Source organism: Heloderma suspectum, chromosome 1 (genome assembly GCF_057233095.1).
Source record: "Heloderma suspectum isolate Gila_16-S chromosome 1, 16-S_ref, whole genome shotgun sequence".
Lineage (NCBI taxonomy): Eukaryota > Metazoa > Chordata > Lepidosauria > Squamata > Helodermatidae > Heloderma > Heloderma suspectum.
In genome coordinates, this window is record NC_139458.1 from 269,277,500 (window position 1) to 269,349,588 (window position 72,089).

General features: G+C 45.0%; 1 long non-coding RNA gene across 1 annotated transcript; it reads left to right on the plus strand.

Moving 5' to 3' along the window:
• The first annotated feature begins 31,254 nt into the window (after window positions 1–31,254).
• Window positions 31,255–36,236, plus strand: LOC146359094 (uncharacterized). The gene is made up of 3 exons (XR_014787191.1): window positions 31,255–31,425; window positions 31,829–31,893; window positions 34,507–36,236. It is a non-coding gene; the product is annotated as an uncharacterized LOC146359094 (long non-coding RNA).
• Window positions 36,237–72,089: the final 35,853 nt, after the last annotated feature.

Sequence of the window (72,089 nt, forward strand, 5' to 3'; positions counted from 1 at the left end):
GTTTTGGGACAAAATATCTGCATGGAGAAAGCTAGAATGGGTGTCGGGGGGGGGGGTGCTTGATGACATTGGGGTGGAGCTTTGGGGATGTGGCCTCACTCCCTGATGTTATCTGGCCCTCCTGATTGGTCTGGCGGGGTGGGGGTGGAGTGTCAATCTGGCCTCTGAGATCAAAAAGGTTCCCCGCCCCTATTTTATATAGTCCTTTAGGCCACACTAAAGAACTATGCACATTTACCTGGGCATTGAAAACAGTGATACTTACTTTTGAGTAGATATGTATAGGAGGACTGCACCCTTAAAGGCTGCCAATTCCCCTAAATACATACACAAGACAATGAACTTTCTTATCATAAACCAAAGAAGTCAGTTATCCCTTGAAATTTGCACTTCTCCAAATTTTGCAATGCTCGCCAATAAAAAAAATGCATTAAAATGCATATATTGGGGCGGGGAATAAAAAAATGCATTATACTGGGAAAATATACATTATTTTTAGGTACATTAGGCAAAAAATGCATGCAAAATGTTCATGTTAGGAGAAATGGACACAAAAATGCTTATGAATTTTCATTCAAACTTAAAAAAAAAAATTCACAGAGTTTGGGATGAACTGAACTTAACACTGGAGAAATCCTCCAAGTTCAAGACAAACTGAACTTATACTGGAAAAATGAGAAGCTGAGAGAAACCAGCATCAACGGATTCATCCACCTTTAAGAACAACTGTGCGCTGTTGTGTTCTGTTTTGGAACCCAAAACAACTTCCTGAGCCCAGAATTCTTAAATTCTAAATGTATGCACCATTTTGCGCCAAGCTCCGGTTGGTGGATCTCAGCAGGGCTGACCCTACCATTATGTAGAAAGAGGTGAGCACCTGAGGTGGCAGATGGCTCAAGACAAGGGGCAGTGGGGACTGGGGAGTCACTGGAAGATAGAACTTTGCTTGCTGCGTGACCTGCCCTGCTCCCACTAAGCTACTCTGCCGCCCTGGTGGTGGACAGTCTCCTATTGCCAGTGTTGAGGTAAGACCCTACTGCTGGTCTGGCTGGTTTTGTACATAGAAATGGGTGAGTGGGGGGGAACATCTTAACCTTTCCCTCAGGCAGCAAAATGTCTTGGCCTGTCCCTGAATCTCGGGATAATAACAAAGTAGATCCTGTGGGCCAGAAGTCAGCCCACCCCTGCTTTGAATGGTCGCTCCTTCCTGCCCAACAACTCATCTTTGTATAGCATTGCAACTGTGGTGAGGACTGAGGAGTCATTTCAGTGCAGAGTAGGGATGTTAGAGAATTCTGCTACAGATTCCAGGGGGGCCGAATTCCAGTGAATTCGCCCCCCCCCCGGAATCCATGGCTGCGGCTCCGGCAGCAGTGGTGGCTCTGGCTACTGCCGGGCTGCTGCGGATGCAAATGGCGGCCATCGTAGCAGCCACCATTTGCGTCCCTACACTGGCCCGTGATAGGCTACGTATATAATTACGTAGCCTATCACGGCTAAAGCAGAGACACAAATGGCGCCCCCTATGCCATTTGCATTCCCGCTTTAGCCGTGATAGGCTACGTATATATTTATGTAGCCTATCACGGGCTTGCGTAGGGACGCAAATGGTATCCCCTACGCAGGACACCATTTGCATCCACAGCAGCCCGGCAGCGGCTGGAGGCCCCGCTGTGGGTTGGCCCGGCTAGCAGCTCTGTGGCTTGGCCATGAAGCAGAGCCGCACAGGCATGATTCCGGAGGAGAGGAACGGATCGCCTCCCCCCCGTCGAGGATTCTGGGGGGAGGAACGGATCGCCTCCCCACACCTGCGGAACCCGGTGGAGCCAGGTAAGCAGGGTTTCGTACACCCCTAGTGCAGAGCAGTTGTTAAAGGAATGGATATCAGTACACAATAGATTAACACAGAAGTTAATTAGCGCAAATGTTCAGGCCAAGACAAAGGGTTGCTTTTGAGAACAAAAGTAAGCAATACTTAAGCAATGTAAGGGCACAATCCTATGGCCGCTAGTCGGCCCACACTCCGAGGTCGGTTCCCTGAGAGGCCCCATGCTCCACACTCATAAGAACAGCACAGAACAGCTAAAATGGAGTGTTCCTGGGGCAGGCCGGGGCAGGGAGGGCGGAAGTGCCTTTCCGACGCTTCCTATGCATCATCCAGCCTCTCCACCCCACCTGCTCCAACTTCCCGTGGCTAGACAGCCGAAATCGGCTGTCTAGCCTCGAATGCAAGGCAGCTGAAGCACGGAGGGGAAGATCCCCTCCACGCTGCTCCTGCCCTGCATTGGACAGGCAGTCGCCTCCGACTTCAGAGGCTGCCACCGATCCAGATAGGATTGCGCCCTAAGTGCTGCTCAGTCATTCATGCAGGTCCTTCACTTGTGTTCGCACATAGCCTAAAAGGAGACCTTCACTTTAACATAGCATATATTCTAGTAATGCTGACTGACAGCCCAGAAGCACAATCTGTTTCAGAAAAAAGAAAAATAGGGCTTATGTTAGAAGGTATGATCAAACTGATACCGGCTTCTTACTGTAAATAACAAAATAGGCTTCTGTAACTTTGGCTCCAAGCAGGTCAGTTATATATACACTTATGCATTCAGGTGATACATTATTTTAGGGATGTCAGAGAATTCCGCCACGGATCTCGGTGAGGCCAAATGCCAGTGCATTCGGCCCCCCGAACTCCGTGGCGGAATGGCCTGCAACCCCCCTGCCCCCCGTGGATCCCCCCTGGGATGAGACTTACCTGGGGCAGATGTTCCAGACGGCAGCAGCTCCAGCGTTGGCTTTGGCAGCCACGGCTGGTCTTCCAACTGGCTGCCGCCGCTGCTGCCACTTGCAGTCTGTTTCCCCCCCCATTCGTGATAGGCTATGTAAAGACTTACGTAGCCTATCACATCTGGGTTAAAAAAACAAACAAAACGCGTACGCGAATTTGCGTTCCTTATTTTTGGCCATCTTAGTCTACGTAAATATTTACATAGACTAAGATGGTGAAAATAAGGGGGAACGCAAATAGCGTAGCGGACTCTATTTGCGTTCCCCCTTATTTTCGCCGTCTTAGTCTACGTAAATATTTATGTAGGGATGAACGAAAGTCCCTTACCTGATCCCGATGCTTGCTTCACGGTGGGGGGGAGGCGCCCCGTCCCTCCCCGCCGAAATTCTGGCAGGGGGGAGGCGCCCTGTCCCTCCAGCCGCGAAACCGCGTCTCCTGCTGGGATGCAAATGGCGGCGGCCGTAGCCGCCGCCGTTTGCGTCCCTGCAGTCAGCCGTGATAGGCTACTTAAATGTTTATGTAGCCTATCACGGCTGACTTAAAAAAAAAGTGCATACGCAAATGCATTCCTTATTTTGGCACGTGTAGTCTATGTAAACATTTACGTAGACTATGGCGAAAATAAGGGGAATGCTATTTGTGTTGCCCTTATTTTTGCCGTAGTCTACATAAATATTTACGTAGACTACACGTGCCAAAATAAGGAACGCAAATGGCGGCGCCCATGGGCGCCGCCATTTGCGTACGCGCTTTTTAAAAAATTTTTTAAAGTCAGCCGTGATAGGCTAAGTAAACATTTAGGTAGCCTGTCATGGTGTTTTTTTAGAAATCTAGCTGTGATAGCCTACGTAAATCTTTACGTAGCCTATCACGTTTGTTTGTTTTTTGTTTTTGTTTTACTTGGAAATGGTGGTGGCGGTAGCCGGTCGGAAGACCGGCCGCCGCCGGAGCCGCCGCCGCCAGGAGGATTCGCCCAAGGTAAGTCCCGTCCTGGGGGGGGCGGGGGGGGAGACCGTTTCTCCACCAATTTCGGGGGGCTGAATGCGCTGGCATTTGGCCTCCCTGAGATTCGAGGAGAAATTCTCTGACATCCCTATTTTATGTAGAGTAAGACGGTGAAAATAAAGGGGAACGCAAATAACGTCCACTACGCTATTTGCGTTCCCCTTTCTTGTCTTCATCTTAGTCTATGTAAATATTTTCGTAGACTAAGACGGCCAAAAATAAGGAATGCAAATGGCGGCGGCTGCAGCTGCCTCCATTTGCATACGCGTTTTTTTTTTAAAACCTAGACGTGATAGGCTATGTAAGTCTTTACGTAGCCTATCACAGCTGAATTCAGGGACGCAAATGGCGGCGCCTATGGCCAGGAATCCCCGCGGCTGGCGGCTCTGTGGAATCCCTGTGGAGCGGAGCCGGCTGGCTAGGATTCCAGGTGGAGGCATGGAGCTCCTCCCCCCCGGTGAGGATTCCGGGGGGAGGGACAGAGCACCTCCCCCCCCAGTGGAACCCAGCGGAGCCAGGTAAGCGGGGTTTCGTACATCCCCATATTATTTATAACAGTTAGCGTAAGTTAATTTAACAGTTATGGAAAATTCCTTTGGACTTTAGACTGGTGTCCTAATTAACTCATTAGCGATGGGGTGAGAGGCCTTTTGGTTCATTAGCAAGAGGAGGCACACTAGGGTTGCTTGCCACTCAGTCTTTCTTTCCAGAATTCAAGCAATGGAACATTTACGTAGACTAAGACAGCAAAAATAAGGGGAACGCAAATAGCGTAGACCCTACGCTATTTGCATTCCCCTTATTTTCGCCGTCTTAGTCTACGTAAAAGTTTACGTAGACTAAGATGTGCCAAAATAAGGAACGCAAATGGCGGCGCCCATGGGCACCGCCATTTGCGTACGCGCATTTTTTTTCTTTTAAATCAGCCGTGATAGGCTATGTAAACATTTACGTAGCCTATCACGGCTGACTGCAGGGATGCAAACGGCGGTGGCTACGGCCGCCGCCATTTGCGTCCCTGCTAGCCAGTGGCTGGATGTCCAGCAGCTGGCGGAGCTGGCCGGCGGCTCCGCAGAATTCCTGTGGAGCGGAGCCGGCCAGCCAGAATTTCGGGGGGGAGGGACGGAGCGCCTCCCCCCCCAGCCATAATTTCGGGGGGAGGGACGGAATGCCTCCCCCCCACATGAATGTCACTCTTCGAAAAGGTAAGTGACTTTCATACATCCCTAGGATTTAGGACTTGTCCCCACCAGCTGCAAACAAGATTCTTCATGCTCACTGCTCTGAATGATGCAGATGGCACAGGACTAACACACATTGAAATCAGGCATGCCAAAGGGACCAGTTGAACACTCTGCTTAGTTGCACTACTGGACAAAGTCAAACATGGGTCCAAGGCCACATCCATTTAGGGATGGCACCCAACTCCACTCCATCCAAAATTTATTACAGAACATGCAGTTTTGACAGATATATTTATATATGCATGAAGTTTTTTTTGAAAAAAGGAAGATTTGGGGCAGTATCCAACAGGCACTATACACCACTAATTCTGTTCCACAAGCATTGCTTACCGCTTGCTCGATGGAGATTTTAGCACTTCTGGGAGCAACTGGCAATTTCTGGAACACTCATTTCTGGAACAGGGCAGGTCAGTGGAGCTTGCATAAGAGAACTCTGCTGACCTGGCCCGATCCAGAAATGAGTGATTCCGCTCATTTCAGGCTTCCTCTAGGAAAGTGTTAAATCTCCATTGCGCAAGTGGTGGGTCCTGCTTGCGCAACAAAACTGGCAGGTGGGAAAGCTCCCCCGCCCCAAATCGGCAGGGGCATAGCACCCTGTTGGATACCACCATTGAATTCTGTATTACTGTCTAGAAAGCAAACATAACAAAGGCAACCTTTTCCAGGAAAACAGCAAAAATAATTACAGAGTGATACCAGCAGGTTTTCACCCATGCCAACCACAAAGTGGGATGTGAAGCTAAACGAGTCTGCCATGTGGCCCCAATCAACCTTAAACCATCCAGTGATATATAAAAGCCTTCCCCAACCTGGTGCCCTCCACATGTTTTTAACGACAACTCCCAGCATTCCTGACCATTGGCCATGCTGGCTGGGGCTGATGGGAGTTGAAGTCCAAAACATCTGGAGGGCACCACAGCTGCGGAAGGCTGATATATATCCCCAACAATGCCATATTATTACCAAAACGCCATTTAATCAGTGGTACCCCACATGGTTTCATCTCCAAGGGAAGACATGGCGTGAATGAATTTCTCTCTGCATGCACATTAGGCTACATTTTGGAGAACGTCTTGTGGCTAAGGGCAGGTGAGAATTTTGTGTCAGTTTGGTTTTGATAAGAACTTACCAAAATTCACAAAGTTCTCCATATTTGGGACAAAGAGAATTTGAGATTAAAAAAAAATCAAATGTGGGAGAAACTGAAACTGACAGATTTATCCATCCAGGCTCAGGGCATTGAGTACTTTACTATTAAGAGTCTGGGTTTGAATCCCTGTGCATTCAAACACATTAGTACTTAGTTAAGGTCGCCATCTCTTCATCTTTAACAGTTATATGGCAGGCAGGGACATCATAGTTGTCTCCATGCTGGGAATAGCTGTGCCTAATAACTTTGGCCAGTGCCGATGGGTGAGCGTTTTATTTCAGTTTGGGGTTGATAAGAATTTACCAAAATTCACAAAAATCTTCACATTTAGAAGAGAAAGAACTTGATATTTTAAAAAATTGAATGTGAAAGAAAACAAAACTAACAGATTCACTCATCCCAAATGGTTGTAGGGATGGACGGATTCACCTCCGTCTGGGGTCACTGGTTGCTCACCAAGCTGCCACTGCCGCCCATGCCTGCTTGCTGTGCAAACCCCTTGATGGCTTGGTGAGCAAATGGCAAGTGCAGTGGGGCTGCCCACCTCCTCCCCAAGTCACCATTTTGCACAGAAAAGATAGCTTGGTGAATGACTCATTCATGCCTGCAATGTTGCGTACACTGCCCCTTTAAGGCCACAATCTGCACATCATTGATGTTCCAGAAAGACCTGAGCTGCCATTTCTACACAAAATGGTGGCCTGGGAATGGACCATGTGGTGCTTGTGGACAGGTCTGGTGAGTGCCGCATGGTCTGTGAACAGGGAGCCAAGTGGGGGGGGGATCTGTTGGACTCCACCCCCTCCCCCAGCAGGCACCCGCAACATCCCTAAATGGTTGCTTGTTTTCTTGATGTCCTTTCATATCCCTGGTAGACTTAACTGAACTCAACTGCACTGGAGTACTGATGTTGAATATCTGTAATACACAATGGAGCCATGAATTTATCTTTCATTTGCAACCATCCATAGATTTATATTCAGATGGACCCATAGATTCATTTGACTAATGCGTAAGGATGAAAAGAAAGAGAGAAAGTACATGCGCAGAACTATTAGAATTGCCCCTGTGTTATCTAATTCAAACTGTGATCCTCACATATTTACAATTCAATTCTACGCATGGCTATTCAGAAGTAAATCCCACTGAGTTCAATGAGACTTATGCCCAGAAGAGTGTGCACAGGACTGCAGCTTCAGTGTATATTTACATCTTTGTAACTAACTGTCTTGTTTGTTTGTTTATTTAACACATTTACATCCTGCCTTTTAATTTATTTATTCTCTCAAGATGGCTTCCAAAAAACCGCTCACCATTGAAATACAATAACATTACTAAATACAACACAGAACTCGGTATAAAACAATAAACAATGGCATAACAATAATATCTTAAGGGTAACACTAAAATCAACACTAATGACTGTTCATTATAAACTCAGGCAAATAAAACAGGTTTAATCTGGTGCCTACAACTTTACAAAGTGGTCACCTGGTGAACATCTTTCTGGAGGGTGGTCCACAAGCAGAACACTGTTACAAAAAGGAGTGGGGGAGCTTTCTGTCTGATCTTAATGACTGTCCAGGCTCATACAATAATAAAAACTACAAGAGTAATGAAACCTTTGTCCATGCATTCTACAATCTGAAGGCTTTGGAAATTGTTTTGATGAAAGTGGCTTAACAGAAATGGAGTGAAGTGGCATGACTTTAACAAAAGAACTTAAGCTTCAGTCCTACATCTATTTACACCTCTATTACATTTGCTTCCTCCTACCTCTTCTGGAGCACTATTGCTGCTGCTATCCTGTGGTTATGGACTTGAGCACACTCCGGGAGAGAGCGGAGGACAGGAAGGCCTGGAGTGCTATGGTCCATAGGGTCACGAAGAGTCGGACATGACTGAACAACTGAACAACAATCCTGTTGTTATGCATAAAGAGCTCCTGTCATGTCTTTAACTTCTACAAATGCTTAGGGTGGGTGGCATAGTTATCTATTTTTTAATGGAAATTTTATAGTAACAGCCAAGCACGTTCATATGAACACACAACATAGTACACAAATATCTACATTTGCATTTTAAATGGAAACACAAGAAACAATCCAAACAGCAGAACTGTGAAATCCCCGTTGGCTATGCTAGCGAAATGCCTAATAGTCTCATTATCTGAGCAGGAATTTTAGCCAATTATATCTTTTCTTGGATGAGGAACCAGAACAGATTGGATCCATCTGGGATTTGTACCATGATGTCATCTGACAAAATTTTAGAAGCGGAACTTCATAAGACAAGCAAAGCAATGTTAAAGCTATATGACTGACAGCCCAGTCTTAAAATGTGCTGTGCCAACCTCTAAGCCTGTAGAGTAGGGCTTAGCAGCAGCTAACTCTGCATAAAATTACAATATGAGATGTCACACCAGTATTGTTGTGATGCATTACACTGAAGATATGGGCAGAATCACCAGCTAAACGCTTACAGTTTTGGTGTAAGTTCAGAAAGGCAATCAATATGGAGTTCAAAAACATTAGTGCAGGTTGAGTGGACATAAAAAATGTGTGCCAGTGCTTATGACCAGCAGTGTGATCCTATGGTCCTGTTGTGCTGGCAGTCTGCTAATGACAATTGGAATTGCATGGATGTCCAGCAGAAAAGTTGAAAGGAAAATGATAAAACTTGTAACTACACATTGGGAGATACTTGCATAATGGTAACTAGGCATGGACTAATCTGGCAGGTTGCTTTCTCCCATACTTGGTCCCCCCACCCCCCAGATCTCAAATTCTTTCTGTCCTATATGAAGAAGTTTGTAAATTTTGGTAAATTCCTGTCAAAAGTTAAACTAAACAAAATTCTCACCCATTTGCACTGGCCAAATTCAGTAAGTACAGTTATTCCCAGTCTGGAGAGGTTCATGCCTGCCATGTAGTTGTTAAAGATGAACAGCCTGTTAGAAAAGAAGACGTGGTGATCCTAATCCAGCACTACAGCCATAGGATTCAACCCCAGCCTATTAAGAGATAGGCACTCAAATCCCTCTGCCTGGGTGGACAAATCTATCAAGTTCTCTTTCTCCCATGTTCAAGTTTTAAAAATCTCCAGTTCTTTCTACCCCATGCTGTAAAGGCACGTAAACAGGCCTTTTTGGTAGTGGCTCCCACCCTCTGGAATGACTTGATTGTTGCGATGATAAAAATGTGTGTGTGTGTGTGCCTGCGTGCGCATGTGTACTATGTATGCCACCTGAGGAAATCATAATCATCATCGATGTAGTGAACTGTTGCCATAATGACTCATCAGATACCCCAGGTGGATGCGTCTGATGCATGCAGCTTCGATATGTGCACACTAGCATTGTGGCCATATCTGAAAAACTAAAGACCAGATGGAAAGCTCGCTCATGATTCAAAAAGCTTGAGACAGAACAAACACAAGCAGTCCTTGCATTCAGGGTGCATCTTTTTAATTTTGCTTTTGAAATTGTTATGATTTTCATGATTGTTTTTAACATTTTACTATATTTGTATATTTTAAGTATTGTTCTTGTTTTCTGAATTTTTGTAAACCTCCTTGGTTGGTTGCAGAAAGCTGGTATAAAAATGCAATCAGTCAATCATTCAATCAATCAGTCAATCAGCAGTGGTGCATCAAGGCAATTTTAGACCCTGGACATAATGATCTTATGCTCCCCCTAATAATTAGAGCATTATTACGCTCTAATACAGCCATTTTGTATTACTTCCATTGTAAAGCATGCAACAACCATTTATCTTCTTCCCATTCCCACCCCCTGGCCATTCCATGCTTTACAACTGCTTCTACATTACTAATATGTTAGAGGATGAAAAAAACAACGCTGCTTGCCAACCCTGTTAAAAAAAGAAAAGAAATCCTCTGAGGCTGATCATGTGTAGTTTCACACATTAATCTCGCTTAATTCATAGCACCATTGTGACTACAGGAATAGAATGGAGTCTGCTTTTGTTGCCCTGATCCTAAACACATTTGCTTGGGAATAAGCATCCATTTCGTTGTAGAAAAGGGTAATAGATTTTAAAAGTAAAAATAATAAAATGAGTCTGTTACCATGTACATGTTGGGCTGGCCACCCCCTGACTATAAAATGTCCCATCACCTCCTGTTGTCTGGGAGGTCATTTGGAGGAGGGTTGAGTTGCAGAGTTCTGGACTTTAGGTCCAACGTCCAGTGCTAGCTGCACCTCTGAACACAAATGATTTATGTTTTATGCTTTTTCTGTGAGCCCAACTAAACATTCATTAAAGCATGCATAATGGAACTATGCATACTAGCATCCTCTACTCTCCTGTAAGTGCATGTAGCCCCGATTTGGATCAGGATCATGGCACTCTGGGGAGGAAGATTTAAGCCTCCTCTCCCACCTGTTCTTTTTGTGAAATTACACACACACACACACACACTGGGGGGGGGGGTTAAAAAGGGGGGAAAGTCTCCACTTGAGTCAGTGAAGGCTTTGGAACACCCCCCCCCCCCGTGAGCATGGTGGTGAAATTTCCTGAAAAAAATGGGTGTGGGGGAGCTTAATTCCTCCTCCCCTGGAGCACATTGGTCCCCATCTGATAAATTGGGGCTACATGAGCTTTCAGGAGAGTAAACTAGCACACATAGGTCCATAATAAACATTTAGTTTGTCCCTGTTTCTGGGGTATTGTGGGAAAAGAGACCCTCACATCTCCCTGAAGGGAGGTTTCTGAGCCTCAGAATACCCTTGAGGCCTACTCCCCACATTATAATGAAGTGAGGCAAAATGCTCCCAGTCCTTCATTCACGACTTCTCTGGAAATTATAAACAGGCTCTCAGTTGTCAATTTTGTTAATATTGCATTTCATTTCTGCAATGCTGAGAGTTTTCTTGTCTTGCCTCAGTTTAGCCATAGCTGTCAGTGAAGATTTGCTAAGCATAAATGGGTTGGCAGGAATTTGATTACCAAGTCCACAACTGGGTGTCATCTATTGATAGCTAGACTAATATATTGTTGACATAGCTGTCAGTGGGATGGTGGCATTAGAAAACAAGTTGTTCACTGTAGGACAAAGGACGCTCTCCTAATCAAAATTACAGAAACCATTTTCTAGTACGGGAACTGTGTGGAAAGTGTCATTCAATGATTTAGCCATTAGGTGGCACTGAACTTAGTTGTCCCTAAATGGAGTTGGGACTTTTCTGTTGCTGTTCTGTTCTTATTGGGGAGAGACAATAAAGTTATTGCCTAGCGTCCTGCCTGGTGTGCCTTCTAAGCCTTCCAAGCCTTCCAAGACGTGGTGTGGGTCTGCTGAACTGAGTGCACCCATGCAGGAGGGCACAGTCTTCAACAAACAATAGGAATATGGATCCCTATTCCCATACAAATCCCCATGGATCGGTGGGGGAGCAACATATGCTTATCCCATAGAAGGTTTCAAGCCTAGCTCCTGGCATCTCCAGTTAACACATATAAAGCAGCAGGGCTAGCAAACACCTCAGCCCCTAGACCTAAGAGTCTGGGTGCACTCAGTTCAGCAGACCCATACCACATCTTGGAAGGTGTAGAAGGCATGCCAGTCAGGAAGCTATACAATAACTTTCTTGGGCAGATCTACATTGCGCCCGCCATCTAGGGATGGCAGAGAATTCTGCCACGGATTCCAGTGAGGCCGGATTCTAAAGAATCCGGAATCTGTGGCAGAACGGAATGGCCTCCTGCCCCCCCGTCCCCCCGCGGAATCCCCTCGGGACGGCACTTACCTGGGGCGGATGTGGTAGATTCGGCGGCGGCGGCAGCTGATCTCCTGGCCGGCCACAGCCGGGCTGCTGCCACCGCCATTGCCATCCTTGCAGCCGTGATAGGCTACATAAGAATTTACGTAACCTATCATGGTTAACCCTCCCCCCCAAACCCCAGCCGCTGCCATTTGCGTTCCCTATTTGTCGCCGTTCTAGCCTATGTAAATATTTACGTAGGCAATTACGGCGGGAAAAAAAAGGGAACGCAAATAGCATAGTGGGTGCTATTTGCGTTCCTTATTTTTCGCCGTTCTAACCTACGTAAATATTTACGTAGGCTAGAACGGCGAAAAATAAAGGAATGCAAATAACGCCCACTACGCTATTTGTATTCCCCTTTTTTTCACCATTTTATCTTACGTAAATATTTATGTAAGATAAATCAGCGAAAAATAGGGAACGCGAATGGCGGCCGCCGTAGCTGCCGCCATTTGCATACGCTGTTTTGTTTTGTTTTTGCCCAGCTATGATAGGCTACGTAAATACTTATGTAGCCTATCACAGCAGCCTGGCTGGACGCAAATGGCGACCGCTACGGCGGCCGCCGTTTGTGTCTGCAGCAGCCCGTCTGCGGCCGGAAGTCCGGCTGCGGATGGCCCTGGCCAGCTGCTCCATGGAGCCGCCGCAGAGCACAGTCGGCTGAGCAGGATTCCAGGGGGGAGGGATGGAGCGCCTCCCCCCCCGCAAATCAATTCCGTGAAAAGGTAAGTGACTTTCGTACATCCCTAGGTGGGGGTGGAGGGAAGAAGGAGGCACCTATCCTCTTCTCCCCTGCCACCTGCTGAAGGTCAGGGCGAGCAGCTGGGGGGTGTCTGCCAATGCTCTTTTCCCCACGCCAGCCCTTGACAGCTGGTGTAAGGAAGAGGGGTAATGGTGGCGGCACCCAGTGCTTGCATTGGGGGGGGGGCTACTGGCCTCTTCGAAGCTTCACGTTGGCCCGGTCAGTAGTTGGATGGGAGACCACCTGGGAATCAGGCTTCCTGCATTGAGCAGGGGGTTGCTCTATCCCTTCAAATGAGGCTAAGTTTTATCCCCGTCTATCCCCTGCTTCGGCTTAAAAAAAAAAAATTAAGGAGTTATCTTTGAAGAATCGTGGCTTCTCTGCAATTTTTTTTTCTAATTCAGGCATGATCTTTGAAGATTTGAAGATTCGAAGAAGTGAAGCTTCACATCTTCAAATCTTTGAATCTTCAAAGATCATGCCTGAATTAGAAAAAAAAAAAAATCACGGAGAAGCCACGATTCTTCAAAGATAACGTCTTAATTTTTTTTTTAAAGCCAAAGTGGGGGATAGAAGGGGGTAAAATTTAGTCTCATTTGAAGGGATAGAACAACCCCCTGCTCAATGCAGGAAGCCTGATTCCCAGGCGGTCACCCATCCAACTACTGACTGGGGCCAACCCTGCTTAGCTTCCGAGATCAGACAAGCACGCGCACATCCAGCCCTTTGCTTGTTGCTGAGGAAACACTGAGTGCTGAGGAAGCTGTGCAATCAGTAGCCGGAAGACGACATGGATCCATCGAGAGCTGTGATTGGACAGGAGGGAAATACAAACACCGCCTTATATGAACAGGCAGGGGAGGGGACTATGACCAGATACGGCAGTGAAGGCAGAAAATCAGAGCACATTAAGGGGAAATACCAGGATATCAGGGTATTGAAAGCAGGAGCATGGAAGCAGGAAATTCTGGTTCCAATTTGAGGGGGGTACTGCGTAGTGTGAAAGACGGGCAGTGAAACCACATTGGGAGTGAAAAAACCCCTAAGTGTAGATCAGCCTCTTGTCTCTCCCCAATAAGAGCATTGTCTACTCTGACTCTGTCAGTCAGAGTAGACAGTGCTGGCTTAGGGCTTAACTCAGTATAAGACAGGCTGAACACAGCTGCTTTTAAACATAAGACTTAATATTGTTAATATTTTAAGCTCTTTGCTTAAACAAAATAAATATCTCCCTCTCTCTAGGTTTGTTTTTTTAAAAAAAATATCCTAATACTTCATGGTGGACAATAGGGTCCTGATGATTAATGTTTGCTGATGGCTGGTAAGAACTGATAAGAACTTGACCACCTAAGTTTGCAAATAGGGTGATATTCCACTACCTCCCCTATAAGAGGGTCACCATTAGGGGTGGCAGAGAATTCCACCACGGATCTCGGGGAGGCCGAATGCCAGTGCATTCGGCCCCCCGAAATCTGTGGCAGAATGGCCTGCCACCCCCCCGCCACCCCCCGCCGATCCCCCCGGGATGAGACTTACCTGGGGCGGATCTTCCGGGGGGCGACGGCTGAGGCGGTGGCTGTGGCGGCGGCTGTGGCAGCTGGTCTTCTGACCGGCTGCCGCTGCTGCCATTTGCAGGTTGTTGTTGTTTTTTTTACACTGACGTGATAGGCTATGTAAGTTTTTACGTAACCTAAAACGTCTGGGTAAAAAAAAAAAAAAAAGGCTACGGCCGCCGCCATTTGCATACGCCTTTTTTTTTTTTAACCCAGACGTTTTAGGCTACGTAAAAACTTACATAGCCTAAAACGACTGGGTAAAAAAAAAAGTGTACATAAATGGCGGCGGCTATGGCCGCCGCCATTTGCGTTCCTTATTTTGGGCCGTCTTAGTCTACGTAAATAATTACGTAGACTAAGACAGCAAAAATAAGGGAAACGCAAATAGCATCCACTACGCTATTTGCGTTCCCCTTATTTTCGCTGTCTTAGTCTACATAAATATTTACGTAGATTAAGAAGTCAAAAATAAGGAATGCAAATGGCGGCAGCCATAGCCGCAGCCATTTACGTACGCGGTTTTTGTTTTTGTTTTCCCCAGGGACCTCCGCGGCTGGAAATCCGGCTGCGGATGGCTCTGGCCTGGCTGGGCCTGGCCAGCTGCTCCACGGAGCTGCTGCGGAGCACAGCCGGCCAAGGAGGATTCTGGGGGGGGAGGAACGGAGCGCCTCCCCCCCCGTCCAGGATTCCGGGGGGAGGGACGGAGCGCCTCCCCCCCGTCCAGGATTCCGGGGGAGGGACGGAGCGCCTCCCCCCCCCATCATCATAATCCGCAAACAGGTAAGTGATTTTCGTATATCCCCAGTCAGCATTTTCTTCATGTTACAAAAAGAGTCATGGAATATTTTAAAGGATGGCACAAAAATCAAACAAAGTTTGTCGTTTGCTACCTAGACCTCTGGACTCCTGCTCCAGTTCCTTATCCATTAGGCTTTTCTGGAGAGCTACTGGCTTGGGATAAATGTAAATCAGCCCTCCCCAACGTGGTGCCCTCCAGATGTTTTGAACTACAACTCCCATCATCCCTGACAATTGGCAATGCTGGCTGGGGCTGATGGGAGTTGGAAGTCCAAAACATCTGGAGGACACCAAGTTGTAGAAAGCTGTTCTAAATGACACCATGTAGCAAAATCAAGTCCTTACTGTTTCTGTGAGTTGTAGGCAATATGCTCTTTGGGGGAAGACCCTAGTTTGGCAATTAATTAACTATCCTCATTGATTAGAAAGGACAAATCGATATTTTCACACACTTGATATAAGAAAAGAGTCAAACTTTAACCAGAAAAGGAAGCCCAATGGAATAATTGCAGATCATAAATGAATTAAACAAGGGTCATGAGGAGAATATTACGTTGTGGAAAACATTTTATGTAGGAAGATAGATCTCTGGGTGGCAATGAACCTTAAGCAAAGGTAAATGGCCTTTTATGTGCAATTTTCTGTACTAGAATTGAATGCTGTAATCATAGAAAAATATATCGGCACAGCAGTGTTACATAGGGAGAGATCTCCTCACTCTCCCTGAAGCCACAACTTATGCTTATCAATCTTACATCCCTAAGCAGAGAGGCTCTTTGTTTTGTAAAGAGCACTGGATAGGACCCAAGGTAGTTGCTGTAATGTTGCTGCAGTGCAATATAGCTATATAAAGGTAGGTATAAATCTCATGCTAATAGCAATTCAGGTGGAATTGTGCAGCTGAAGAAGTGAGCAAAATATGGTTGAAACAAATTTTCTCCCAAAAGGTTTCCTCAGCCAGTGCTGCACTGAAATGGGCCCGTCTGTCGGCTGCGAAGTTTTGGGTGTTGTGGTTGTTGTTGTTATTGTTTTCAAGGTTATTTTGCTGCCTGTGCATAGCAGCCATTTTCTTAACCCCAAAGCAACTCTGATATAGCATCGGCCCAGAGCATTTGGGAGGCAGGCGGGGGGAACATGATGGCTACCACAAAACACGGATTAGTCGTATGATATATTACTTCGACAGCCCTCTCCCAAAGCACTAGAGAGCCCTGGTAAAACCATTCACTGTAATTGGGAGCTAGATCTGCCAGTCACAAAACTACACTCCCTCCTCTCTCTCCTTCCTGTCACCACCTGGGAGTTTTCCTTATATGGAGAGCTTGGGGAGAAATGTATCCATTTTGAGAGACGCACACTATCTGTGTCTCTGTGTCCCTCTGAATCCCAGCTCTTCAGGAGTGTTCAGATACAGTTTACTTCAGCAGAGCCCTGCTTTGATTCAAACTTTGCCCGAATCTGTCCAAATCGGCCCAATTTGGTTCTGGATTTGGGATTTGGCCAAATCCAATGCACACCCCATATAGCAAGCTGCTATCTTATACTGACTCAGGTTATGGGCCCAACTAGCTCAGTATTGTTTGCACTGATTAGCAGCAGCTCTCCAGGGTTTCAGATAGGAGACTCCCACCTGCCACCCCCAACCCTACCTTTAGCTGCCAGGGACTGAACCTGGATTCTTTTGCATGGAAAGGATATGCTCTACCACAGAGCTATCACCCTTTCCCATAATAGATGCAAGGCAGCAGCTGCTGGGGGGTGGGAAGTGGCAGCAAGATGTTGGATTATGCATTACATTTCTATACCATGCAACAGCCAAAGCTTTCTGACAGACTCCTGAATGCTGCATGGTCTGCTCTCTGTTCAACTCAGGTGCAGCAGAGGACGCTGACCCATTGTCAGTGTTGAAGTAAGTTTCAGTTGCCAGTCCGGTTGAATTTTAAACCTGGGGGGGGGGGCACCATCTTGTCCTTCACCTCAGCGAGTAAAATGTCTTGGGACATCCCCAGGTATTTAGAAGAGGTTAGCTGAGGTACCCACTCATAGCAACTTGCTCTATTATAAGGTGAGACTGAGAGAAATTATAATTGTAACCAGTCCATAAACGTAACCAGTCCATAAAGCCCAAGGGAGGCCTACACAACTTGTGACACCTGAAGCTGAATGCATTCTGTGCCTTGACAGGTGCTTAACTCCCCTCCAGCTTCATGTTTTTGCATTCTAGGGAGGCAGTTATAATAGGAAGCTTATTGAGCTCTTTCTGGGCCGGCAGAACTTGTCATGGGCTGTGTTTGGCTTGAAGGTGTTTCTTAGGCCTCAAAGGTGTTTCTCAGGTTCCCAAGCTTACCTTTAAAATGGGAAGCTGGTTAAGTATGCTGGTGTTAAGGACATTTCAGGGACTTGGGAGGACCATAGGGCCATCCTCTCTATTCCTTCAAACCTGGTCCAGTCTCCATCTTCTGTGAAGGCTTTGGCTTAATCCCATTGGGTTGTATCCCACAGTCACCAATGCACCCCTGGTCACTTTTCTTGGTGCTCGCCAAGTTGTCCTGCCCTTCCCACTTTTCAAAAATTAGCTCATTTTCTTACTGGAAACTGGGATTAATATGTAATTGGTTTCTGTTGGGGCTGAAAACTGCAGGTTCAAAGGAGTTTTTTTTAGTGTGTTGGGGCTCAGGCCCCACCCCTGCCACATACTCAGCCTTTGAGGCAGGTTATTTGTCCTTTGCCAAAACTTTCATGGCAGAAATTCTGCGGTGGTGCTCCGGACAGTTTTTCAAATTGTCAGACATGCCTGCAGCCCAGAAAAATTGCCTAGACCTGGGCTAGAGGCATGTAACATGGCCCAAGACAAGGAAAGTTCCAGAATAGGCAGACAAGGATCAGAAAGGCCAAAGGCAGGTGATGAAATCCTCAATTCTGGTTGAGTTTCAGAACGCAAGGCAACCGTTTACTCTGACTAGGGAGCCAAGCCTATGTAAAGGCCAGCAGGGGTGCTCTAGGCTTCCCAGGTCACCTGATTAATCTGGACTAACTAGCTGGAGTCTTTATTCCTGCCACGATCAGGATAGTGCTGTAGTAGAGCACCAAGATGCAGGTTAGCCATTTCCTCTATCCACAAGCAGTCCCATTGCTGCTTGTGGGGACTTTCTGTCCCCTTTGACAGTTTCTGACTTTGCAGCACTGAATTTTGCTTGTCTGGAAGTTTGATGGAATCCAAGAACTCAAAATGAAATGGTCCAATACGATTTCCCTAGCATCTGCATTCATGACCCATTATTTCCTTTGGCAATGCGTGGTAAAAGAGGTTTGGGCGAGGAATGGCATGATGAAAATGTCCTAAGATAAATTATGTGTTGCTGCAAATCATCCAATCAAATCTGGCTAAACTCAGAATAGGACATGTGATAAAACCAGATTTTTAAAAATCATGCTCCTTCTTCAAGCCCATAGGCTTTTCTTCTTCTGTGCTTTTCTAACTTAGGCAACTTATTGACTAAAAAATATAATTTTATGCATATTGGGCACTGTGCTACAGTGGTTCCATTCCTACCTGCAGGGCCGATTCCAGAGAGCCGTATTGGGGGATTCCAGTTCTACCCCATGGCTATTAAGCTGTGGGGCGCCACAGGGTTCTATTCTATTCTTTTCCCCATGCTGTTCTATATGAAGCCGTTTGGTGAGGTCATTAGGAGTTTTGGGGTGGAGTGTCACCAGTACACAGATGATGCTCAGCTCTAACAATTCTCTTTGTTATTGGAGTTGGCTGAGGCGGTGAAGGTCCTGGACCAGTGCCTGGAGGCTGTAATGGGCTGGATGAGGGCCAATAAACTGAAGCTAAATCCTGACAAGACGGAAGCTCTGTGGATTGGTGGTTCCTGAGTCTGGGAATTGGGTAAGCGCCCTGTCCTGGATGGGGTTGTACCCCCACCCCCCCGAAGGAGCAAGTGCGTAGCTTGGGAGTACTCCTAGATCCATCCCTATCACTGGAGCCCCAGGTGGACTCCATGGCCCCGGGGCACTTGGGGCCAGCTTTGGCTGATCTGCCAACTACAGCCTTTCCTGGATAGGGATAACCTAGCCACAATAGTACATGCACTGATAATTTCCTGATCAGACTACTGCAATGCAGTTTATGTGGGGCTGCCCTTGAAGACAACTCGGAAGATGCAGCTAGTGCAAAATGCAGCAGCTAGACTGCTGACCAGAACACCTCATAAAAACCAGATAACACCGGTTTTAAAGGATTTGCACTGGCTGCCAATATGCTTCCGGTTGGAATTCAAGGTTTTGGTGATGACATTTAAAGCCCTAAATGGCTTGGGACCTCAATATTTGAGGGATTGCCTCTCCCTATACAGTATATGCCTGCCCAAGAACTGAGATCTGTTGGAGGGGCCCTCCTCTGTGTCCCACCAGTATGAGACATACACTATGGTGGGACGTGGGAGAGAGACGTGGCACCCCAGTTGTGGAATGCTCTCCCCTTGGAGGACCAATTGGCACAGGCATTGGTCTCGTTTTGACACCAAGTAAAAACATGGCTTTTTACCAAAGCCTTTGAGGGCTAAATGCATTCCCTAGCACATGGTTTTATCTGTTTTATTGTTTCAGATTTTAACTGGTATTAGCTTATTTAATAGTTTAATATGTTTTTAGGTGTTTAAATTATTTATTGTTTTATACTGTTTAAATTGATTTTATCTGTACGCCGCCCTGAGATCTTAATGATATAGGGTGGGATAGAAATGTTTTAATAAATGGATAAAATAAATAAATATAATTTAGAGGAAATGTTTTTTTCATAAACTAGCATTCTCTTAAATAAATGCTGACCTTCCAGATCAATGCTTTATCTACCTTAATTTCACTCAGCTTTTGATCAATATCAGGAATTCAATTGCGATTCCCCTCAAAGACTCAGGTTTCCAGAGTTATTGATTTACTTAGAAATCTCAGTCAATGACCTTTGAAATTATTCACATACACACATGCACACACACACACACACATATAGAACACTACTTTAATTCCTGAATGCAAAGCTGTCTGTACTTTCCACACAGCCAATGAAAAACAGTCTAGGACTTTCAGACACAGTTTTGAACACAAAAATTGAACATGGGCAATATCACAAGCAAATTGTAAAGATAGGCTCCTACTTTTCCACATTCACAGGATTGTATTAATAGTGGCTTTGCACTAGCGGAAAGCAGTCTGCTTGTGCAAGGGCCAGCACCTGCTGACCCGCCCTTCCCACTGCACCCCCCGCCCAGTCGCCTTCACTCTGCAGAAGAGGGATAAGAAACACTGGCCTTCTGTACAGGGTGGAGGTGGTTGTTTTAACATTTGAAGCCCTTAGCTGCCATGGACCAGGATCCCAAACCCTCATCCTCAGAAGATCCCGCCCCTTCATCCTCAGAAGAAGAGGCTTCTGAGTTAAGTATTCAGGGAGAGGACGTGATTACAGAAAGCATCCACCCCCATAGGACGCAGTTCTCCAGGAAGACCGCAGGCATATGTCCCCCAGCATCCAGAGGTGGTTGTGTTGCCATCCTTGGGCTCTGATGATGCCAGCCATGAAGACACCAGCATGCCACAGGCACCCCTGTGTCATCTCAGCCTGAGGTTGCTAAAACAGAATAGCACCCTTTAAGAGAAAAGGCTTCAGTTAGTGTGGAGGTGTGGCTAACCAGCCTAAAGGAAGCAACCCCCTACTTAAGCCTCAGTCACAATTTGCTGCCTGTTGGAGAAACATACAGATAAGCTTGTCTGGCTTCCAGCCTTAAGCCTGCTTAGAGTTCTCTCTGGTGCTGTCCTCTTCCTGTTCTGCCTTTCTGAGAAACCTGACAGGCCCCATACCCTGATAAATACCTGATCCATAGTGGAACCCTGTAACCCAGGCCTCACCAGTGCCCAATGATGCTAAACCCTTGACACAAACAAGGCACAAGAGAACATAAATGGCTTGGGGCCAGGTTATCTGTGATCTGTAGATCTTGTGACATTTTTTAGAGGTTAATACCTGCAAAATGTCTGATGTAGCTGTGAGATTTATTATATTTGCCTTATCAGTGGCTCCTGGTTTTTATGGTATATATAGATTTTATGGTTTTACCTTTTATGCATTGGTTCTCTTTTACTGTAGGCCACCTTAAGAATCTTTGTTAATGGGTGGCATATGCATCCCATTAAAATAAATAAGCAAATAAATAAATAAATTAGTAATGAGATAATATATGTGAAGTAGTTCAACCACTATATAGATACTAACAGTACACTGTATAGATATTAACACTGCAGTCCTTTCATGTCTACTCAGACGTACATTCCACTCAGTTCACTGGGCTTACTCCCATGCAACTGTGTGTGTGGACTACAGGGTAAGGCTGAAAGTCTATCGAGCTCAGCGTCCTGTTTCCAGCAGTGGCCAGCCAGATCTTTCCAGGAAGTCCACAAGGAAGGTCTGAATGTAATAGTCCTTCCATGTTTTTTGTTCCCAGCAGTCACATGGGAGCTGACAGTTCAATTAAAATTTCCAGCAAGGGGGCAGGAAGCAAGATGCTGTGCTCCTGACAGTTGGCCAATGGCTGGTCTTCCCTTGCTGCAGTACAATTTTTTTTTTTGGGGGGGGGGGAGAACACTGCAACTTCCTAGAGGGTCTTGGATTATGAGAGGGGCCAGATTGACCTTCCCTTTAGATTGGACCTATATGATGTATTCCTCTACAAATAACCTTTTATATATGCAGTTTTTTGTAGGAAGCTTTGGTCTCTTTAAATGGCTGTCATATTTCTGTATGCTCATTGCCAAGTTGTTCTACCCTAACCTCCCTTTGAGGACTTGGAACATTTTTACCCCTTGGGAATGATTTATTCTGAATTAGGGATGGGGGAATAAGTTCCACCTTGAAGCTTTGTCTGCTTCGCTCCCATTCTGTTCATGAAGAAACTGAAAGGTTTTATGTGAGTCCGGAAGGGACATGTTTATTTCTTCATTACCTCGTCATTTTTTTTTTTTTAAATGGAGCAACCTTCATTTATTTAATTTATTTGTTAAGTTTTCCTAAAAAAAACAGAGATTGAAAACATATATGTTTGCCCTTCAAATGTCTGTATCTACTGAAGTCAAATTAGAAAGCTAACAAGCACAGAGCCCAAACCTCTACATGTTTACTCAGAAGTAAGTCTTGCTATTTTCAGTGAGGCATACTAAATGTGTACATTCTGATCAAGGAGAAAAAGGAAACTGTCAATTTAATTATGAAGATTTATCCTCTAATTTCCTGCAAAATCTCAACAAATATCCTTGCTGGAGGACTGTTTTATCCCAGTGGTGCCTCTTCCTTGTTCCAAACAAATGAAAAATAATGATTTTTTAAAATCTGTCAAATTTCTGCTGAACCAGCAGTCTCTTTGAACTTGGAATAAATCTGTTTCCTCTCCTCTGAAAGGGCTGATCTTGTGCTGGGCTAATCTGAGATTAGTGAAATTACTCTCAGGACATTAAGAATCACTCAAGGGGCAGATAAATCTCAGTGGCCTCTTGCATCATACCCCACTCGCTAGATGAAATTTGCCTACTTTTTTTATAACTGTCTCCACTACAGTTGAATGTTGAAGATATTTGCTTTTGAAATGAAAAGCCAAATCTTAATTTTGCAATCATTGTATTGTTCAACCATGGTCTATTTTTAAAAATATTTAGTAAGTCCATTGTGCTCTGTTTTTATCAAAGATTCAGCATTACCTTCTGAAAGTCCATGATTTCTTATGGCGCGCCATATGCATTCAGATTTCAGGTGTAAAAAACAAACAGAAAAAGAGATTTGGAAAGGTCAAGGGGAAATAAAGAAAGAAATATGAGGCAAAGGCCCATAAAGGAGTATGTAAACAGAAGCAGTCTCATACGTATGCATCCAGGCTTCCATTCATTTGAAAAGAACTATATAGAATGAAATTTAGAAGTCTTCTATAGCCAAATATTATTGAATAAGGATCCAGTTATAACTTCTAAACACCGTTTCCTCAGTGCATTGGTTTGTGGTTGCTGACAGTTTGTAGCAGATGCTGTGCAGAGGTGTGCTCAGTGGAGGCTGCCGACTCTGTTTTCAGTGCAGCTGTGAATCTGCTCTGGGTTTCAGTCAGAACTCTCAAGGACTTACCCAAGGTGCTCAACCCAACCCCCCAAATGGGTTTAGCACCTTGGAGAGTCCCTTAGAGCTCTGTCTTTTTCTGATGGAAACTCAGAGCGGATTCACAGCCCCACTGATATTGGAGCCACCAGCCTCCATTTAGGCTTGTTTATTCACTTCAGCGGAGGGGAAATGTTCCATGCACAACAGTGGTGGGCAGATTGAGGCTTGTGCGATCTGTTTTGTTTTTTACTGGAACTCTGAGATCCAGCAGCAACCAGAGCCTACTGCAAAAGACATCAACTTAGAATTAAAGAATTCTGAGCCCATGAAGTTGTTTTGACTACTAGAACTGAATGGAGCTCACACAGTCCTTCCACACAAAAAGCCACTTCTGGTTCTCCTAATCTTTCTTCATTTCAGCAGTATAATTTAGGGTGGGAAGTGGGGAGTGGGGAGTTATTTTGTTTTGTTAAACAATTGGGAGTCAGAAATACTACCTTCTGCCCACCGTTGATGGACAACAGCTTTGTTTGAATAGAGCTGCCCTCTCTACTAAAGTGAATGGGGAAGATCAAACATGCAAGATCTTCATGTACATTCTGTAGTATATACAGGCCTCCGGATTAGCTCATATCCAGAGAGTCATGCACATGTGGGACTTCCATTGCTACCTATGGGAGGGGAAGATCTGTGAGTGCTGTAAAATAAATAATTATTTTTTTTAAAAAAAACTAGGCATTTGATTGGGTTCCTCACAGGGCACTGTTCATGGCTGGTGGGCCTTGTCCAGCTTGGTGGACCATAAGTTGTGCAGGCCTAGGCCGATATGTTGGGTTTGGAGGGAGAAAAAACCCAGTGCCCAGATTGAACCCAGTTCAAATCTCCACGGAGTCATGAATCTGAGTGGCCATGGGCAAGCTGGGCATCTCTTTCAGCCTGATCTACCTCAGTGGGTCCTTGTGAGGCTGCAACAGTGCTGCAGGTTCCTTGGAGGAAGGGTCAGCATGTCAGTGGGACCAAGTGTCATTTAAATGCCTTGAGTTACAAAGAAAGGAGATGGATTGCTGGGTGAATATCTCAGTATGTTCATAATGAAGTGAAAAGGGCAAATAGCTCTGCATTGCTGTACAGACCCTGGAGAGTAGAACAATGTGTTTAATAAAAAAACCCTACTTTATCTAATTAAAACTTTGCTCCAAGCATCCGTGGAGGACACAGCACAAATCACGGTAGGACTAGCCAGTAATTACATCCTTGTCACAATTTCTTGTACGGTTTCTTTTTAATGAACACAGACAAGTCTCTGTGTTGGTTTATATCCACCTATTGTTGTGTTACATGTGAACAATTTGCACTTACTGATGGACCAATGGCATGTGACCTGCCCCCTTCTACTTTTGTAACTAACAGGATGTATTTTTGTTTAATGAGTAATGCCGTATGTGACCCATTGCTCATTATTCCCTGGAGAGAGACATACTTCTGCTCCTCTCTGTCAAATCCCACACCCACGCACCCTCAGGTCTCGATCTTAGTGGGAGCCAGCTTCCCAGCAGCTTTCCTCCCACAAAACGTCTGGCCTGACTCAGTAGCTGAAAGTGGGCATCCTTCCTGTACTCAACCTGTTCAGTCTGGTTTCACCATTGCCACTTACACCTCTGACCTGCTTCCTCCCCTCTGATATCGATGGCTTCTTTGAGGATGAAATTGCATCATTTCCTGTCTGGTGCGATTGGAGCGCTCCTTCCTTGTGCCCTTGCAAAGTATCACCACCCGAGTTCTTTTTCTTGGCTTTGCTGCTTTGAGTGGTGCCCTTTTCCTCATTATAGGGAGGAAAGTGGCTCTGTAGTTACAGCGAGTGGCTTTTCCCATGTTAGTCCTACTTAGAGTAGACCGGGGTAGGGAACCTCTGTCAGCCTAATGGCTGAATTCAATTTCAGAGAAGTTCTTGAGGGCCACATTCCAGTGGTGGGCAGGGCTGAAGACAAGGAGGTGGAACCAAAGGCAAAAGTGGTGGGCCAAAGTGCAAAAAATACAACCCCTCCAGCATATTTTAGCTTAAGGCTCTTCCTGCCATTAGCTAAGCCTTAGGAGAGGCATTTCAACCTTTTAGAATGGGGAAAAAAACTGCACAACAGCCAGGAAACCACCAAATGACCGGTGGATGGGGTAAAGGTGGTGGGGCCAGGGGAAGATGGCCATCTAGGGAACCTTGGAGGAGTGAATTGGGACCCCAGGAGGGCCACATGTGGCCCCTGAACCTGAGGTTCCCCACCCCTGGGATAGACCCATTGAAATGAATGGTGCTTAAGTTAGACTAACATTGGATACAACTCAGTCTAACATTCTAAAGCCTGAAAATACTGTTCATTGTAAAATCAAGACATGTTCTTATTAGTGCTGGGCTGAAAATTTATCTCACCTTTTTCTACCATTCTCATTCAATTTGCTAGAAAAGAAATTGCTTTCAAAAAGAAATTCAGAGGAAGAGAAATTTCAGAGAAATTCTCATGAGTTGGGTTTGGGGTTCTTGTGCTTACCTTACCTGTGAGGTGGCTGAGGAGTGTGCATGAGTGTCCTGCCTGTCATTGTAGGGTAATCTCTGTGGCAGCCTATAGCTTCCTTGGCTTCCCGCACTTCAGTTAAAGCCATCATAAGGAAGACATCAGGAAGCAATTCCTCCCATGGGGCTTTTTCAGTTCAGAATGTGCAGGTGGCCTGGGAGGCTACAGAGCAATGGAAAGATGTGTAATAGAGAGAGAAAACACCCCCCGCATCCTTGGCCACCTCACAGTGATTAGGTAAGCTCAAAAATACTACCAAAAGAAATTCAAGGTTCTGCCTCATAAAAGTGGATGCCTCAACACAGTTGATGCACCCTACAGAAGCAGTGCAATAAACCAAAAATCCTGAGGAAAAAAGAACCTGCCCTACAACCCCAGCCAATAGTGAGCTCTATCGGTGAGAAACTGCTGGAGAATTTCTCCTCCCCTAGGAGACATCCAGTGAAATTGTCCCCCCAATTTCTCTGCCCACAAATAGGCTGGAGAATTTTGAGAGGCCCTTTGTGCACAGCTCTAATTCTTATCAGTAGGAAATTTGGCATGGAGAATCTCCACTGTGAGGGGTATTCTCCAATGCAATTACTGGATGTTCTCATAAAGAATAGCTCAGTAATAGCTGTCTTTAAAAGTTTGCTTTGAACTAAAGGCTTCACAGTGTTGGCAAACATCTTTGTGCCTGCTGAAAACATTTTTTATCTTTCTCCTTTTGTCAGTTTAGATTCTGTCAGGAATCCGAGGATATTGCAAGGGTGTACCTTTACACGGTTTGATGAAAAGCTGTGATGTATTCATAAACGTATGAGATTTCAAACTTCCTGTTTTTAACTAAGGGCATTGTAACATATGCCTGTTATGTTAATGTATGTGTTTTCATTATTAAATGTGACCCAGGTAAGGCAGGGTTATTAAAAATGTGTCAGAGACTGAGTGAAAGGTGGGAGGGGCGTGTGTGTGTGTGTGTGTGTGTGTGTGTGAGGATTCTGCGGTTCTTAAGGAATAAACTGACAGGAGTCAGATAAAGCCTTAGGGGGGCTTGAAGAAGCAACATCAAGTCAGAAAGGGGGTTTGTGTATAGGATTTTAGGAGGAGTAGAGTAGGTAGGTTGGTCAGGACCAAGCATTGTTGTTGTTGTTGTTGTTGTTGTTCAGTCGTTCAGTCGTGTCCGACTCTTCGTGACCCCATGGCCTTCCTGTCCTACGCACTCTCCCCGAGTGTGCTCAGGTTCATATTCATTGCATCGGTGATGCTATCTAGCCATCTCATCCTCTGCTGTCCCCTTCTCCTTTTGCCTTCAGTCTTTCCCAGCATCAGGGTCTTTTCCAGAGAGTTTTCTCTTCGCATTAGGTGGCCAAAATATTTGAGCTTCAGCTTCAGTATCTGTCCTTCCAATGAGCACTCAGGGTTGATTTCCTTTAGGATTGACTGATTTGACCTCCTTGCAGTCCAGGGGACTCGGAAGAGTCTTCTCCAGCACCACAGTTCGAAAGCATCAATTCTTCGGTGCTCAGTCTTCCTTATAGTCCAGCTCTCACAGCCATACATTACTACTGGGAAAACCATAGCTTTGATTAGACGGACCTTTGTCGGCAAGGTGATGTCTCTGCTTCTTACTATGCTGTCTAGGTTTGCCATAGCTTTCCTCCCAAGGAGCAAGCGTCTTTTAATTTCATGGCTACAGTCACCATCTGCGGTGATCTTGGAGCCCAAGAAAGTAAAATCTGTCACTGCTTCCATTTCTTCCCCTTCTATATGCCAGGAAGTGATAGGGCCAGATGCCATAATCTTAGTTTTTGTAATGTTGAGTTTCAAACCAGCTTTTGCACTCTCCTCTTTCACCCTCAACAAGAGGCTCTTTAGATCCTCTTCACTTTCTGCCATTAGGGTGGTATCATCTGCATATCGGAGGTTGTTGATAATTCTCCCAGCCATCTTAATTCCGACCTCTGATTCATCCAACCCGGCATTTCTCATGATGTACTCTGCATATAAGTTAAATAAGCAGGGTGACAATATGCAGCCTTGTCGTACTTCTTTCCCAATTTTGAACCACTCGGTTGTTCCATGTCCGGTTCTTACTGTTGCTTCTTGACCCTCGTACAGGTTTCTCAGGAGACAGGTAAGGTGGTCTGGTACTCCCATCACTTTAAGAATTTGCCACAGTTTGTTGTGTCATAGAATTCTTCGTGTTACAAATACATATTTTATTTGTTTTTTAAATTACAGACTCCCATGAGTTGATTGAATTGTCACACTACCATTATTAAATCTATTTCCTTGTTACTTCTCCTGTAGTGGGTTGAGAGAACCAATTGAGCATATTGAGTTTCTCTGGAACCCAGATAGAGTAAAAAGGGCTGAAGCTTGGGTGTCAGTGGGAAAACTGATCCAGGTGAAAGCAGGCATTTCCTGAGGGGTTTGTTTCTCAGTTTCAGAGGTGGAGGTTGGGGAAGAGGAGGAACCCAGGCAGGAACATCACTCACAGGCACATATTGCTGCTGCAATTCATGTCTCTTGGGCAGATTGAAGCTATCATGTTGGAAACTGCTCCCATCCCCCACCCCCACCCCCACCCCCAAATCACTGGAGCAGCCTGGAGCAGTGTGTGTTTGTAGAAATGGGAACTGCTGCATCTTTGTCTGTCTGGGTTGAGTCCAGTCTTAGTACTACTTAGAGCAGACCCATTAAAATTAATGGAATATAAGTTAGACTGACATTGGACACATATATGCCATGCTGCTGCATGTGTTGGGCACATTGGGCTGCTGCATGAGTTTGCCCATGGCCAAGTCCTGCACTTAACATGCTTCTGCACATGACTGTGCATGAAGTGCTTCTTCATATATGTGTGCATGGGCAAGAGGGAAACAGGGTGAGACTGCCATGACTTCCCTTGTTTTTTAAGCTTTGGCTTTTTCTCACTCCCTCTAATCCTTTTTAATAGCTCTCCTGTGTTCACTTGATTTGCAGTCTTTGATAACAGTGGGCTCCCTCCTTCCCAAAGTGGTTGTAACCCACTTTGTTTCAGCTTTAGCTCAAGCCCTTTCAGTGGGCTATATTGCATGCCAAGTTAAGAGGGCTAAGCCATAGGCAGCGGGGGGAGGAGGGGAGAAGGTGGGAACCAGAGTGGGAGGAGATTAGGTTAGGACATCATACCAGGAGTTGGAGCCTAGTGATGAAGCTGGGAGCCATCAGTGCTGAAGAACAAGCGAAAACATTCCAGAGCCAGGAAGATGGGTGTTTCGGGCGGTCACTTGCGAATTGTCCCCAAAGAGGAAATGCATTGCAAAAAAAAAAAGAGGAGAAAAGAGGACATTGGTTTGCATATGCTCATATGGATAGATACAAATGTAGACATTATTATAATTTAAATGCAAATACAGTACATCTCACCATAGTGTGAAAGACTGACCAGGTGACCTGTGTGCTTGTCTGCTCAGTCTGTTGTCCAGGTGCTGTTGATGGGCAGCTTCAAGGCCCAGCTCTTCCCTTCTTATGGTTCTTTATCTCTAACCTGGAGTTGGACTGGGCGGTCGTTAAAGTAGAGGAAGCCTTCAAAATAGAGGACAGTCCCTGCAGCCCTTCAAATATTCCTCCAGCAGCCCCTCAAATGTTGCTTGGGTGAAGTCACAGCCCTTCTTTTTACAGCCCTTCCTGTCAAGAAGGGCCCATTGGACCATTCAGACAGAGCCGGGGAATACTTCACTGCCCAGGAAGATGCTCCAACCTACACTTCCAATGACTCACCACATGGGGCAGCAGCACACAGAAAGGAGGGTTCACAATTCATTCTAGCAGTTCCTGACACTAATGTGTTTTTTAAGCTATTGGGCACACTGTGAAGATAATAATAAAACCAGGAATAATATGGGGATAATGATAAACCTGCCTTACAGGGTGGATGTGAAAATTACTGAGATCATATTCTGAAGAGTATAGATGTATTAGAGAGCTGCTGCGAAGTCAAAGTCCTCCAATCCCCCCCCTCAAGGTTCAATGGATTCCCTTTTCAAAAATAAAAAGAGGAATTCTAGAATCAAACACTTTTGCTTTAACACAACCATCAAGATATATAGGAACAAACATGTTTGCCCATTCGAAGGTAAGTAAAGGTAAGAAGCATTGCTCTCACTCTCATTCTGTTTTGTGACTTCACCACCTAGCCCAATATGATTGGCTGTGTTGCCTGATCAGGAAATCTAGAGTGAGGACAGGCAATGCTTCCTGCCCTTAATTTGAATTGGCTTTATGACATTATCACACAGTCTAATCTGGTGGTTGCATAATGATATGATGCAATCACATTGCCTCTGGGTTACATCCAATGTTGCACAAGTGACTCCTGCTCACTCAACAGAACTTCCCCTTCCTACCCCCACTGTCCTATCACCCCCAATCTGCTCTACAAGGTCACCCCCACCCCCAGCCTTCAGGAGTAGATTTTGGCAGGGGGAATTGCTTCCTCCAAGTCTTTGGAGACTTCATGAAGCTTTCAGGCCCACCAATTAAAACCCCTTGTGCTCTGAAAAATTTCATTGACATTCCCGCCCCACGTCCTAAAAAAAAAAGAAAAGAAATCCAGCGCAGCACTTGTAAGATTGTGCCAGGGGATTCTAGAACAATTGTGCTGGGGAAATGACAAGCAGGAGAAAGCAACTCCTGCTGCAATGCGGATCCCCAGCTTGCTTGTCCATGAAAAATAACAGACTGCAGAGGGGAAGGCAAGCGCAGCCAGCATCTGAGTATGAACTAGTGTGCTGTAAAATTAGATTTTGGAAATTGCCCTTTGTCTGCTCCTCTCTCAGTCTTCTAAACAGAGTCTGTGGAGCAGCTAAATCTATTTTAAGAGCTCCGAATACTTTCACTAAGCAAATATTCAAAAGACATGATACAAGGAAGCCTACTAGACTGATGCCAGAAAATCACTCAAGTAAATCAGTGATGGGATATAACTGCAAAGTGATTCCAGCACCTCTAGGAAATACATCCTCAGTCAAACCTCAGATAGCAAGCAATTAAACCCAAATGGCTTCTTTCTTAAAAAAAAAAAAAGTATGATGAACAATACTTGCACTAAAAAGAAAGGAAATCTGTATGCATATTTATAGCCAGAAATGGTTACGTATCTGCCACGGGGTGCTCCTTATTTTAAGATAGCACTTCTGTTCCGATTAAAAATCTGTTGTTCCAAAGGCAGAGTTATTTCATTACACCTGACAGTAGGCCCAGTGTCAGTGGTCAGCATGGGTGGCCAGCTGCCCAGGGCCCAGCAGGTCAGAAGGGCCCATAACTGCCCCCTGCAAGCCCCGCTTGTGAAAGGATGCACCATAGTCAAGCTTGCAGGCCCCATGGCACTCCATTTTAAAAGAAAAAAAAGTAATTATATTTTGAGTAGCAGCATTCTGAACCAGTCAGATGCTGCTTTGGGGGAGAACGTGGCCAATGAGAGCACAGGAGCGAGCCCCACCACAAGGCAGCATTTGATTGGTTCAGAACACTGCTATTCAAAATGTAAGCAATTTCTACTTCTTCTTCCTCTTCCTCTTCCTCTTCTAAAAGTGCATGTTGGCTGGGGCCTGCAGACCTTGTTGTCCAGTTCAGCACTTTGTCAGTGGGGCTGGCCAGCCCAGGTGAGGAAGACGAACCACTGCTTCCCCATCAAGTAAACAACCAGAAGGAAGGGAGGGAACTTCTGTGGGTGACTTTGGGCAGGTGGGGGGCCTCTGTGGACAGGAGGGTGGTTGGGCAGGGGGGAGCTTGGGCAGCAGCAGTGGCTATGGACAGTTGGGGCTTAGGTGGCAGTCTTGGTGGCGGTGGGCTTGGAGCTTTGGCAGTGGTGGGCAGGGGGGCTTTGGCAGCAGGCAGGCTTTGGCAAGTGGGCAGTGGGCCGGAGGCTTCAGCGGGCAGGTGGGTGACTTCTGCAGGCTGATGGGGGGCTTGGGTGAGTGAGTGGGAGGGGGGCTTTGTGGTGGCATGGGTTTATTGGCTGAACTATGCCAAGGGTTCACTGGCATCTGGTACTGGCACTGCCTGACAGAGATGTTTTTCTCTTCCTTATCCAACAGATGCTTCACACACATTTTACATGGCTTCTATCCCTGTGTATAGTCTGTTCTTCTGCACCAAAAAGGTAAGTGAAGTTTCTTCAGTAAGCAAGAAAAAAGAACTAGCTATTTGTTAGCTTGCTGTCCAGATGAGAATGTCAAAGCAATGTAAAATCATCTTTAGCCAGGGTGAGATTAAGGTCCCTGGGCCACCAGGGCAATCGTTATTCTGGATTCTCATTTGTAATACAAACCCCAAATATACAGACAAATAGGAACTCATGGCAAAGGATTGCTATGACTTTCTTTTTCTTCATAGTAACCATTTCCAGAGGGGTGTCCATGTTAATCTATTGCAACAAAAACAACCAAGAGTTTTGTGGCACCTTAAAGACTAACAGATTTATTATGGCATAAAGCTTTCATGGATTTTGCAGAACGATCACCCAGTCATTAGAACTAGTCTAACCTAGCAGAATGAAAGAGTACTGGCATGTCTGCCAGCTCTTCTCCTTTGAGTAGACTACCAGGTTTCCCTGACAACATCCTACTCTAGAGTTCTATTCCCTGCTCCCAACATAATTGCCCCTTGGTTCTGAATTCTGTCCCAAGGTTCAGGAGCCTTGTGATCTTCCTTTTATTTAACGAGGACAGCCATTTTTAAAGAACTGAACATATGTATGCATATGATGTAAGGCTGCATAATGATGACCATTACTGAAGAAGAGGAAGGTCAAGTGACCTAAGCACCAGATTGCTACAGGGGTCATAAGAATATAAGAAGAGCCATACTGGATCAGACCAAGGGTTCATGTAGCCCAGAATTCTGTTCACACAGTGGCCAACCAGCTGTCGACTGGGAACCCACAAGCAGGACACGAGCGCAACAGCACCCTCCTGCCCATGTTCCCCAGCAACTGGTGTACATAGGCTCACTGCCTCTGGTACTGGAAAAGTTATAGCACTTGTATTTTAGGGAGGAAGTTGGGAGAGGGGGAAGAAGGTGTACAAAACCCTGTCACAGACACACTGGGTACTGCATGATTATATAAGAGTTTCTGTGGATTGAATGGACACCTAGGAATTCTAAGGAATTGATATCTAGGAGCTCTTAAAAAAATTACCACCCACTTTCAGTGAGTAGAAGTTTGCATCATACTCTTTGTTTAAGCAAAATGTTTGTTCTCTCTCTCTCTCTCTCTCTCTCTCTCACTACTGAGTTCATTTCCTGGCACAATTCAAGGTGCTGGTGTTAACCAATAAAGCTCTTCATGGCTTGGGGTCACGGTATCTGAAGGACTGCCTCTTCCCATATGTTCCTGCCCATGTCTTGAGATACTCACCCTTATCCGAGTGCCCTCACACTCTGGGATTCGGCAGGTCGCAGGTGGCTACTTGTGAGTGGGCCTTTTCTGTTGTGGTCCCCAAATTATGGAAAGCCCTCTCCAGAGAGGTCTACCTGGCACCAACTGACTTTTCAGCACTTGTTATTTTCCCAAGCCTTTTAAATGCTCAAGTATAGGATTGCACCCTAACGGCGCAATCCTATTCAGATAGGTGGCCACCTCTGAACTTGGACGCAACCGCCTATCCACTGCAGGGCAGGAGAAGCATGGAAGGAATCGTTACCTACACTATTCTCCTGCCCTGCATTTTCAGCGAGACAGCCGATTGCGGCTGTCTAGCTGCAGGACGGCAGAGCGGGGGAGGAGGCTGCTGTACAACACATTGGATGTGTCGTATCAGCATTTCCGCCCTCCCTGCCCTGGAACGTCCTCTGGGAATGCCCCTTTTCATCCGCTCCACGCTCCTCTTGCGAGCGCGGAGCACGGGGCTGTTCCGTGCTGCCTCTGAGGCAGCGTGGAAGTGGGGGGAGGTCGGTTCTCCAAGAACCGACCTCAGAGCGTGGGCTCTGAGGTCGGTTCCCAGAAAACTGACCATCTAGCTGCTTTCTAGCAGCCATAGGATTGCTCCCTAAGAGAATTGATATTCCTCACTCAGTCTGTGATTACTCACCACAAAAGCCCTCTTTTCCCCCTATAGCTAAATCGTGGGGTAGTATTATAAGAAAGTTAATATAAACTACAAGTCCAGAAATTGAAATTAAGGAAAATATTTAACTGTTAATGCTTATTGAAATTTCTTTGTTAGTCTCTGATAGATTCCTAAAGGAAGAAAAAATTATTTGACATGCTCAGTACTGAGAATTAATAAATTGGTGTGAAGGATGAGTTAGTAAGCATCAATCATGTCTATGACTTTGATTATGATTTTGTATTTGTAAGACAACTGCTGGATGTTGTTGTTAATCTGGCATGGTACTGAGATTGTAAAGTGCTTTTGCTCAGGACCTTGGCTGCCAGGTTTTCCTTGGCTACAATGTCTTAGTGGCAGTAAAGGATGAAGAAAAGGAATGGTGAATTTTCAAGGTTAGATTAGCATTTGTCTTGCATTTCACTTTCAGTCATGTCATTATATTAAAATCAAATGTTCATTTAGAGAACTTAGAATTATGGAGTGAGAAGGGGAAACCATGCATAATCTATTATAGCCCTATCTTCTACCATGAATAAAGAAGGGCCTTCTGATACTTACACCGTCCCCAACACATTCTTGTTTAACTCTTTTTTTTAACAGCTCCAGGGGAGATTCTACAACCTCCTTAGATAATAAATTCTATTGGTTAATGGTTCTTACAGGTCATGATCCAGCCCCCGGTGTGATATTTGCTGCTGCAAACTTTATAATGCTGCAATTTATAATCGGAGACTGGAATGTGCGACAAAAGAACTTTACTTGAACTCTGCAAATCTTATTATGACAGTCTAAAATGACTACTATTCTAGGTTTCTAATCTTTATTTAGAACAATGTGTTTGCAAATAGAATTTGTGGACTGGTACACAAGCACCACGGCATGCATGAAGCTCTCTAGCTGTACAATAATCTTTCCAGGCTTAGGACATTTCCACTCCAACAAGGCACACCTACAGCCTGCACATTCTGAGAAGGAATGATCTGCTTGGTGGATAATTTAAAAATCGTAGGAGAAGGACTACATGACAGTTATATACTCTTTCGTATGTAGACTGTAAACCCTGCATCACTTCCAGGTTCTCTGTTACTCCCTTTAATATCAAACTCAGGTGGTGACTGGTGAGTGCCAAAAGAAATAGAGGCAAACTGTGGCCACTCATTTTGCTGCTTTTTATTCTTTTTCACTGAACAGCTGCCACAATTTTTCATGGGGTGTTTGCAACTACTTAAGGATCAGACAGGAGTTATGTTAAACAAAGTTCTACAATGGCCCATTTATGCCTGTGATATTGCATGGATGGGCCCTTTACAGCTGTTATGTGTGCAATATTAAATTTATGGACGTTCCCAAGTTGCAATTTTTTCGCAAAATGGTGACTGCAGGAATGACGGGCGCTTGCAAACAGTTCAGGGTAGGTGTGGGCGGCTCAGCAAGCATGGAGGGGGGCACGAGCAGGTCTAGGAATGTGCAAGTGAGGACAGCGTCTGGGCTGGCGCCCAGAAAACCTGGACCAGGGGGGTGTCTGTCTATCCTTCCTTCTTACTCCTCACTCTCTGTGTCCCTCCTGCTCTGTGTCTGTACTATTATGCTGAGTTACTTTCTAGGAGCTATTCCCTCAAGCCTTCCCTCTGTGTCACTGAGTTATTCTTCCTGTCTGCTACCCAACTCTCCTGCCTAGTTCCACATACATTGATAGAGGAGGGACCTGAGTTCTGCAGAAGTACAAAAACTCTTTCAAAAACACACTAAGGGGCAGCGTCATTCCTGCCCCCAAGCCAGCCCAGTCAGAATTTAGCATGCTCATTAGCCAAGGACTACTGGGTATCAGTTGGAAAAGAGAAATGGAAAACTCTGTGTGTGTGTGTGTGTGTGTGTGTGTGTTGCATTTTCTAATAGTGTCCATGTTTAGTATGATACTATAGAAATGTTAGGGAGTTATGTGATCAAGCATGCAAGCCAGGGCATTGCAGCCTATTATCTTTTCTTGTGGTTTTTAAAAGTCTATACTGAGAAAAAGGAAGGTATTCCTGTCTACACATTCATTCATTGCCTTGCATTAATCTCAGATACAGTATATGACTCGCAAGGTTTGGATAGTAAAATTAATGTTGTGCAGGCTAAACAGTGTGTTATCACTTTAGGGCATGTGATCACATCTATGTTTTGAAGCTGCCCAAAAGGTGCAAGAAGTGTAAGCCTTTCAAGATCAAACTTGCATATATTACAGTTTTGCTATTCCACCCTTGTCTACAAAATAGCAAACCTACAAAGAGCATCAATCTGACGTGTTGCATTTCCAAAGCAGCTGATTTCCTGTGGAAAAGCCTGGAAAACGACAACAGAATGTATTTCCCTTCACTGAGTATGTATGTAATAAATAGGAAAGGAAGATATGATGTTATATGTATTCTTTAAAGAGGGAAAAAAACCCAGCCCAAATGGCAACTACATGTTATGATCCTTTGACAAATGCTCTGAAATCGGATGGCTAAAACAGGTTGCCGGGCAACATGATGGAAGAGTAAAATAAAACAGAAGATTTACAGTGAAGTCACTGATGGAAAGCATATAATGTTTGTTTTCCTCTTTGAACAGTGGGAAGTTCAGAATAGCCTTTTCAGGGTCAGTTTCCTTTGAAAGGCAGAGCACCGGAGAAAAGCTTCTTGTTTAAAAAGCAACAGGCTTAGACAAAATCGTGTGGTTGGTTTCATAAAAGGAACAATTCAAGGTGAAATTTTATAATGATAATTTAATAACAATAAGCAAATACATATAGCTCTAAACAATTATCTGTTCTCCAGTAAACAACCATCTAACTGCCTTTTTTCTTAAGATTCTGTTCTTCTTAAAGAAAAAGTAATACTTATCATCACAAAAATGGTAAGGATGCTGCAGCAAATGCACCCAAGGCAGAATCAGTACAGGCTCCAGAATCCAAAGGGCTCACAGTGCTCCTGGATAGGGGTGTACGAAACCCCACTTAACTGCGTCCGCGGGGGGTCCACCATGGGGGGAGGTGATCCGTTTCTCCCCCCGGAATCCTCCCTGGCCAGCTCCACTCCACGGCATGTCCGCAGAGCCACCGGCAGCTGGACCTCCGTCCGCTGCCGGGCTGTGGCTGCAAATGGCGTTCCGCATAGCGGACGCCATTTGCGTCCATGGTTTGCCGTGATAGGCTACGTAAATATTTACGTAGCCTATCACGGCAAAGAGCAGGGACGCAAATGGCATAGCAGATGCCATTTCAGTCCCCGCTTTAGCCATGGTAGGCTACATAAGTATTTACATAGCCTATCATGAAAAGAGTAGTGACGCAAATGGCGTAGTGGATGCCATTTGCGTCCCTGCTTTTTGCCGTGATAGGCTACGTAAATATTTACTTAGCCTATCATGGCTAAAGCAGGGATACAAATGGCATCCGCTACACAGGACGCCATTCGCGGCCGCAGACCAGATGGCAGACAGCAGCGGCCGGATCCGGACCCACCAGAGGCAGGTAGAAGCCGGTCTGCCAAGACTTTGCGGGGTGGTAGTGGGGATTGCTCCATTCCGCCACGGACTCCGGGGGGCTGAATTCACTGGAATTCGGCCTCACTGGAGTCCGTGGTGGAATTCTCCGCCATCCCTACTCCTGGATGCTTTTCCTAAACTTCTGCTGCCTCATCCAGTTCGAAACCTAAGTTCACAAGTAGACATCTTTTTATCAGATTTCAAGCAAGATGTAGTTGAGGGAGGTGAAACAGAGATTCTTGTTTTGGTGAAACAACTGCTTAAAGGCGCAATCCTATGGGGTATAGTAGGCTGCTTCTGAACTTGGAGGTGACTGACTATCCAGTGCAGGGTGGGCAGAGCGCAGAGAGGATCTAGCTGCATTTGTGGCTAGATGGCCAATTTTGGCTGTGTAGCCAGGGCACTTTGGAGAGGAGGGGGAGGCCAGACAGTGCATAGGAAGCATCATAACAGCAGTCCGCCATCCCCTCCCTGCACCCAGGAATGCCCCCTTTCCCCCTGCTCTGCACTGCTCTTAGAGAACAGGGGACAGACTGCACTGCTTACAAGGTGGCCGGGGCAGGGGTGGAGAGGCAGTTTTCTGGAAACTGAAAAATCCTATGGCCATCTAGCCGCTGTCTAGTGGCCATAGGAGAGAGTCCTAACTTGATTCTCCAGGCAACCGGTCAAGTATGCCTGAAACAGGGATGGGAGAACCAGGGATGTTTGAGTTTGCCAAAATTCCCTGAACTTCACTTCGAAGCTTGGCTCAGCTCACTCCAGTTTTTGTTTGCAACCTATTTTTTGATTTGTTCGGATTTGTAACAGGGAAGTGTGCATTTCTGTGCACAGTTTTCAGAAGTGTGCATTTTTTTCTCCCATTGACTAATGCATGATAATGCATATTTTGCAGTTTGTGTGTGTGTGTGTGGGGGGGGGATGCACATTTCAAAGTGCACATTTCTCAGAAAAACATGCATTTTTTCGAATGGCATCACACGTTTGGGAATGTGCACATATTTTTCAAAAAAACGCACTCCTGCATGTGTTCACGTTCATGGTTGCGGACAGGGCAAGTTTGTGAACGGAAACTAAATTTCCATACATCCCTAGTCCAAACCATGAATACTTCAGGACTTGTAGGCCTTCCCCTTCATGGAGTCATAATTCAATGGAATTTGGGAGAGGGGCTATAGCTCAGTGGTAGGTAGAGCACATGCATGAAGTCCCACGTTCAGTCCCCAGCATCTTCAAGCGGGACTAGGAAAGAATTGTGTCTGAAACCCTGGAATGCCGCTGCCAGTCAGTGTTGACAATACTGGGATGAACCAACGGTCTGACTTGGTAGAAGGCCGCTTCCTGTGTTACTTTATATAATTTTTAGTCTATCCATTGTGGGTTTTATTTATATGCTTTTAATTTAGTTTAAACTGTGTGTGTGTGTGTGTGTAATTACATTTTTATCCCACCTTTTTTACTCTTGCATAGAACCCAAGGCAGTTATGTGGTCCTCCTCTTCTCAATTTTATCTTCGTAACAACCCTGTGAGGTAGGTTAGGCTGAGAGTCAGTGACTGACCTAAAGCTATACAGTGAGTTTCATGACTGAGTGGGGACTAGAAGAACCTGGACCTCTGAAGTCCCAATCCAGCACTCTAGCCACTACGCCACACTATGCTCAGTACAGCCCTCTCAAACCTGTTTACACAGTAACACAGTTCACAATAATATAGGGATGGGGCATGGGGGAGAAATTGGTTCATTCCACATTTTAATGCGAACTCACCTAATTTTGCACACTGCGCAAACCAAAACCCAGTTAACCTTCACTTTTCTGGGGAAATTGCCTTCTGGGAACTTTGCAATGAAGTTCTTAAAAAAAGAAGAAACATACATTGAGGGAAATAATGTTAAACATGCATTATATTAGGAAAATTACTTGTAAAAATGAATTTTCATGCAAACGTTAAGAAAATTATCAAAGTTCAAGACGAACTGAACTTAAGACTGGAGGAATTCTTAATGTTTGAGACACATTGAACACATTGGAAAAAGGAGAAACTGAGAGAAGCCAAAACTGATAGGTTCATCCATCATGACAATAAATTCATATAAACCTTTAATCATAAAAACAATACAAACTTGATATAAATAATCACAAAGTCATGCCATCTAAAATCAGCAGTAATGCAATAGAAGTAGAAAGACTTCTACTTTAATTAAAAAAAAAAGACTGAGCCAATTAATCAGTAAAAATGTGTGTAAACAATTAGGTCTTTAAAACCCATTAGAGACACACAGAGAGAGGTTCAGAATTTCCGGTGGCAGGGGGGGTCCACAGTGATACTTGGTGGAATAGCAGGGAGATGAAGGGGGACAGCTATACTCCCACCTACAAAATAGGAGACAGGATATGCACACTACTGCTGCTGCAAGACAGCACAGTCTTCAAGGGACTAAAAAAAAAATAATCACAGAATGTCTTGCTGGAGTTAAGTAATATTTTCTTTAAAAAAAGAGTTTAGATGAGCATACTGGACTGATACGCATTTGTGTTCCTCATCACTAATGATCTCATATTAACAATAAGGACCCATGACATTCATATAACCCCTCACCCTAGCAAAGGATGTGCTAGCTGAGGCAGTGGGGGGATCGGCAAAAATATAACCATTTTGATTCTGGGAAAATGTAACATCTCTGCAATAGAAGCAGTACCTGGAAGGAAGACATTTGGGGAAGGCAGCACAAGATGTGTGAAAGTTTAGGCATCATTTTGAAGCAGATTTGAGACACTGTACTGCCATTACTTAGACATTCCTACACAGGAACTTTTCTGGCCATCAGAACTGAGAAGGTGAGCAGATCCAACTGCTTTATTTTAAATGTAAACATTATTTGAAAAAAAAATAGAGTATATCTCAAAATGCTTTAGGAATGTACCTTTTCCTATATAGCAGGGTGTTTCTTTCCTTTTTCTTTTCAAGACATTCTGGATGTTAAGTAACCAATGACTAGGAGCAGTATATTTCATTTAAAATGAGAGTGACAACAGTACTTTTGCAACTCCTTTACTTTGCCCCAGTACTAGGTAATAGCTCCCAGTGACTTCAGTTGGAGAAAGTAGAAGGGCTCTTTGGATCTTGGCCGTAGTTCCTATAACATTAGGCCATTTGGTATACTTGGCAATTCACCACAACAAAGTAGGGATTCCATAGCTCACTAGCAGAGCACCTGTGTTGAATACAGAAGGTTCCAGGTTCAATCCTTGGCATCTCCAGTTAAAAGGGTGAGGTAGCAGGTGATGGGAAACATCTCTGCCCAGACTCTGGAGAGCCACTATCAGGTAGAAGAGACAATGCCATGGACAAATAGTCTGAGCTCTGACCCAGTGTGCATATACAGTCTTCCTTTTCTGATGGTTTCTTGAACACCACTAAGAAGGGTCTAGACATAGAATAACCAGGGATGTACAAAAGTGACTTACCTTTCTGCGGATTATGTTGATGGTGGGGGGGAGGCGTTCCGTCCCTCCCTCCGGAATCCTGGCTGGGGGGGAGGCGCTCCGTTCCTCCCCCCCCAGAATCCTGGCCGGCCGGCTGTGCTCCGCAGCGATTCTGCGGAGCCACCGGCCGGCTCCGCCAGCAGCCAGCCGGACATCCAGCTGCTGGCTAGCAGGGACACAAATGGCAGCGGCCGTAGCCGCCGCCGTTTGCGTCCCTGCAGTCAGCCGTGATAGGCTACGTAAATGTTTACGTAGCCTATCATGGCTGATTTAAAAACAAACAAACGTGCGTACGCAAATGGCGGCGGCCATGGCCGCCACCATTTGCGTTCTTTATTTTGGCACGTCTTAGCCTATGTAAACATTTACATAGACTAAGATGGCGAAAATAAGGGGAACGCAAATACTGTAGCGTCTACGTAGTCTATCACGGTGTTTTTAAAAAATCTAGCCGTGATAGGCTACGTAAATCTTTACGTAGCCTATCACATTTTTTTTTTTTCCAACCTGGAAATGGCGGCAGCGGCAGCCGGTCGGAAGACCGGCCGCCACAGCTGCCGCCAAATCGCCGCCGCCGCCGGAGCTGCCACCGCCAGGAAGATCCGCCCAAGGTAAGTCTCGTCCCGGGGGTGGCGGGGGGGGGTGATGGGCCGTTCTGCCACCGATTTCAGGGGGCTGAATGTGCTGGCATTCGGCTTCCCCGAGATCCTTGGCGGAACGTTCGTACATCCCTAAGAATAACAGAATCATAGAACTATAGTGTTAGAAAGAGCCATTTAGGCCATTGAGTCAAACCACCTTCCCAGTACAGGAATCCAAAAGCATCCCTGACAGATGGCTGTCCAGTCTCTACTTGAATACCTCCAGCGACAGAGAGTTCACCACCTCCCTAGGCAGTTGGTTCCATTGTCTGACTGCTCTGACCATTAGGAACTTTGTCCTGATATTCACCCAAAATCTGCCTTCCTGTCTCTTAAACCCATTGTTTCATGTCCTACAGTAGGGATGTGCGAACCCATCCCCATCCGAGTTCTCTGGACGCCTGCCCAGCCCGTGCCCCTGTTCACCAGTCCCTTGACCGTGCTCGAGCCCCTTCTGCGCTCAGCAAGCAGCCTGCACTCACCCCAGCAGCGTCATCAAGCTCCACAGTTGCCATTTAAAAAATAAAATAAAATGGTGATCACAAAAATGCGCATTTTTCCACATATGCAAATATGCGCATTCATAAAATGCACATTTTGAGATCACCGTTCTATTTTTCAAAAATAATGAGTGTGGAGCTTGACGAGGCTGCTGGGGTGAGTGCGGGCTGCTCACCACTTGTGGGCTGGGGCGAACGGGGGCAGGGGCTTGGTGAGCAAGGCTTGGGGGTGCGGGCAGGAGGGTTCCTTCGGATTCCCGTATGGAATCGGGCGCCCGCGCCATCCCTATCCTACAGTCTTGAATGGCAGAGAACAGATTGCAACCCTCTGTGTTGCAACTGTTTAGGTACTTGAAAAGTGCTCTCATATCCCCCTCAGTCTTTTATTCGCAAGGCTGAACATACCAAGATCCTTCAATCTTTTCTTGTAGGACTTCATTTCTTGTCCCCTGAACATTATTGAGACGCTCTCAAGTCTTCTCTGAACTCATTCCAATTTATCTGAATCCTTCTTAAAATGCGGTATCCACCAGAACTGAACACAGTATTCAAGGTAAAGTTTGACAAGTGCAGACTAGAACGGAACTATTACTTCCTGTAATTTAGGAACTACTATTGATACATCCTAAAATTGCATTTGCCTGTTTTGCAGCCACACCACACTGCTTACTCATATTCAGCTTGCGATCAACTCCAACTCCAAGGTCCTTTCCACGTGTACTGTTGTCAGGCCAGGTATCCCCCATCTGTCCATTTGATTTATTTTTCCTAAATGGAGAACTTTGCACTTGTCTCTGTTGTATTTCATTCTGTTATTTTCTGCCCAGTTTTTTAACCTATCATTTTGAATTTTCTCTCTGTCTTCTAAGGCATTAGCTATTCCACCCAATTTTGTGTCATCTTCACATTTGATAAACATTCCACCACCACCACCTCTTTCCTCCAAGTCATTAATAACAATGTTGAAGAGTACAGGGGCCAGGACCAAGTCCTATGGCACCCTGCTTGATACCTCACTCCAGATTGATGAAGAACCATTGATGAGCACTCTTTGAACATGGTTCTCCGGCTGAGGAAGCCTCCAGAGCAGATTGCTGGGCAGTGCAGAGTGCTGTAGCAGGGAGGAAAGAGGGAGAAAGTCCAGTCACACTAGACTTTCACTAGTGCAATTTGGATTTAGCTCTGTATATGCAATGACTGTGTATGTGTGAACTCACCATTATTTTCTGATTTTCAGAACACACTGTTGGATAGGCTGTGTTAAACTTTGTCAAATTTCCATGGAGTTTCCATGGGAGGTTATATTACAAACAGGAGCAAATTGGGGATAGCCCGTTCTTGTCTTCTCATCCATTGATGCCAAAACCCATATCCAGAGTCTCTGCTGGGCCTGAACTCAGGAATGAAGATGTGCTTAGTGTGAAACACTGATACTGCAAACTCCCATGCTGATAAGATAATGAGGAGGTTGCCAAGCTGTTTTGATTGGTATTTATCTTATGTTTAGTGTAATTTGTAAGCTATTAAAAGGATCCCTATTGTGTGCAAATGAAACTGCGACCATACAGATAATTAAAAAAAGGTTATAGTACAAATACTTGAAGCCTGTTTAAGTTTGCCTTTAATGTTGACCTACTTACTTATCCAGGAACAATAACAAAAATTACATTTCATAAATTATAGGTTGGAATAGAGAAAAGCAGACAATCCCTTTCAAAATAATTTTAAAAAGCAAGTACATGGGCATAAAACAGAAACCTTAAGTGGTGAGGGCTTTTCCTCTGGAAATCAGAAATCTTGGATTTGCAATTTTACTAAATGTTTCATCCCATATGGTTTTTTTTTTTAAATATTTGCAAGCACTATTGCATAAAGAAACTCTGTGACTTTAGCTTTACCTGTTGTACCTTTCCTTAGAATTATAATGGTATTTAGGGTGACCAGATGCAAAGTTGTCCAGGTTCACTAATTGTTTAATAGAAGGGGAAATTTGGACTGGGGCAGCTTGTCATGCAGGGATGAGAAAAAAAAAAAAACAGGCAAAGGCTGTAATCCCATACCCACCTAGATGGGAGTAAGTCTCACTGAGCTCAGTGTGACTTACTTCTGAGTAAACATGTATAGGATTGAATGTCTATACATCAGCAGTTGTATTTTTTCCACGTTTATAGATTTTATTTGTCTTATACATTTGGTACTATATTCCAATTCCATAGTTCAGTGATGTTCTGAATTTACTGTTGTGGTAAAAAGCCTTCATGGACTACAGCCCACTTTATCAGATGCATGTGGTTCATCATGCATCATGTGGTCCGAGATGTGGAAACAGTGGTGAACTTTAGACGCCTCTTGAAGACGCACCTGTTTGCTCAGGCTTTCCCTGATGTGTAATAGCATTGCTCTGTGTTGTTGTTTCTGTAATGTTTTTGATGTATTTATTATCTTGTATGTTTTTATATTGACTTTTATGATGTATTTTATATATTTCTTATGTAAACTGCTTAGAGATCTTATGATATCAAGTGGTATCTAAGTAGTTCAAGAGAGCAATCCTATGTCTCCCAGACAGCGTCTGGGGGAGAAAGGATTTTTGGGTTTCCCATCTCCGAGCTCATAGATAGTGCTATGAGCTCATAGCCGGGAAACCATGCTCCCCACCCCCTTCCCTTCTCCCTCGTAGCCAAGGTGGAGAGAACTGCACCACCACCACCTCCGTGCTTGAAACACAGAACATGGAGGTGTGAAAACAGGCATTACTGGGGGCGGGGATTGGCGGACACCATGGAAGACAGCTTCCTATGTGGTCTCCAGCCCCATTCCCCACCCCCTGCCCGCAGCCACACTCAGACGCGCGAAAACACACAGCTAAGGCAAAGTGCAGGGCGGCTGCAGCACAGAGGGAATCCTCTCCTCCATGCTGCTTGGCCCTTGCATTGGATAGGCGGTTGCCTCTGACTTCAGGGGAGGTCAGAGGCTCCTGTCTATAGGATTGCTCCCTAAATAAATAAATAAATCCATGGGTCTGATGAAGTGGGCTATAGTCCCCAGAAGCTTATGCCATAATAAATTTGTTAGTCTTTAATGTGCCACAAGGCTCTTCGTTGGTCTTGCTTCACTGGTTATGTGTGTGCTTCCAGAGGCATCTCTCAGGCTGTGCTGGCTCCAGGTTTTGGAGGGCCCTTGGGCAAGACACCCTCAAGGGCCCTTCCCTCAGTGAGACTACCTTCTCACCACCACTGTCACCAGCTGCTCTTGGATTTCTTGAATCCATGTGTGTGTAGGGGTGTACGAAACCCCGCTCACCTGGCTCTGCTGGGTTCTGCAGATGGGGGGAGGCGCTCCGTCCCTCCCCCCGGAATCCTCGCCGGGGGGGAGGCACTCCGTGCCTCTCCCCGGAATCCTGGCTGGCTGGCTTCACTCCGCAGCCAGGCTGCGGAGCCGCCAGCCGGCTCCGGCCGGCTGCAGCCGGACATCCAGCCGCTGGGCAGCCCTGCAGGGATGCAAATGGTGGCTGTTGTAGCCGCTGTCATTTGCGTCCCTGTAGTGAGCCGTGAAAGGTTACATAAATATTTACATAGCCTATCACGGCAGGGGGAAAACCCCAGTGTACGCAAATGGCGGTAGCTGCCGCCATTTGCGTAGGCTGGGTTTTTTTCCCCCTTGCTGTGATAGGCTACATAAATATTTACGTAGCCTATCACAGCAGGGGGAAAAAAACCACAGCCTACGCAAATGGCGGCTGCTACCGCCATTTGCATACACTGGGTTCCCCCCCCCCGCCGTGATAGGCTACGTAAATACTTACGTAGCCTATCACGGCCTCCACAGTGGCGCAAATGGCATCCCTGCGTTAGCCGTGATAGGTTACATAAGTATTTACGTAGCCTATTATGGCTGAAGAAGGAGGAAGCGAATGGCAGCCACAGGACGGCCGCCATTCGCACAGCAGCACAGACGGGAGCAGGTAAGTGCTCCATTTCACGCGCCTTTCATGGGGTGGGGGCGGCGGGCACTTCATCCTGTGCGCCTTTCGTGGGTTGGGGGGGCGGGGGCTTCATTCCGCGATGGTTTTCGGGGGGCCGAATGCACTGGCATTCGGCCTCACCGAGATCCATCACGGAATTCTCTGACATCCCTATGTGCGTGTTATACAGTGTGCCTTGGAAACCAATAGTTTGGGCTACTCGAATTCTGCTTTATGCCGGCATACTTGGTTGTATCCAACACTGACGTCTCTGACTGCCCACCAGCAAAACTGAAACTGCTGGCAGAGTGGTTTTCCTTTCTCCTGTTCAGCCCCACACATACCCCCCCCCCCAGAATCTGCTCTGGTTGGGGGCCCTGGGCAAGTTGCTTGCCTTGGGGCCTCAGCCCCATCATCAGCACACATACACCCCACCGCCAGCCATCCCTCCCTCGTTTTTTAGAATCGGGCAGGAGCAGCTCTTCCTCTTTCTCCTAGCCCACAAAAGACCACATATATTGCCACCTCTTTCTCATGCTGCTAACTTGCGTGGAGGGTCTTACTGGCTTCTGAGGAGATGGAAGAAGCAGTGAGAGGCAGGCTGGCCAGGTGGGCCTGCACTGTAGCATGCTATTTTAAAATAACTTTTTAAAAAACTTACGTTTTGAGAAGCAACTGTCTGAACCAATCAGGTGCTGCCTTTGGGGGGACATGGCCAATGAAGACACAGGAGTGGTGAAAGGGGCATTCCTTCCATTAGTCCTGTGCCCCATTTGTCATATCCCCAAAAGGCAGCATCTGATTGATTCAGATTGCTGCTAATTAAACTGTAATTTTTTAAAAAGGTATTTTAAAATGGCGCACCACAGTAAGTGCTTTCATGACCCTGGAGATGCATCTGGCATGGTTCTCTCCACACTGGCTGCCAGGACGACAGGAAGGGGGCGGTGAGCGTGGGTTCCGGGCTCTGAGGTCGAAGCGCTATCTCCAGCCTTGGATCTGGGAATCTGAAGTATACTATGGCCCCCCGAACACCGTCTAGGGGCCGTAGGATTGCTCCCTTACTGTATTTTAACTTTTTGCACTGTGAGGTTTTATTTTGGTTTTTATTTTATTTTATACTGTCATTTTAAACTTTTAACCTTTTATATTGTATTTTATCATGTTGTATTTTATGGTTTTCACTGTTGTGAACCACCCAGAGAGCTTCCGCTATTGGGCAGTATAGAAATGTCAATAACCTAAACGCTTACATTCCTGTTTGTAATGACTTGATCCATAACGTGTCGATCAGAACTTAGATACCCGCTGGGTCTTGAACTTCTCCAAATGGTGCTATGTAGTTCTCGGCATCGCAAATATATCAAAATATTCATTTAAATCATGAGAGAAAACACACACTGAAAAATATGTATTCTGTGACAAAATACTCCTTTAGATACATATTAAAATGGATATTACCCAGCCAAAGCTGAATACCTTAAAGTCTCTTCGATTTAAGGGGTGGGTGCTACTCTTTTTCTGAGACACCTGAGTAGACATCAGGAGAAAGGGGAGGAAGTATGTTCCTTTGCTACAGGCAGAAGATCTATATATGGAAATCCAACCCTGCTGAGAATGTAAACTTAAAAAAAAAAACATGTTTGTGAGTCAGCTTGTACTCTACACACTGCTTTGAAAACATTTTGTTGAAAAATGTATCTACATATTCTAAAATAAATACCTCTCTTCTAGTGGGACTTAAAACAGCTTAACTTTGGGTGGAATATGCACAGTGTTTGAAAAAGAAGAAGAAACAAATGCCAGATGAACTTGAACCCCAATGGTTGTACAAGTTCACAGCATGAGCTTACTATAAGACTGTTGATCTTACCTCTGTAAAACAGCCTAAACAAATGACACATGAATTCATGCTTTAATATTACATTTGCCAAATGGCCTAAAAGTGTAGCTGATTTCTGGAAGTGTAATGTTTTGGTCCATGTTTCCTGAACACTCAGTTCCTTATTAATCCCCTGGATGTTATGGTCACTGTCACAGTCCAACTATTGTTATGTTGTTAACAGAAAAGAGAAAAAGATCTTAACTTCAAAAGAAGTTAGGATCCCATTCAAACATAATTATTCTTTGTCATACCGTGGAACTGATTTTCAAAGAACTCTGTTGACTATCTACTTCTATGTAGTTGAAATTTCCCTGCCTGTCTTCGATTTTTCTTTTTTAAAGGCACCCATCACTTTGATTACTAAGTGTCTGACAAATTTGGGGAAGCATAATGTAATGCTATTTTACCTCGGTCTCTCTTTGTGACAGTTTCTTCCCTTATTTATTTTTTAAATTAGCATTTGATTTATTTTTGTAGCTATGAATCTGAAACCGAGCCATTCCTTGATTCTTCCAAAGTATTTTACCTATGAGTGAATAATGAACATGTAGAAATATCTAGTTACGTCAATTAACATACCAGCAGCTTCAATCTAAAACATGTGTATGGTACCGCAAAGTTAAGTGACATACAAAGAAAAAAAATTACAAGTATAGCAAAAAGCCCATACAGTTACTAGTATTCTTAAAATGGAGTAAAAGGCCAGATCTACACTTTGAGTCATTTCATTATGATCCCATCATGGTAACCCTATATCCTTCTTGCGCATTTATACCTCAAAGGACACCAATGACATTTGTTGCAGTATTTTGGATAATGTGGAATAAAAAGCAGGAAATTACACCACAGTAGTGGTATATTGAATGTGTAATGTGCCCCAACAGGTATCAGTGCACTTCAATACTGCTATAAAGCAGTATAAAAAGGTAAAAGGTAAAGGTGTCCCCAACCAGTCGTGTCCGACTCTAGGGTGCGGTGCTCATTCCCGTTTCTAAGCCGAAGAGCCAGCGCTGTCCAAAGACGCTTCCGTGGTCATGTGGCTGGCATGACTGAACACCGAGGTGCACGGAACGCTGTTACCTTTCCCGCTGAGGCGGTACCTATTTATCTACTTGCAATTTCTTGCTTTCAAACTGCTAGGTTGGCAGAAGCTGGGACTGAAGACGGGAGCTCACTCCGTCACGCGGCACTCGGGTCTCGAACTGCTGACCTGCCGACCTTCCAGTCTGCAGTTCAGCGTCTTAACCACTAAGCCACCGTGGCCCCATAAAGCAGTATACATCTAGCCAAACTCTATAACTCATAAACTGTCACACTAAGTGTCATTCTAAAGTCCTGATGGGAGCCAGTCCACAAACCTATTTCATACAGAAGCATAGTCATGGGCATACAATTTCTAACAACCTGTTTTACAACAAACATGTGTGACAAAAAACTCAATGGAACTGCAAATATCTTACAATCTGTGTCTATAATAATTTTTGATTTCCCTGCTGTGAGACTGACTTGTGAGGAAACATGATTAGGACTGGGCCATAAGAAACATAAAGTTGCTAAATCAAATTCATGTTTGCCCCTACAGGAAAGTCTTTTAAAATGAGAAAATAATATCTACTCATTAACTTAAGGCTTGATTTTCCTAAGGCTCATTGGCAAACATGGAATACTAATTGCTCAGAAAATCACATTATTGAGAGAGAGAGAGAGAGAGAGAGAGAGAGAGAGAGAGAGAACAGGCTTACCAAAAACAAATAGGGCCAGAGTTCCTACCTATGCTCAATCATATGAATGTCTATTCAGACATAAATCGCACTGCGTTCAATGGGGTTTACTGTAGTCCTATGCAGATTTACCTTGGAGAAAGCTGGGAGAATGCTCCACTGAACATTTTTTTCTGGATAGGGATGGATGACTCTATTTTGGGTCAGTGCCATTTTCACATGTTCTTACCCATAATACTGTTCCATTTCTATTTTAATCTGCAATTTAAAAAATCCTCTTAAAATACATATTGGAAATTAGTGAGAGACCCACCAAAGGGTGAGAATATTTAAATCCCATAGCAGCATTGCTAATATTTGTGAGCTCAAAATGTTCATACATGCAAATAAGATGAAAGGCAAAGGGAGAATATCGGACTACTGGAACTGATATCACGAAGGCCCTTAACAGGGCCTTGGGAGTTGCTTTTTCTTACTACTGTTACTGATGATGAGACTCTTGGGCATCTCTCTCCCTGGTGGAAGCTCACAGGTTCCCCAAACACAGTTCTTTACATTCCCAAACTGATCAGCTTTCTGACAGTCCCTCTCCTGATGTGCTCTTGCTCCACACTAAATTGGCCATGTAGATTTGGCCCTGATCACACCAGTACCAGAGGTTCAAGAGGAGGAGATGGACAGGCTTGCAGATGTGGCTGCAGACATCTGGGACATTTTGAGGGTTGTTGTTTTTGTTATGTTTTGCCTGCCATACCCCCTTCATTGTTCTTCCCTGTGTGAATCTTCAAGAGGTAAAACAGAAGCCACCAAGCTCAACATTTGCACGAGCATCTCCAGATCTTAAAACAGCTGTTCACTCTCAAATCCTGTCCAAATCAAAACAGGAGCCCAGGGTTGGTGTCAAAGTTAGGCATGATTGGGCACCTGCCAAGGGCCCTGACCCCAGCAGGGTGCCTCTGACAAGATTCCCCTGGACTCGCTCCTCCTTTTCATCATTGCAACCTGCTTGTTCACTTGCCTCTCCCTTTGGCCCAGTCCATGGTGGTGGTGGTGGTGGTGGTGAGAAGCTGGAGCAGTAGATACCTGCTTGCTCCCTGGCTCTTTGCTGTCAAGCAAGCAAGGGATAGTGATGAGAAACAGGTTATGGAGGAATAGCAGCTGGTGACAATGGTGATGACAAGGTAACTTAAAAAACCTGGAGCCAGAACTGCAGGGGCCAACTCTCTTCTAACTTGGGTGGGTCAGTCCTCAGAAAGCCTTCAGCGGACAATGAATCCAGTTGTTTTGCTTTCAGATAAACTACAAGCCCCATTTTATAGGTGTTTTTAACAGATAGACAATATTGTGTATCTTCCAGGAATGAAAGAAAGGTTCCTCCTGTGCAAGCACCGAGTCATTGCTGACTCCTAGAGGGACGCTGCTTGTGCTGGCATTTTCTTGGCAGACTGTAGCGGGGTGGTTTGCCAGTGCCTTCCCCAGTCATGACTACCTTTCCCACAGCAAGCTGGGTCCTCATTTTACCGACCTCAGAAGGATGGAGGGCTGAGTTGACCTGAGCCGGCTACCTGAAAACCAGCTTCCGCCGGGATCAAACTCAGGTCGTGGGGAGAGTTTCACTTGCAATACTGCCAGGAATATCTGACATAAAAATCTAATAAGATTTTAAAAAACAAAATCCTTTAAGTGGTAGAAGAAATAGATGAAAATACTATCTTATAGAGTTTTAAAATTGTTTTTAAAGTGAATTCCATGAAATTCAGATTTGGACATACAACTCTGCTTTCTCTCTCTCTCTCTCTCTCTCTCTCTCTGCACAGAAAAATGCAGTCTTTACCTGGGCCACCCAGATCTACATCTTTCTAAATACTAGATATATCTTCCATGCATCACATTATATGCATATTGAATTGTATTGGAATTCATGCAATTTTCTGATACAGATTATTATATTAATATCCCCACTGGTACCTGGGCACCATATGCTGTACAGCAGTTCAAATGGGGAAAGTGCTGGAAACAAAGAGAAGCCTGACAGCCAGAACTGTGGTCTTTGAGTGTGCCCACCAGAAAAACATCAATGGCATGCCATTCTACAGAGAAATAAGTATGTTTTAGAAACTTCCAGGAGCTATCTGTTTGTTTGGAATAGAAATGTAGCCACCCACACCATTCACAGGGAGAAAAAGGCAGCCATGGTATTGTTTATGCTCGCAGCACAGAAGCTGGCTTCAGCATGTGCTATGCTGGAAATATCCTCCTTGGAGAGGGGGAAGGAAATCTGATACAAAGTCAAGTGGAAAAGTCTTGTCATTTCTTTCATACTCTTTCTAAACAAAGAGCTCTAGCCCTGCAACTCTGTGCCCTGCCCTCTGACGTTGGCCCTTAGCATATCATAGAAATGAAACAGATTTAAAGTGAGGAGTACAAGTACCATGCTAATAATAGCTCTGCCGCATGTAGGGATCTGACACTGACAGCTACCCTTGATGTTTCCTCCCCTCTGTATTGAGAAGTGGAGCTTAACTAATTTGGAGAACCTAAGATGCAATGGGCCTGATCTAGCTAAAGCTGATCATGACTAATGGGACTGAAGTTAAGCATGAAAGCTTGTATGGGTGTAGTGGTTAGAGTGCTGGACCAGGAGGACTAGGGAGAACCAAGTTCAAATCTCCACTGAGCTTGCTGGGTGACTTAACTTTAGGCTAGTTGTGACCTCTTAGCATAACCTCCCTTCTAAGGACATAACGGGTGGATGAGGGAGAAACCTGTATGCTGTCTTGAGCTCCTTGGAGGAAAGGCACGATAAATATGTAATAAAAAGGTGTAATCCGGGCTTAGTCATGACCAGCTTGAGGCCTCTGATTTCTGTCCAGCTAATCACACTCAAGTCCCATTGGGTCTGATTGCATGATCATGGAGCGGGAAATAAGCCACTATGGCTTACTTCTCCCACCGCATGTGCCAGTTGCATGCCTGGGGGATTTGCAGAATTACCTTTGCTGGCGTGGGTTGCCATGTTGTGCAAACCCAGCGAGGGTGGTTTATTGCCATGATTAACAAGCCACCCCAGAACCCTACAACAACCCTTGGGTTTGGGGTGGCTTGTTGACCACGGCAACAAGCTACATTCACCAGGTTGGCATGACATGATAAGTTATGCCAGAGAGGATAAGTATGCAAATTCTGGTGCACATGACAGGGGAAATACGCCACTATAGCTCCCCCTCCATGATCATGTGAACCTGGCCACTGAGTTGTAATCCCTTAATGGCTTTCAAAGCTTCCTTGGCACTAAAGAAAAGTAAGGGTGCATACATGTACATACATGTTTAGACAGAGAAAAGGCCTACAACTCCCAGCATTCCCCAGCCAGCAAGGGAATATGCATAGGATTGGATCCTAATTCTTCTTTACTAGGTTCTCTGAACATGCTTCTCCAAGCATCTTAGATCCCTCTGCCAATTCACAGAGTAATATGAATTTACAAAACAACACCTCTATAATCAATTAAGGATCATATTTGAAAACTGCATCTTAGTTCAAAACCTCCCAAAAGCTTGTGTTAAAAGAGCTGCAATTTTATCACTGAGAACATTATCTATTAAGTGTTTTGGATCCAGCTTCAGGCCCAAACAGATTAATGAGCCTCTTGTAATTGGTAAGCAATTCGAGGACTTTTCTTTTGGTCAGGTCAGACTTATATGCAAAATAGAGCCGTGAATCTTGCATATAGGTCTATGGGCACATCCTGCCAATCGCCATACTTTAAAGACTTATATGCAAGATTCACGGCTCTATTTTGTGTATAAGTCTATGGCCACATCCTGCCAATTGCCATTTTTTTAAGCAACATGGTGATTGGCGCAGAGGTGAACGGGTCCAGATAAGCGGCCCTCAAGCCAGGTGGCTCTGTAGAATCCTCACAGAGCGGCTCTGGAGGATTCCCCGGGGGGGGGGGAGGAATGGATTGCCTCCCCCCCTGGGCGGATTCCCCACCAGAATGGACAGTGGGGAATCCATACATCCCTAGACAGAGAAACAAATCTGGGGCTGTTTTGTTTGTCAGTTGCCATTATCCAGCAATAGGAAGGGCTGTAGCTCAGTGGCAGAGCACATGCTTGGCATGCAGAAGGTCCCAGGTTCAATCCCCGGCATCCCCAGGTAGGGCTAGGAGAGAATCCTGCCTGAAACCCTGGAGAGCAACTGCTGCCAGTCAGTGTCAACAGTACTGCGCTAGATGGACCCAGGGTCTGACTTAGTATAAGGCAGCTTCCTATGTTCTTATGGACAGAAAGCTTTAATAAAAATAGGAGGTTTTGGTTGGTCTGTTTTTAGGTGGAGGGGAGATAAATATTGCTAATTTATGCAATCCTATGTATGCATACTGAAAAGTCCCATTATGTTTAATGAGGCTTACCCTCAAGGAAGTGTGCATAGGATTCCAGTACAAGTTACTTTTGCAGGGAGGTTTGGTTTGCACTTTAATGTTCTGCATGTTTACTCAGAAATAAGTCCTGAGTTGTGAGCATGGTACTGCAAGCTATTTTGGCCACCTAATGCAAAGAGAAAACTCTCTGGAAAAGACCCTGATGCTGGGAAAGACTGAAGGCAAAAGGAGAAGGGGACAGCAGAGGATGAGATGGCTAGATAGCATCACCAGTGCGATGAATATGGACTCGAGCATGCTCCGGGAGAGAGCACAGGACAGGAAGGCCTGGCATGCTATGGTCCATGGGGTCACGAAGAGTCGGACATGACTGAACGACTGAACAACAACCCAATTCTAATGAACTGACTACCCTTTCAGCTCAGTCCTATGCATGTTTTGTCATCTGTGGGTTTGGAGGGTTTTTGCATGAACTCTAGCTTCAGTGGTGAGGGAAAAGCACTTAGTACATGCTCAGAGTTTCTCCATAACTTAGACCTCGTTTTGAAAACAGACTCATTGGCTGAATCCTGGTGAAGTCTTGGCACAAAGGAAGTTATGGTGAGGAAGATACAATGAGAGCTTGTGCATAAGGAGGAGGAGGTAGAGAGGAGTTGCACAAAACAAGACATCTGTTTTTATGTAGCGTTGCTGGAGGACGGTAGGATGAGGAGGGATGGTTGCATGGAGGGGAATAGAATTGGTAGGGGGAGAATATAAGTGCTCAGTGGTGAAAGAAAAACATTCTGCACATGCTCAGAGGCACTCTATATTAAAGAACATAAGAAGAGCCATGCTGCATCAGACCAAGTTCCATCTAGTCCAGCATTCTGTTCACACAGTGGCCAACCAGATGCCCATAGGAAACCTACAAGCAGCACATGAGTGCAATAGCACCTTCCCACCCATGTTCCCCTGCTGCTAACATTGGTGAAATTTAAATAAATTCTAGTAATTCTAAATTAGAATGCACGTATATCCTTCAGAAACTCTGCAGAATGCATGTATATCCTTCAGAAACTCTGCAGACCTTGAAACTCAAGATCTCAGATTGCCTGGATCTTGCCGAATGACCTGTGCATTTTCATACAAATTTACCCAAAAACTATTTGGGAAGGTGTGAATGGAAGGGAAAGTAAATCTCTCCCACCCCCAAATTGGAGAACTCCCCTTCCACGTGAACTGCTGTACCTATCCTTCTGAAACTTTGCTGGTTTCTTACTTAGGGACTACTGTAGGCTGTCTGTAATTTTCAGAACAATGGTCCACAAGGAACATAAGGAGATAAGTATGTCCTCTTTTGGAGACCTCACAATATCAAGGCCACCCTTGCACAAAAGCCCTTGTGGCTAGCATTCTGAAATTTGGCAGACAGGATCTCCTCTGATGGGGCAATGAATCCTGAAATTTTTATCCAATTCTTCCAAGGAATTAAAATGTTATTGGCAGTTCCCTTTAGAATTTTCTAAAAGAAAAACAAAGTATAAACTCTGCACCTATTTTTCTGACATTGGGAAGGTGTAATCTCCTTCTAGGGGGCTACTGTGCCTGAAATTATCATCCAGTTCTGACCAAGAGAAAAAAGTTAGTTTTTTTTAAAATTTCCTATGGTAGTCAACAGGAAGCATAAAGACTCATTTTTCCAAACCTTGAATCAGGTTTGGTGCTGAGCTGGAGTGGTCTGACTACAAATTGGCCAGAGTAGAAGCGAGATGTTTTCCAAAATGCTGAATCGGGGTCTGAGTTGAAGTGGGGTGGGGGGTCAGTGCACACTTCTTATGTCTGTCTGTCTGAAAGTATGTAATCTATACACACACGCAAGCACACCGCATGTACACACCACACACACAGACATATATTAGACATGCGTTTAGTCTCATATATGCAAATTTGTGTTATGGGCCTGTGCCCCGGATCTTTTACGAACCTAGAAACACCCCTGGTGTTAAGTAGAGGAAGGGTCTGTTGTTTTGTAAAACCCATGTATTTTATTCTTATAACGCCCAAATGTTTGCAAATTTGTTATTATGATCCCCAGATATCTTGTGAGCAGTTTTTGAAAAAGGCATTAAGAGGAAAGCTTTTCTGAGCATTCTAACAGAGCATGTAAAAGAAACTTAGGCTGACTGTTCCCAAGTCAAGAATAGAATAAACATGGATCTGGAAGGGCCTCTTCAGTGTAACCATTTGATAAGGGTGAATCCTACATTAAAATCAAGGAAGTATTTTACAATATGTACCTCCTGCTGCTTGGATGGTAAAACTGGGCCTCCCTTCTTTGAAATTAAAGAATAGTAATATTTGGACCATGTTATTATTCCTCATTTAATGCTGCTGGGTGGACAAAAAAAAACCCCACCGCCTGGAATTTTAGAGAAATAACTGTTCTGTTTTATTAACAATTCAGAACTTGTTTCTCATAAGCCCACAGCTGAACATTGTGATATCTATTGTATGCTCCACTGGAATGAGAATATTCTTCTTTTTCTACCATCATCTATATATAACTTTACAGTTTTCTACTCAAAAACCTGGCTAGAGAATTTTAAAGGCTACACATTCTGGGAACCCTTTACCAGCTTTGTGGTATAATAAAGAACATTTCAATGTAGGATTTTGAGTGATAAGTTCCTTATGACTACGATCGGCAATTTTTAAATTAAAACTTGTGGTACCTGGGTAAAGGGGGAGGGGGGCTTGCAGAGGGCCAATCGCAGGCTGGAGCCAAGTGACTCCAGCAGGAGCAGAGCTAATAGCAATTAGGCAAAACCCAAGACATTTTGCTGCCTGAGGTGGAACAGCAAATGGCAGCCCCAAGTCAAGGTACATCATACTAGAGATGGGTAAGAATTTCCATTCAGTTCAGTTTGATAAGAATTTTCCAAAATCTGCAAAGTTCTCCATATTTGGGGCAAAAACTACTTCAGATTTTAGAAGTTCATATCTGGGAAAAATCAAACCTGACCAATTTGTCCACCCAGGCCCAGGGCTGATGCAGACAGAGCAATAAAAAGCCACCCAATCAAGTAACTTTTATTTGACATCAGTGACATCTCACTCTGCATTATCAGCCCTTTTCCGACTGCCAAGAAAAGAGGACTATGCATCGTAATTCCTGCCTTCTTTGCTGAACAGTTTGATTGGAACCCTGACATGCCTAGAGACTCAACACTGTTCAGCGAATGGAAAGTGTGTTTTGATATTTTGTAAGGAATATTTGCACCAGGCATTGAGGGTGAAGTCAGGCATACGTTCTCCAGTGGGAAGAACTGATTTGGAACAAATAGGAGGCAATCCCAAGAGTCCAGCCCAGGTGCATGGTGGCAGAGGCAGGAATCTTGAGTCCACCATGGTGTAAACTGATCATGTGAGCCCTTCCTGCACCCCTGGGTGTGTGGCAGGCTTGCCAGCCCATGTATTGGGCTGGGTCTTGAGGCCACCCCTGGATTCCTTAGGGGATCCCATTGTATGGAGCTGGAAGCCCAAGTCTGCTTCCCCCTAAAATGGATCTAGCCCAGTCCAATGCTTCCAACACCTGCACCCAAAAGACCTGAAAACAAGAACAAACAAAAACATAACAACATGATATAATCAGATAATAAATTCCCTTAGGTTATATTAATATTGAAGATGATAAGAATGATAATAATCTTGCTATAGGGAAGACGAAAAACCTACATCGCTATCCCAATTGTGCCTGCAGGTAAAGTTCTTTCTCAGCCCTGCCAACTTGCGCCTAAACTCTGTCTGCAGCAAGATAAGGGTATGTTCTTAGAAGTGGGTGGGGAAATTGGCAACAGCAATTCCAAAGCTGTGGTTTGGGCCCTTAATTTATGGCCCACAGGTGGACCAGAGGGAATACGTTTACTCTCTTATCAGCCCTGAAACCCTGTTCCTGCAAAGCCACCAGTGCCCTTATTGGCTCCAAAGGGGACTATCCTGAGGTGATGTGAAAGCCCCACAGCTCCATGGCAAATGGCTGCAGATCTCTGCCACTTTGCCTCACATTTCTTTGCCCGCATGCCCACACAAAAGGAGGCTCCTGGGAAAGCTGGAAGCTGTACTTGGATGCGTACTTGTTTGCCGAAACATTTGTTTGAGAGCCAGTGAGGTGTAGGGGTTAGAGTACTGGACTAGGACTCAGGAGATCTGGGTTCTAGTCCCCACTCGGCCATGAATCTCACTGGGTGACTTTACGTCAGTCACTAACTCTCAGCCTCACCTACTTAACAGGGTTGTTGTGAGGATAAAAAGGAGAGGAACGAGGAAGATCATGTATACTGCCTTGGGTTCCTTGTAGGAGGGAAAAAGGTGGGATAAAAATGTAATAAATCAATACAATAAAATAAATTTGTTTTCAGGGCAGATCAATCAATGCATGTATGCCAATAGTCACTCTATAATTGCTTCCTCCAGTCTATCCTCCAGTTACAGCTGCAGACCAAGACTATCATTATGGCTGCAACATCTTTTTCCACTCCTCCCCCCACTCTCTTTTTTTTGCTGAATCCTACTGAAAATTAATTCTAGTGAAGTTGAAAGCTTGCACATGACTTTGTTGTTTCTAATAAATAAATTGAGTCGGATCCAGATGTAATCATAATTAGAAAACATCCATTGAAGTAAATGGGACTATCCTAAGTGTGACTTCGTCTGAATCGAACCCACCAGTTTACAATCCCGACATGGAATTTTTTAAATGGATCACTACAGCTGCTGGGCTTTCTGTCTATTGCTATGGCTCCCAACACATGCTTGGCCAACTAATTTGGTAGCATCTAATCTGGGATCGCCTGTTTTCATAATCTCTGTTTTTGAAATAGAAAGTCTGATACGTCGTCATTTCATTGGAGTCTGTTATTCAGGAGAATTTTGAAGACTGCCTATCAACAACAATAGTGCTGTTGCTACTACTACCTCCACTACCACTACTACTAGTAGTTGTTGTTGTTCAGTCGTTAAGCCATGTCTGACTCTATGTGACCCTATGGACCATAGCACGCCAGGTCTTCCTGTCCTCTGCTCTCTCCTGGAGAGTGCTCAAGTTCATATTCATTGCATCGGTGATGCTATCTAGCCATCTCATTCTCTGCCATCCCCTTCTCCTTTTACCTTCAATCTTTCCCAGCATCAGGGTCTTTTCCAGGGAGTTTTCTCTTCGTATTAGGTGGCCAAAATATTTGAGCTTCAGCTTCAGTATCTGTCCTTCCAATGAGCAGTCAGGGTTGATTTCCTTTAGGATTGACTGATTTGACCTCCTTGCAGTCCAGGGGACTCGTAAGAGTCTTCTCCAGCACCACAGTTCGAAAGCATCCATTCTTCGGCGCTCAGCCTTCCTTATAGTCTGGCTCTCACAGCCATACATTGCTACTGGGAAAACCATAGCTTTGATTATATGGACCTTTGTCAGCAAGGTGATGTCTCTGCTTCTTACTATGCTGTCTAGGTTTGCCATAGCTTTCCTCCCAAGGAGCAAGCGTCTTTTAATTTCATGGCTACAGTCACCGTCTGTGGTGATCTTGGAGCCCAAGAAAGTAAAATCTGTCACTGCTTCCATTTCTAGTGGAAATTTCCATTTCTACCATTACTAGTAGCAGTCTTTTACAAAAATAAAGAATTCTAGAGACTACGGGTAGGATCTGAACCTTGTGCAATGGGACCTCCCCATCCTCTCCTTCCCTGTGCAGCCCCCTGTGCATGCCCCACTTCTTCTCCAGAGGGTCCCTCTTCCCTCCCACTGGTGGAATGACACCATTGGATGCAACCCCTAGAGATCATCACATATGGCAATCTTGTGGTTGAACAAGGAATGTTATCTTAGGTTTACCTTAGATAGGAACTGTGTCAAATGGGGGAAAGGGATGAAAAAGGGCTTCTCTTTCCAACAGATAAGTAGCAGAAGGCTGGAAAGAAGACTGGATGGTGTTGTTCCACTCATGTCCTGCTTGTGGACTTCCCATAGGCATGCGGTTGGCCAATGTGGGAACAGGACTATGTGGGCCTTTGGTCTGACAGGGCTCTTCTTATGCTCTTATGTTCTCACCTTTCACATCCTGATCCAAACATCTCTTGCAGTCACAGGGGGCTTCAATGCACCCATGGAGCTCCCCTACCTGGAAAGGCTTCTCCATTCATTTCAGTGGAGGGGGCAGCTCTGTTCCATCAACACTGTGTGCACAGAGGAGATGCTCCCAGGGCTCTGGACCAAGGGATTTGTCCTCTTCATGGGCAACACTACTCCATCATGCAATATAAATTGTTTATACCAGAGGGATTTCTCTGGACTCATTACAAGAAAATCTCTGTGATGGTAGCAGCTGGGCCTCTTTCTATTCTGTGCCTCAAGGATTCTTTCATGTAAATGACAGAAGCAAATTTTCTCTCTGTTTTTTATTTCTTTCTTAAGGGGGGGGGAGTTGTCATTTTGAGAGGCGTAGATCTACCTTGGACTCCAGCTTTGTCATAAAATATATACTTCTTCCTCATTTGAGAAAGGGAGGGGAATGGCCCCTGAAGTCTCAGCTCACTTATCCCAACCAGAGTTCAGTGAATAATTTGGCAAATACTGTTTCCTTTTTTTGTCATTAAAATAGTTACTGCAATTTCCTTGATATCCTACTCCTGTGAAACTGAATATACTTATCTGAAATTACCTGTTCAGTCTGGCCTCTGTGGAGGACTGATTGCCAATAGGGATGTACGAAAGTCACTTACCTTTTCGAAGGGTGACATTCATGGTGGGGGGGAGGCACTTCGTCCCTCCCCCCCGAAATTCTCTCCAGCTGGCTCCGCTCCATGAAGATTCCGTGGAGCCACCAGCCGGGGCCGCCCGCAGCCAGACATCTGGCTGCTGGGCAGCCTGCAGGGACGCAAATGGCGGCGGCCATAGCTGCCGCCATTTGCGTCCCTGTATTTTGCCGTGATAGGCTACATAAATATTTACGTAGCCTATCACGGCTATAGTGATGAAGCAAATGGCGGCCACGGCAGTGGCCGCGGCCACCATTCACAAGTCAGCGCGAACGGCAGCAGGTAGGTGTCCTGTTTCGCGCGCCTTTCAGGGGGCGGGGGGGCTTTGTTCTGCCACGGATTTCGGGGGGCTGAATGCACTGGCATTCGGCCTCACCGAGATCCATGGTGGAATTCTTTGACATCCCTAATTGCCAATAATTTCTTAGAAGGAGCTTTATCTTGGATGCTTTGCTAGCTATCTTAGCTAGCAGACAGTCCTTCTGTTTGATAAATAAAGTTGGTCTAAAATCTGGCAGCTTCTGATACTTTACTGGATGAAGGTTGTTTCAGTAATAATCCAAGAGACTGTTATTGTCGTCTATTGTTGCCTTTTATACAGGGGTGTTGAACCTCAGGCCTGTGGGCCAAATCCGATCCACTCGGAGTCCTGATCTGACCCCCTGGGGTTCCCGGGAGGGCCCACCCGCTTTCCCCCACCCACCAACTGTTTGGCGGTTTCCCAACATTTGCACATTGTAAATCTTTTGCTGTGTGTACAGGTAATAGGCAGCCAGATATGAACCTCCACTTCTTTATCCTCAGTAGCATCCTATAAAGTGTAATCTTTTATTCAATCTCCTTCCCAGTGGACGTTGGTGGCTCTGATGTCAGTGGGGCAGTGAATCTGTTCCGGGTTTCAGTCAGAACCAGTCAGAATTCTAAAGAGCTATCCAAGGTGCAGAAACCAGTGTTCTGGCTGGTTCTGTCTGAAACCTGGAGCGGATTCATTGCCCCACTGACATTGGAGCCACCAACCTCCACTTCTTCTCACATTATAAGGCTTATGCTAAATTCAGGATGTAATCAGTAGATGATCTCCCCTCCTCTTTATGAAAATTGGCCTACCTTTTATCCCCTCTGCTCTTTTTTCTATGCCAGGCATGCCAAACCTCAGGCTTGCAAGCCAAATCCAGCCCACTTGGGCTCCTAATCTGCCCCTCTGGGCTTCCCCTGGCCCCCCTTCCCCCAAACAGTAATAGTGTTCCCCCCACTTTTGCACCATCCACCTCCCCATTCTGAAAGGCTGAAATGTCTCTCCTAAGGTTTAGTTAATGGGCAGTAAGAGCTCTTAAGTTAAAATCACCCTCACTGGTCCTTCTCTGTGAGCCAAAAGAAGTGAGGTGGGTGGCTACCAGGACAAGGGTCTTCTGCTGTGGCACCCCAGCTTTGGACTGAGCTCCCTAGAGAGGTTTTCCTGGTCCTTATGTTGTACTCCTTCCAGCTCCAGGTGAAGACCTTTTTATTCTCCCAGCATTTTAGCATTTTAGCTTCCTGGTCTTTTAGCTTTGGTGTTTTAAATCTAAATTTTAAATCTCTGCATTGCTGCTAGGTTTTATTGCAGTTGTACTGTTATATTGTGGTTTTAAGCTTTCCTGTTTTATATTGTTTTATGCTGAGCTTTGTGGTTTTAATTTTTGTGAACCATCCAGAGAGCTTTGGCTATTGGGTGGTACAGAAATGAATGAATAAATATAAAATATGCTGGCATTTTTCATATTTTGGCCACACACCCTTTGCTTTTGCCTTTGGCCCTACCACCACTGGGACATGAAATGGAATTTGGCCCTCCGGCTGAAACAGGTTCAACACCCCTGTTTTATACCGCTAAATTTCTCTCTCTGTCTTCTAACAGAAGAGTCTGAGTCTCCCTTGCCTGCTGTCTCAGACCTTTCCTCATGACACCATCCAAAGATACGAGAGAGTAATATGCTAGTAGGGCACAGTCGTCTTTGAACCATCCAATTCCAAATAAATTATCTCAACTAACATTTGAAATGGGTCTTTCTTCTGTATTCAAACAGTTTCACTAATGTGCTATAGAGAAGAGGCGTTGTTCCCCAGGAATAAATGTCAGCAAATTAAACCTGGTGCATAAAAATATTTTAGCTTTGTCCATCACAAATAATTGGGAGGATCCTTGCCATTAAACAAAGATGGAGGCAGCTTTATTCTTGTGGTTTGCCCCAGAACCTTTTTAGCACAGCTCTTTTGTTTGCTACCAAAGAGAAACACAGTGTAGCTGAGTAATGAAAGGTAGATATTTGGCAAGAAGCCAAGTGGATTTGAATTGGCCAATCTTCCTGTGCACTGCTCACAACCCAACTGATCTGGGGTTTCCTTTCCTTTTCTCTCTTTGTTTTTTTTTTCGTTTCCAGCTTCAAAGTGTTTCAGTTTTTCTTCTTGCTGATGAAAGCCACAGAGACCACAGTGTGGATTTTTATCCAGCTTGCAAAGAGCTGTTTTATTGAACAAATAGAAACCAAAGGGAAGCTGGAGCAGAAAGTTGAAGGAAAGTCGTTCTCTTGTGTAAATTAAGCCAAACAATATTGCAGTGTGTGTGTGTGTGTGTGTGTGTGCGCGCGCGCGCACGCTTGTGCGTGTGCGTGCATGGCAGAAGGCGTGTGGGAGTGTTGAACTCAGTGAAAGCAGTGAAGCTGTCTTCCCAGAAAGTGAAATTGACTAGAGCATTTTCTATTCCAAGCTGAGCAAAATGCAACCAGGCAAAGAGTGACAGTTCTTCTCTTTGTCTTCTCCTTGTAGGTAATAACTGTAGAGAATACTGTCAACAATCAAAGTGGGGAGGCAAAAGGAAAACAATAAAGGCCGTTTGATCCTCAAAAAAGGCCATTTGATCCTCAAAAAGCCCTAAACCACTCAAGATTTGCTTCAGATGTAGACTAAACACAAACAGTTAACAAAGCTTGTTTAAAGATTCCAGTTCATGGGGTTGTAACAGGTCAATCTCACACATTTTTACGTTCAACCATGCCTGACCATTTCATGATTTAGAAACTTCTTCATCTGACCTTCACACACAATACAAAGTGTAGCAGGATATTTTAAGTAATATTGCAAGTTCGTTTGTTTTTCCATATTTTTTGCTTTGATAAATTGCCTTCTTTTATTTGCCACCTCTTTGATGTAATCTGGAAATAACATAACTTTATCTTGTTTCCATGAAAGGCTTTCACCCTCTCTTGCCAAATGCAGGATATAATTCTTTGTGGAGACTTTTGCAAATTGGATTATGATGGTATAGTCAGTCCCTTTTGTATTTGGCACACGAAATGCCTGCTCAATATCAAGTAAATAATCAGATGGGATAGGGAGTATCTCATGCAAAAGTTTATCCACAAAAATAGGCAATTTTACATCAGTAGATAGATTTTAATCCCAATAATACGTACATTGGATCTTCCCGTGAAGGCCTCCAGTTGAGAAATTCTGTGAGAGGTATTTTTAAAACAAATTTGTGTTGAAGTTTCTTTCACTGCTACTCGGTCTTCTAGCTCATTAATTCTCGTCTCCATTTTTTGCCATGACGCATTAATTAAATCGACAGCTCCTTGCAAGGCGGTGATGGAATTTTGGATTAAATCCAACCTTCTGGCTTGCTCCATAAATTGCAAAGATAAAGTCTTTATCAGAGTAACTAGTTCCCCTATATCTTCTGTTTTTGAAACTTCAGGTTAGGTCAGAAGATAAATGATTATATATATATATATATATATATATATTCTTTTATTCTCTTTCATCTTTTGTTTTTTCTTGCTTTTCTTTATATTTTTTATTTCAAAATAGATACGGTATGCTGTATTATTGTTTGAGGGTGCAATGTGTACTTATATATCTAGTACAAAATATAAAATACATTACTGACTGTTGAAGGTTTATTTTAAGTTTTATTATTATATAACACTATATTCCTTTTTTAAAATTAGTAGTAGTAGTAGTAGTACTACTAATCTAGGCTACTGGGAATGAACTGTAGATCTGTTTCTTGGATATAAGATTGATGATATGATATTGAAATGTAAGGTTGCTTATTAAACTGTAAGATTGTTAAGGTTATAGATATAGTTTGTAAAATAGAATGGCATCGGAGGCTGGGGGGTACTGGAGTTTAAATTTAATTCTTTAAGGGAGGGGGGAAGGGGAAAGAATCTTCTTCCTTTTTCTTCACCTCCTTTCCTCCTCCCTTTGCCTTCCCCCCTTTTTTTCTTTTCTTTCTTTTTCCTTCTCTTTTTGTTATTGTGGTGTCCTCATCAGAATATTGTATTGTTGGCAAGTTCTAGTACTGATCAGGTTGTTGGTATGTTTGCTATTGTATATTTCATTTATAAAGATAAAATAAATGAAAAATATATTTTTTAAAAAAAGAGATTTGCTTCAGATGTTACGTATTTGTTGTTTCTTCCTATGTCTTTGCAACCCCACAGGCCTCGGCAAAATATGGATATCTTGAGCCAGCCTGTCCCACTTCCCGAGGGTGCCTTGGGAGCCCAGATGGGCTCACAGGCTCTGGCAGCAGCTCCTGTTTCAGCTGCGGCACCGTCTGGGACAGGACAGCCCACCTAGGCCTCTTCCCCTCCCCCACATTCTTTGAAAACCTCAGAAGACGCTTGCAGTGCATTGACACTCCAGCCAGGCCTGGCCCTTGGCAGTTTACATGAGGGATGATGGGAGCTGCAGTTCAACCTCCCCCCGCCCCCGTGTGCGGAGGTAGAAAAAGGCGCTACTGCTTCAAGATGTCGCAAGCCTCTTTGGCGGCTTTCAAAAAGCACCAGGCAAGGAAGAAAGGCCATAGAGTGGACATGTCCTGTGGCTTACTTTACAGAGGACACTCCTCCATTTGAAAAGCTGTGGCCACCCTCAGGAGAGGCCTGGATGGGCTTCCCCCAACTAAGAAGTTGCTGCAGGTTAAGCTGCCACTGCCAGAGCTACCCAGACTAGGATGGGCTGATGGGGAGAAGAACCAGGCATCATCAAGTGGCCTGACCGAGCACTGAATCTCCCGTGTTGAGCGGTGTCGATCCTGTATTGGGCTGCGTGAGGGGCTTGATTTATTTTTGGGACCAGAAATATTGTCCTTGCTCTTCCCTACTCAAAGTGGAACCAATCAATAAAACAATACAGCTTCTAATATCTAATGAAAACCCCTTTTTACCCTTTTGTCTGCACCTAGAATAAGCCTAAGCACTTATAATTGTAATAGCACGTATCTGTCCCTTATTATTTTTCTCTCCTATTGTTCCTTCTCTCCACCTGTTGCTTTCTCCACTGTCAAAATCTAGGCCAGCCTTCCCTGACCTGGTGTCCTCCAGATGCATTGGACTACAACTCCCATTATACCCAGCCAGCATCCCTGTCGATAAGTTCCTTCTGGGGGAACATTCAAAAAATGTCATGTATCAGCAGTTTGTGTGATCTGAAGGACAAGCTGCAGCTGCTTTCTAAATCCTTTCAATAAGTTCTGAATTTAAAAAAAAGAAGCAATTACCAGAAAAGTGATTTTAAAACTAGCATTCAGATGGTAGTTAGCCCATATACATTTGGCCATGTTGATAGTCATGTACAAGAAGAACGCTTCACCATGGGAGAATGACAGTGCAGGAAGTAAATCAACAGGTTCAATCATAAGAATCTGTATATTTTATTATCTATCTGTTACATTTATATCCCGCCTTTTCTTCCAAGGAGCTCAAGATGGCTTGCATAGTCCTTCTCTCCATTTTATCCTCACAACAACCCTGTGAGGTAGGTTAGGCTGAGAGTCAGTGACTGATGTAAAGCTACCCAGTGAGCTTCACCCAGTGAGCTTCATGGCTGAGTGGGGACTGGAATCCAGATCTCCCAAATCCCAGTCCGACACTCTGACCACTACACCACATTGGCCCTCCTATACCAGGGAGATTTATTTCAGATGAATCACCTTAATCCAGATTGTGGGGTGTGATCAGATGCATGGACACAAATCCTGGCAGGGTATCTTCATCCAAACGCTTGCCTACTTTCATGACCAGTCCAAGACATTTTGCACCTGAGGCAGAGCAAATGCCACCCCATTCCACATGCAGAAACCGACTGGACTGGCAGTTGCATGTTACTGCAACACTGGTGGTAGAACAGCATCCTCCACTGCACGTGAGAACAGCAGGCTAGCTTAGGGGCACAGGGGAGGTACACACAGCGCCATCCTCCAACACCTCACTGCCAGTCCCTATCCCCCAGCATGGGCTGCCTGAGGCACCTGCCTTACTTTGCCTCGTGGTATGGCCAGCCCTGCCGGGGCCACGTTGAGAGCTACTGAAAATACTATTCAGAGAGAAATTTATGTATTTATTTATTGCATTTATATCCCACCTTTTTTTTCCTCTTGCAAGGAACCCAAGACAGCTTACATTATCCCCCCCCCTCCATTTTGTCCTCACAACAACAGCCCTGTGAGGTGGGTTGGGCTGAGAGTCTGCGACTGGCCCAAAGTCACCCAGTGAGCTTCCATGGCTGAGTGGGGACCAGAACCCGGATCTCCTGGCTCCCAGTCCACCACTCTCACCACTACACCATGCTGGCTCATGTTTTCTCGAAGTCAGAGGACTCTTTTCCACTCATCTTCTTTCAGTCCTGAATTTCAAAATATATCTGTATGTCTGTGTGCGTGCGTGTGTGTGCGCGCACACGCATGCATGTGTGTGTGTGTGATGGCCTGATATTATCTTTTTGAATTATTATACAGATTCCATTGATTGGAACAAAACCCTTAGCCAAAATCAATCTCTTAGCATTTTGAAATTCTGCCAAGTGTTAATATTTTATGATTCATTTAAAAATAGGTAATGAAAAATATAAATCAATAAATAAAACAAAACTAAAACAAAATGTAAGAACAGTTGATTGAGAGGGCAGTCAAAGCCAAGCCCAACTCCAACGATTCAAGTCCTCTTAAAATGGCACCCTGTTCCATAAAGGTGCGTGTTCTCAAATTTGAGATGATACATACATACATAAGATATGCCATTGTTAACTCCTAGGTGGAGCAAATCCTCTGCAAAGTTCGTGGGGGGTTTGTTTGTTTGTTTTAATAATGTTATCAGGTTGCATCTCAAAGATGGATGGCGATACCTTCAAATTAATGAATGAAGTTTCGGGGAGAACAATCCTATGTCCCCTAAGCAGTGTCTGGGGAACATACGATATTTCGGTTTGCTGGCTCTGAGCTCAGAGTCAGGAAACCACACTCCCCTTCCCCCTCCTCTCCCCCTCATAACCGCCGTGGGGAGAACCATGCCAGCTATCTCTCCATGCTTGGAAAACAGAGCACTGAGATGGGGAAAGGGGGCATTCCGGAGGGTGGGGAGAGGTGGAGACTGGGTCGGCAGCCATATCAGAAATCCTATGGCTGCCCCAGCCTCTTTCCCTCCCCCTCCCTGAAGCCTCTGCTAGACAGGCAAAATCACCCATCTAGCTTAAATGCAGAGTCGGAAGCACCTCCCACTCTGCACTGCATACTCGCCAGTCTCCGAGTCTGGAGGCTTACAGGTACCCAGGCCACATCTCATAGGATTGTGCCCTTAGTTATTTATTTGATTGCCATGGGAAGGAGGGGGTGGAATATGAAGGACTCCAAATAGAGTTATCTATAGAGTTACCATGACGGTGGATGCAGAGTTGTTTGTTCTTTTCTTTTCTTTTCTTTTCTTTTCAGTTCTGTTCTTTTCACCCTTGATCTTATTCCTCTACTAACACACATACTCGCTTTGCCTCCAGGGTGAATCTTTCCCCGGCCTTATACTTCAAGTCGCCAATTGGGTGTCTGAGTTATTTTACTTTGTTATTCAGGTGCCTGGCATATTTATCCATGTTAATGTTGATATGGCACCTTTTTCCGCTAAAGAAACCTGTTTTTTCAAACAATCAGGAGTGGCTTCATGATTGCCAGAACAGCCAACAGAACAGCTACTTTGCACAGCTGGCTTTTCCTTGGAGTAGGAGGAGGCAGTTGCTCCCACACTGAATTCACTTTGAACTAGGGATGTACGAAAGTTCCACCACGAATCTCGGGGAGGCCGAATGCCAGCGCATTCAGTCCCCCGAAATCGGTGGCAGAACAGCCCGCCACCCCCTTGCCACCCCCGGGACGGGACTTAGCTTGGGTGGATCTTCGCGGCAGCGGCGGCGATGGCGGTTCGGCGGCGGCGGCTGCAGCGGCCAGTCTTCCGACCGGCTGCCGCCGCCACCATTTCCAGTTAAAAAAACAACCCCCCCCCCAAAACGTGATAGGCTACGTAAAGATTTACGTAGCCTATCATGGCTAGATTTTAAAAAAACACCGTGATAGGCTACGTAAATCTTTACATAGCCTATCACGGCTGAGTGAAAAAAAAACAAACGCATGTATGCAAATGGTGGCGGCCATGGCCACCGCCATTTGCGTTCCTTATTTTGGCACGTCTTAGTCTACGTAAACATTTACGTAGACTAAGACGGCGAAAATAAGGGGAAAGCAAATAGCGTAGATGCTACGCGATTTGTATTCCCCTTATTTTTGCCGTCTTAGTCTATGTAAATGTTTACGTAGACTAAGACATGCCAAAATAAGGAACGCAAATGGCGGTGGCCATGGCCGCCGCCATTTGCGTACGCGCGTTTGTTTTGTTTTTTGTTTAAATCAGCCATGATAGGCTATGTAAACATTTACGTAGCCTATCACGGCTGACTGCAGGGACGCAAATGGCGGCGGCTATGGCCGCCACCATTTGCGTCCCTGCTAGCCAGTGGCCGGATGTTCGGCTGCTGGCGGAGCCAGCTGGTGGCTCCACAGAATTGCTGCAGAGCACAGCTGGCCGGCCAGGATTTCGGGGGGGAGGAACGGAGCGCCTCCCCCCCCGGCCAGGATTCCGGGGGGAGGGACGGAACGCCTCCCCTCCCAGCATCAACATAATCCGCGAAATGGTAAGTGACTTTCGTACATCCCTACTTTGAACATTTGTTGATCTGTCCCCAAAGGGGTGACCACAGCAGGCTTCTCCTTCAAAGCTTGTACGTCTGTCTCAGGTACAAGGAAAATCACTGCAGGCACTTTTGCATCTCAGGGCAAAATTAGAGCATTTCTACACCAGGCTGAAATACCACAACTTTACCGGGGCTTCCTGCCTCTGTTTTAAATGCAGGATCATGACAGGCTCCCTTTACACGCGCTTCCCTCCCCCCCTCCTTTCCCCTCTCATCTGCATGTTCTATATGTTTCATTATACAGCCACTAGATGGCACTGTGGTCTAGCTCCTCTTATTGTGGGATTTCCTCTTTTCATGAGGAAACTGAATGCGCTGCAATTTGATAGCTCATTATCTCTGATCTTTTAAAAAATGGGATAAAGGTCATTTAGCGTGGGAGATGCCCTGGAGGTTGATGATGTCATGTGAAGTACCCACAAGCTTCCATGAGTAACCAATCTCAATAGCAGGATAAAAGCCCCATGTGGAGAAGCCCTTAGACTAGTATCCGTCCCCCCCCCCCACAAAAGTAAATGCTAATTTCCAAAGAGGGATTTCACTCAGGACTGCACCAGAGGAGGAAACAGCAAAATACCCTCTCCACACCTCTTCTGACCCTATTAATTATCATCCTCCCATTTCACACCCACCCATGCATATCACATGCAAAGGCACATTTAACGTTACATCCAGTTTGGCCCTTGGACGTCTGCTACAGAAGCTGCCCACGAAACAGTACCGGGTAGAATCACTCTGAAGGTTGTGGCTGGCTGAGGGAACTGTGAGCAATTCTAGAAACTGGGCAAACAGAAGGGGAAGAAGGAAGGCTTTCTCGGGCACCGAGCACATGGCTTTTGAGCACTTGGTGTTAGGATGCTTTTCTGTGGTGGCCCCCACTCTGTGGAACTCCCTCCCTAGGGAACTCCGTCATGCCCCCTCTTTAGTGATCTTCCGTCGTGCATTAAAAACGTGGTTGTTCAGGCAGGCATTTGGGGTGGGTTAGGGTATTTTAGAACATGTTTTTATTGTAGAATTTTATTGTTTTAAACTGTTTTATTGTATGTTGTACATCGCCCAGAGTGGCTGGGTGACCAGCCAGATGGGCGATTAATAAATTTAATAATAATAATAATAATAATAGGATGCTGTTTGGCAGGGGTGCAGCACCTCAGGTCCAGTGGCCAAATCTGGCCCTCTGGAGCTCCCAATCAAGCCCTCTGAGGTTCTGCAGAAGGCCACGCCCCCTTCCACTGGCCCCTCCCTCCCTCAGTTCCTTATCATTTGACGGTTTCTTTCTTGGCTTTTGTGCTGATTGTTCCCCATCCTAAAAGGTTGCAATGCCTCTCCTAAGGCTTAGTTACTGGCAGGAGCTTCAAGCTAAAATAGGCTGGCATTTTTAAATTTTTTGTTATTTTGGCCCTGCCCCTGTTGCCTTCAGCCTGGCTGAAGATGTTCCGCACCCCTCCTTTATGGATTAATATGAAGACCTAAGTCCTTTCGGGTGCTATTATGCACGTTTAGACAAGTCCTACAACTCACTACAAATCATATGCTGGCAAAACAGGCATAGGATTGCGACCTTAATATATGGATCTTTGTCATGTGAATGGTTGCATCCCACTGTTCTTCTGGGCACATTTCCTGTAAAATGCCACATTTTGATGCCTTAAGGAAATATGGTTAGAGTGAGGAAAGCATGAAGCTGAAACCCCTCAGCACAAAGTGAATGCTGGGGTGGGGGACAGGGGAGAAGAGGGAGAGCGAGTGAGCTGGGCACGGCAAATGCAGAATGGCCAAGCAGGAAGTAAGAGGTATGTTTTAAAAGCTTTCTGAAATTACATTTAAAAGCCTGTGAAATTGAATTATATTTTTAACATTGACCTCACATTGTTTCCAGGGGCGTCACAGTGGTAGCGGACAGTTATAATTACATATGAGTCAATGGACGTTCCGAAACTGAATTGCTTTTCCAAAGGTTCCAAAGATGCAAGGTATAATCAGGAAGACATTAACAGCTTAGCTACACAGGAGCTCCTCTTACAGGCATTTTTCACACTGGAAGCTTAAAGTAGCTCTTGTTTCAGTTGCATGTGTCAAACCTTATGTTGGCCAGAATGCTCATTTGCATTACAATGGCCAGTCTGTTCTGCTTTCTCCTTAAAATGAACAAAGATCATTTTAATATCTCTGTAAACAGATGTTTACAGCATCATGCGTGAAAACACACTTTCTCCACACCGGTTTTGTAGGCCTGAGTAAATATATGTATTTGCTTCTAAATATGACTAAAGTTGTTTCTGATGTTGTATTGTTTTGAGCAAGATGTCAG